The sequence below is a fragment of the Coenobita brevimanus genome, chromosome 55, assembly GCF_032717465.1.
Source record: "Coenobita brevimanus isolate Jiangsu-jjx chromosome 55, ASM3271746v2, whole genome shotgun sequence".
Lineage (NCBI taxonomy): Eukaryota > Metazoa > Arthropoda > Malacostraca > Decapoda > Coenobitidae > Coenobita > Coenobita brevimanus.
The window spans coordinates 54,115,956-54,188,044 of NC_137008.1; the positions used below are offsets into that span (position 1 = coordinate 54,115,956).

Here is a 72,089-nt window from a genome sequence, read left to right on the forward strand (position 1 = left end):
TTAATAGAAATAAGCAATGTTAAGGGATCTCACCTTAATCCTATGACGATATTGCTTAAGTGAATGGAGTGGGGTGGTGTTGGGAAGAACTTAGAACCTCTCAGCATGAGGTGGGGGTGCTCCCTTCTCAACATGACAAATGAGCTCCAAACGTTCACTGTATGACAACGGAAGCTGCTTCTTGATGCCATACTGTTTAAAGTGCTTCACTGGGGGTTCGGGAGGGGCCATGGAAGGTAGGAGGCGGGGGTGAAGGTGCACAAAAAAAGGCAGGTAGCTCTCGTACTCCACAGCGATGGTCTGTAGTGTGCAGACTGGCGGGAAGAACAGCAACAACATGGCGGCATTAGTATGCACACTTGCCACCAGGGGTGGGTGGTAATTGGTTGTTGGGTTGCGATTTTCAAACTGAATGCCGCGGTTTACGATTCTCCTCGGAAAAGGCCAACTTCGGTGCCTAGGTCGGCAATTTTCGTGACTTAACAGCGATTGAAGGGTGCCGGCAGTCTGACAGCCACTTAGCCATGATTTACGAATCCGTGATTTATAAACACGCGATTTACGAGGATTGAGTTATCAATTATGCAGCAGTGTATTCACAAGAAAAAAGACACACACAAAACATAACAGTGATATCTCTTATCAATCTCCCTCAGTTAATTAAAACTGGTCATTAACAAAACAGTGTCTCTTTCTGTAAGAAATGACTGCAAAATGTAAGGAGTATTTACTCTAATTCTAATGCACGTTCTTCTTAAGGAAGAGGAACATATTCATGTTTTTGTCCTACAGACAACTACAGTACGTCTTTGGGACACTAGTTCGCCAGCCTTAGAATAAAAGCCTTTCTGAGGGCACTCATGATGCTGGGAAGCAAACAAACATTTTTGTTCATTTTTAGAGTTAGAGGAAAAGTGTTGCATGTTTATTTCCACCATGCTAGTGGATCATCTTCTCTAGGAATTGGTGATTCTTCCATATAGCTTCTCATCTCTGCATTGTTAAGTACTGTAGCTAGGTAGCACTAAAGCCCACAGGACAGTGGTAGGATGGTCAGCAACTTGCTGTCTTGCTCTCACTGTACTTAGTGTCAGTAACCAGTGGAATCACATCATGGAAATCAGTTCCCAAATTGGAAATCGATTCTTGAGGAATCTTCTCAGAATCGCAGGAATCGTTTCCAGCCCGGTCTTATCACAGTGTGTCATTTATGGGTGAGCAACTTGTCACTTTTACCTCAATTATTTGGACTGATAGTAGGTGGGGCACTCACCATCTACTCACTCGATGTAGTACTGCTTTGGGTGTCTGCCCTTTCCTCTTTTTCTTCCTTCCTTTTCTGTCTTTTTTTTTTTCTTCATTCATTCCCCTTCCTTCTGCCTACAGATGACTTTACACTCCCTCTTCTTTCTTTCCTCTTCTTTCTGCCAATGGGTGACTCTACACTGAGTGACATGCCATATGGTTTTCTGTACACCAGGAAACCATTTACTAAGCAGGGTGGTAATCATATAAACAAATTATGGCACCCGGTGGATTAGTGGGTAAATAAGGCGCTCCAATTGGATAGAGTCTGTATAGGTTTATATCCAAGCGGTGATTGGGGTTTATTGCTCACGTAATACCACTCAGGGATGAGTGAGGCTGGTAACTCTCATCTTAAATGTCAGGACCAACTTGCCTAGCCCCGGGCTCCTACGCTCCTCATGGGGCAACATAAGACTGGATGATGGATGGATGGGTATTTTAGTCCAGGTCCCTCTGCTCCTACTGGGCAATATTGGTATGAATGATGGAAGGATGAATATTTTAGTCCACTAATGCCTATGGATTCTCCATGAAGCTTGTAAACTTTTGAGTCCTCTCACTGACACAGCCAGCAAGGTTTACTGACACATAACCACACTTTTGTGATAAGTTTTAATCAACTTTACAGACCAAGCTACATTGCTAATACTAAAACATTCATGACATTTGCAGTAACTGTATAGTACGAAAGATAAATCACACCAGTAATGTGTTCCATAAAATTTAAAAGATGTCTGTAACATTCATTGGCCAAACTGGCTCATCTCATGCTCAATCTTACAAGAAACTATGAAAGGAAAGCTCCTACAACTACAAAAATAATTAACCAATTGGTTCTGTTTCTCGAACCAACCAGTCGTAGGCATTCTTGTGTCCCTGAGTCAGTAGCAGCTCTCCTACTTTCTCACGGCACTCAGCATGGTAACTATTCAACCAGTTGATCTGAAAGACAATGGGAAAATCAATATTTCTGGAATGCTATGATAGGTATAAGGCAATTTATAATATTATCCCTTCAATTAGATGATGGATTTTTCTACTGCATTATGCTATTTCCACACAATTCTACTTGGCTTACCAAAGTAATGAAGGGGTTAATCAGCGCTGCATATCTCCACTGAAACTCAAATAGTTCCTCATAAGGGGAAAAAAATAGTTTGGCGTATTTATTTTTCATAAATGTCCTTGGAATTAAGTGGTTAATGGTGTTCTAATCCTTCTTATTGGACCTTATAATTATCTAGTACAACTTAAATCATCTGACTTTTTCACATAAAGTATAAGTAATACACAGTATTACAGAATGTACCTTGAACATCAAAGGTGGCCATAACAATACATATACTATGTAACCTAATAGCAACAGCACTACAGTAAACAAGAGGCATCCATCAAGTAGCATGCTGTTGTTGTTGCTGCTGCGGCTGCTGCTGCCCCAGGGTCATCTGCACATGAACCCAGTGGACCGCAGGCTTGGCTTGCCCTTCTCCTGCAGTGGACCATCTGTCTTTCAGAAGTTGGGAAAGGACGTGAGGGAAGTTTGTATAACTGGGATGCGGAGGTGCCTGGCCAAGTGACAGCACATGAAGATGTCCCTCTCCAGTACCCAACTACTACTGTATGTCCATACAAACATTTTTCCTCACCTTGCATCTGCCACATCCAACCCAGGCTGGGCTATTATAACAGATGCTCTGGTACCACTACTACCAAATCTTCCACTTCTTGCTATGGCCCTTGGCTCATCTGAATATGAACCTGGAGGACTTATGGCTGATTGCCTTCCCCCTGCAATCCATCCTCCTCCTTTTGAGATCTTGGATGCTTGAGGGACATTTGCATAACCAAGCAGTGGAGCCACCCAACTGCATCACTGCCACTACACGAAGGTGCCCTTTCCAGCACCAATCCCCCACTTAGAAGATGTATATGTCTGTAGGTAGACTGGTGTCAAAGTGCATAACCTTTTTATGTCAGGCATCATCCCAACCTCTTTTTCCCACATAACGATGGGGTGCAGGAGGATCCAGAAAGCAAGGAAAGAGAAAACAAAATAGAGAGAGAACTAATTAACAGTACAGTCAATGAAACAGGCCAGACACTTATTCACCAACCACTGAAGTCCCCTCACAAGCATAACCATCTGCACATATATCTGGGATATTTTCTTTTTAAGATGTGGATCATATTACCCAGTATCCATTTTTGATATATTCAAGTTTGCCAACATGTCATCACGTAATTACTAAATGTCTCCTAATAATACAAGTTAAAAGTCAGTAATATCTTTGCCATTTTCACTTATTACTGTACAGGATTTAAAGTCAAGAACACAAATATGATCAATTCCCTGTTGTAACTGTACTATGTTTTCATTAAGGAAATGGAAAGGAAAAAACAATCTTCCCATGTGTCCTGCTCCTTCTACACAAGCAAATCCTGTTTATGAGAGGATAATTACCATAAGGATATACTTTATTTGTTTTACAATGAAGGTCATGTACAGGAGTGTCCATAATCCTTCCATGTCCCTAGTTTTTCCTCCAAAACAAATAATTCCATGTCCCTAGTTTTTCCTCCAAAACAAATAAAAGTTATGACAGGGACTCACTCATAATATGTTCGAGGATTCTAGCGCAGCATATAAAACTAGCTTTACTTACCTCTTTCTCATTCAACAAAGAAGGGTCAATGAGTTTTGTTTGAATGGGGACCAAGGTGACTGTTTTGAAGGTCAAAAATCCCCTATCACGGAAGTTATGGGTAGTCTCTGCTTTTACTATCCTTACTATGTTTTCAATGCGTATGCCAAACTTGCCATCTTCATAGTAGCCAGGTTCTAGAAACAAACAATACCCATTAGAATTCCACACTCTACCACCGCTGCAGACACACATCAACATCTATGTAATACATATATACATACTTGTATATATACATGCAAACCCCAATTTACGATACCCCCAGATGCAATACCCCGGAATAGTGAGAAGTAGGAATATCACCCTACTCTGCCTATTGTAGGCCTACTCCCCAGTTTTGTGATGTTTTTGTGTTTATTTTAAACAATTTTGACTTAAATTTTTTAGTCTCAAATTTTTTGTTTTGGTTGATTTACAAACTGTTTCTAGACTCAGATTAATATATTTTAGTCACAAGTAGAATGAACACTGTCATTTGGGGCAAAGTCTAGTACGGATTCTCGCCCATCAGACGAGGTACAAAACAGTGTGAACAACTTGGCAACTCAACAAAGAATATTTTGTGTTTGACCACTCAACTGACATCTAACCTATCATGGAATAAAATAAATTTAAATAAATTCTAATCATTATGAAAGCCCTAAAGAGTAATATTTCATGCACTGATAAAACAGTGACATCAATAAATCATGTGTTTACATTTGGGCTGTTCAATGAAAAATGCTTAAAAAATACAAAGGAATTTCTAAATGAATGCTGGAAAATAAGAGTGAAGAAAATAAATGAGCTCAGCAACCAGAACAGTACCTAAAACGACATGTGGCCGCTGGGCTCGAGTCATGAGCAGGAAGTAGGCCATAACCCACAACCAAAGCTACAATATCTGTCTGCCCCTGTACTGAATGGTCAAAGTCGCACGCTTGTCCAATCACTCCCAACGAACCTCCAGCACCCAAGTAATACGACTGTAACCCACAAGCAGTGTCAAAACATCCGTATGCATCCCCACCCAATGTCCAAAGTTGTACGGCCACCAGGCTAGGTCTTTCCTAACTGCCACTGAGATTGTAACACAGACCTCATGCCATGAGTACATGTTCTGTGACAGTGGCTGTCCACCTCTCTACTGGATGTCCAAAGTCCGCCGGTCACCGTGAGTTGTGTTTCTACACGGCCACTCAACATCTAACAGACTGCAAGCCACGAGTAAATGTACGACAAAAGTGCCCGTCCACCTCATGACAGAAGGGTGAAACTCCTGTCCACAGCCTTCATTCTCCCCCCCCTCCCTCTCCCGTCCCTCCTCCATACCCTTCCAGTTCCCCCCTCACTCCCTCAGTCCCTACCCTCCTCTGTGGTGATAACACTGACTCGTGCATTTTAAAGTTTTTCGTGATTTATTCTACCAATATTGGTCGTATCGAAATTCTGCAAAATCCAAGAGAAAGCTCATGAAATTCTGCATCTTGACATATGCTTAACTCTTGGAAGGTGCTCGCAAAATTTTGCACTAGGATGGTGGGAAGTTAAATGAAGGTATGTTTTACTCATAAACATTTTATTCTCACTGCATTTCTGTACTTTTACTTATCAGTTTTTTGTGTTTGTATTAGCTTATAATATAAACACCACCACAGATGACTGTATACCATTTATACCAATACAGTATAACCAATTTCCAGTGACATACGTGGCCATGGAATTATTTTTGAGCTCCAGGCACAATCACTCGTCACAGATAACTGATTTTCAAACAGTCTTTAGTTTTTTTGGATTTTTGTTAATTATGCATTGTTTTCTTGATGTTCAGCATTAATATGGATAATCCTATATGTGTTTTAATGTCTCAATGTGGCAGAATGACCGGAAAATGGTGCCAAAATTAGGAGGAGTATTGTCCAGTTGCAAGCAGATGACTTGAGGCCACCTATTCCACCAACATGTTGGTATTTTATCTGGTAACAGAGGTAGCAACGAACTTGGCCACGATTCTGCCGGTTGTTCGGGCAAAACAAACCCAGTGATAATTTGTCAATGTGCAGTTCTAACTGGTCTCCAATCAATATCACGCATGTAAACGTGTTATATTGATAATGATTAACATGTCATACACATGGTGGATATATTTATCACCATAGTCTTACAACATAGGCATCCAAATAGTGGTGTGTTCATTCATGTGATACACATGGGTATCAGTAGTGATTTATTCTGTTCGACTATCATCGTGAACCAACCTTTACCAGTTTTCAAGAGATATGCCGTAGGGTTATCAGCTTCCCTAAAACCTAGCATTATTATCACAGAAATACCATCATGCCAGTCATCCCCTGAACCTCACTTTCGTCAACCTCTGAATCCGAAGCAGGTGAGAGAGTGAAAGGTTCTCACCACAGTAAGTGGAACAGGGGGAGCGGGGTGTGAGAGTTATAAAGAGGATGGTGGGTGAGGAAGGGCAGGACGAGGTGTGACGTCTGATGGGAGGGGGGGAAGGGGGCAGGTGGTTGGCTGCAGTATTTAATGTTAATGAGATCAGACGTTGTAACAGGTTTGTTTCGACATACGAAACCAATGTTTCTTAAAAATTCGAGCGATAAAGTCGAACGATTATCACTATTTGGATGCCTATGTTGTACTATGGTTATAAATATATCTACTATGTGTATGACATGTTAATCATTATCAATATACTGTAATACATTTACTTCCATGATACTGATTGGAGACCAGTTAGAACTGCAAACTGACAAATTATCACTGGGTTTGTTTCGCCTCAACAGCTGCCTGAATCTTGGCAAGTTCACAGCTACCACTGTTACCAGATAAAACATCAATATGTTGGTGGACTAGGTAGCCTCGAGTCATCTGCTTGCAACTGTACATACAATAGTGTATAGGTACGGTGTTTTTTGGTTTTCAATATTTTTTTTTTTTTTTTCATTACTTTGGATATTCCAATGTGTGATTATTGTGTGTTTGATGTCTAAATATGGCAGACTAACCTGAAAACAATGTCAAAATTAGGAGGGGTACTGTGGATACAGGATTGTATTAGAAGGGTGTTTTTCAGTTTTTAATTTCTTTTTTTTTCATGGTTTTCTTTGTGTTTAGAATTATTTTGGATATTCCAATGTGTGATTTGAAGTGAAAATATTGCAGAATGACCTGAAAAGTGCCAATATTAGGAGGAGTACTTACATATAGTATTGTATAGGTAGGGTGTTTTTTGGTTTTTAATAAATATATACCACTCACTTGATGGAGTGCTGCCTACTTCTTCCTTAGCCTTTATCATTCTTTTTCTGTGCCTGCCCTCCTCTCTTCCTGTGTCTCCCATCTTTCCTGTCACATCTTATTGCTCTTCTTTCCATTGCAGGTGGCTTTACACTGAGTGACAAGGCAAATGGTTTCCTGTAAGCCAAGAAACCATTTACAACGCTGGGTGGTAACCATATAACCAACCCATACGTGCTCCCTACGTGTCAACAAGTGGGTTGGAGGAGGGTTAGTGCCCCTCCCTGTAAAACCAATAACTCAAAATCAAATGGCCACCCCTTACAGGATTATGGCGTCTTGCAATAGATAGATAGATAAGATATTTTTTAATGGTTTTCTTGGTGTTTTGTGGTGTTTAGGACAATGTCATCTGCAGATCTTGAATAGTTTAGGTTTTCTCCACCTATGTTTACTCCTTTGTTCTCCTGTCTAGCTTTCTGACAATACTTTCTAGGCATGCCGTAAATAATTTTGGTGAAACTATATCTCCTTGATGCATGCCAATCTTAATTTTTTCCGAGTTTTTATGTACGAGGGAATGTCAAAAATTTTCCGCACTCTTACCATAAGTTCCTTTCGGCTGGCCGCACAGCCTTCAGCACTCGCGTGCTAAAAGGTGGTACTCTTGTGGTTACGTAACCGAGGTTTGATGTTAATCGCTCCATTTTTCTTTTTTGTGTTACAGAGTAAACATGGCCGCTCCGCTGGCAGAGATCAGTGATTCAATTCCTCTGGTCTGAAGGTGTGTCAGGGGCTGAAATTCATCCCAGGCTTTCAGTGCAATACGGGGACAGCGCTCTACCGCGAAGAAGTGTGTATGAATGGATCGAGAAGTTCAAAAATGGCCGGACAAGCATGAAGCAGGTGGAGGGAGTAGGACGCCCATCAACCTCCACCACTGACGTGAAGATTCAACAAGCACGAGAGATGATTCTGGCGAACCGACGAGTGATCATCAATGAGGTGGCATGTTCTCTGCACATTAGTCATGGTTCTGCATACGAAATCATCCACGACAAGCTTAGTTTCCATAAAGTCTACGCGAGATGGGTGCCAAGAGAGCTTACCGAAGCACATAAGTGCAATCATGTGGAGATCTGTCAACGCTTACTCAACCGCTACAACAATCAAGGCGAAGCTTTTTTGGAGAGAACAGTCACAGGAGATGAGACCTGGGTCCAACATTTTGAGCCAGAATCCAAAAGGCAGAGAATGGAGTGGAAACACCCAGGATCGCCAACAACGAAGAAATTCAAGACTCAACCTTCCGCAAGAAAAGTGATGCTAACTGTTTTTTGGGACTCAAAAGGGGCTATACTGGAACATTACCTGGAAAAGAGGTCTACAGTCACCAGTGTAGGCTACAGTGAATTGCTGGCCAACAAACTGAAACCAGCAATTCGCACCAAATGCCGAGGCCTATTGTCAAAGCAAGCGTTGTTGTTGCACGACAATGCATGCCCACATACGGCCACCCACACCGTTGAAACCGTTGAAAAATTGGGTTTCAAGGTGCTGGAACACCCTGCATACAGTCCAGATCTCGCCCCTTCCGACTATCACCTCTTTGGACCGCTTAAAGATGCTTTAAAAGGTCATCGATTTGCTACGAGCAAAGAAGTGCAGGAAGTGGTGCATAAATGGCTGCGCGACCAGCCGAAAACCTTCTTCTCCGATGTAATGAGCAAGCTTGCGGACCACAGGAAGAAATGCATCGAAAAGCAAGGAGACTATGTAGAAAAATTATTTAATTGTTCAACCCCTGCTTCTGTTTTAATAAATTACAGAAACAAGAGTGCGGATAATTTTTGACTTTCCCTCGTACTTTAATTGTGGCAGTTCCCTCTTTATATATGTTTTCAAGCAGTTTTACAATGTTCTCATTCACTCCTTGTTCCCACAATGAATTTATAACTGCTATGTGTTCCACTGAGTCGAAAGCCATTTTGTAATCAACAAAACCTAGGCATGGCAGTTTATTAAATTCTGTAGATTTCTCTTTCAGCTGATTCATTGTGTGAAGATCATCAGTAGTTGAATACCCACTTCGGAATCCTGCCTGCTCACAAGGTAGGTTTTCTTCCAAATCTGTTGTTATTCTGTTCATAAGGACTTTAGTGTAGAGTCTGTAAATAACTGACAATAAGATAATGAGTCGATTGTTATAAAGATCTTTCGGGTCGCCTATTTTGTAAAGCAAAATAACTATTGCATTACACCAGATTTGGGTATTTTTTCTTATTTATACAGAGTAAATAAGTGGGAGAGCCTGTTCTGTACTTCTACTCCTGCATCCAACAGTAAATCTACTACTATTCCATCTTCTTCTGGGACCTTCCTTCTTTTAATACTTTTAAGAGAGATGTTAACTTCGTCTGGTGTTACCCCAGGTATATGACTTGTGTCAAATGAAAAGTTAGCTACTGATATTATTATCTTTGATGCATACAATTCTTTGTAAAATTCTTCAACTCTCCTCACCATCCTATCTCTGCATTTAATGACTTCACTGCTTTTGTCTTTCAGTGATAAATTTGTATTTAATAACTTCACTGTTTCTGTCTTTCAGTGATAAATCTGTTCTTTCCTAGTGCCATTTTACTTCAGACCTGTTTCAGACTTTTTCCTTTTTTGATGGTTTCTTTGATCTAATTCACATTTCTCTTTCTTTTTTCTTCTCTGTCTTCTGTTGACAAGCTTATTTACTTCTCCTCTTTCAGTTTCATCTTTGTTTTTACTTTCACCTTTCCTCTTTTCATGAGCTCGAGGGTCATTTTTTAATACAGTAAAACTTCACTATAACGGACTAATTGGGGCCCAAGCCATTCCGAAAACAGCGAAATTCCAAAAAGAGCGACATCCGGACTTCCCCCTGCTAACCCAGACTTTTTCCGATATATCAGACATTAGTCCTGATTGCACAAACGGTTCTTAAACTCTTTTCACTACCATTGCAATACTGTACTGTATTATACATTCACTGCAATAATCAAATGGTATAATATATATAATAATACAGTGCCCTTTCCTCTCCTCCATCCTTCTTTCTTTCCATCATCTTCTGTCTTTCTTTCCTTCATTCTTTCCTCTTCCTTCTGCCTGTGGGTGACTCCACACTACGTGACAAGCCAAATGGTTTCCTGTACACCAGGAAACCATTTACTATGCTGGGTGGTAACCATATAACCAAATTATGGTCCTTGGTGGTTTGGTGGGTAATTAAGGCCCTCCAATCAGATTGAGCCTATGTAGGTTTATATCCAAGGGATGGTTGGGGTTTATTGCTCATATAATGCCATTCATGGATGAGTGAGGCTGGTCACTCTCATCTTAAATGTCAGGACCAACTTGCCTAGCCCCAGGCTCCTACGCTCCTCATGGTGCAACCTAGGATTGGATGATGATGATGATGGAATGCTGTACTGTACATGAATAAGTATGTCTGTTATTTACCTTATTGTGGTGGCCATAGCTAAAGTGGTCAGGCAGTCCAGACTGCTTCTGGCTTTACTGGACATTTTTCAATACCTCGTCTAAAAATTTAGTCCGACAGCTTCTCGATTCTAATAAAGGCAAATTCTGGTCTAATGAAGTCCATAACATCAAGGTTTTACTGTACTTGTTGGCTCTGGTTGTATTAGCTTTCCCTACTACCTCCGGCAATTCTCTAAGCACTTGTGTTAGTCTATCATTCAACTCATCAATGTCACACTCAGCATAACTTCGGGCATGAAATCCGTTTGTTATTTCAAACTGAAAGACTGCTTTGCTTTCACTTACTTTTACTGGGCATATCCTTTTATTTTTAACCCCTTAACCGCGGGGCGTCACTTTCGTGACGCTTGGGAGCAAGGGATCATACCGCGGGGAGTCACTTTTGCGATTCTGTGTTATTTTGAATTCGCCCGGGCTTTCAAGTGGTAGCTTGTATCATCTATCAGTACTGCCAATGTCCAACACTAGTCAGCACTCCTAATCTCATCTGTACTCCCATCCATTGTTGACAATTTAGCCATTTCTCCCCATTCTTGACTCCCCCCCCCCCTACCTTCCCTCCATTACCCTTCCTCTCGGCTGCCCGGCCGTGCTACGCTAAGTAAATCTTCCCTGGAATTTTCCACTGATTTCATCCATTAAAATAAGCCCTATGCCCTATTCTTATACCAAATAATATATACCAAAAAGAAATAAGGTAAGTGAGAGTGCCATACACCTGGAATTGGCTAATTATCACCTGACAACACCTCACGTGCACTCGTTCGCTAATTTTCGCTGTTTATTTCCCCTTGAAATATGTCATATAATCTATTCTCGTACTAAAAATATATATAAGGAGGGAAAGGAGAAGCCTAAATGATATTTACATTCACCTGGAACTACCTAATTTATAATGTATTGTCTAGATTTCCTGCCAATCATTTCACTGCTATATATTAGCAGCTGTCAAGAGGCTGACGTTGGCAGTAATGCATTTCCCTAGGTAGGCCACCCCGGCCCACCCCTATCAGTTCACTGTCATCTTCCAAGGTGAAGGTACATCTGTTCGCTCCTGCTAACTTCCGCTGCTTTTTAGCCCCATGCAAAGGGCCCTGTGACCTTTACCCCTACTAAACCTCGTGTGGAAAGAGGTAAAGGGCTGACAATTGAAAGACAGTGACTACGATCTTTCTGTTGAGTAAAAGAGTGCAAGTGGAATTGTAAATAATGTGTAAACAGCAAGTGAAAGCAATGAATGTAAATATAAGTAAACAGTGGAAAACAGTTTTATAAGTTACTTCAAGTGACAGTGCATAACACAGTGTAAATAAAATAGAAATGTAAATAATGTAAATAGAAAACGTAAATAGAAATGTAAATGAGTAGTATTATAAGAATACGAGTATATATACTAGGAGTAATGAAAGTGAAAGTTTCACTCTAGCATGTATGAATACTATGAGTTATGACAGTGAAGGTGAAAGTGACATTCACTCTCAATGCTAGTACAGTAATCACTCCAATATCCGGATCAATAGAGCCATCGGTAGGTTCGGATATTGGTTTTGTCCGGATATTGGGCCCCAGCTTATGGACTTGTACTTACGGACCCTAACACAGAGAAACACCTATACAACTCCCTCCGGACATGCATAGCACCTATTTAACACCCAAATCACACCAATAAGGCACATAAATGACTGAAATAAATGCAATAGACACATAAAATGTGGGTTTAGAAGTATGTTCATACATTAATAAACATTCTGGTACTTATGGACTCTAACCAAACCTAACCTAACCGAACCTAACCGAACTCTGAAAAACCCATTCCTACTGCACATGCATGAGGTAAGTTTAGTATGGAAAGAAGTACAGTATGACACTTTCTGGTAAGTATAGTATGGGAAAAATACAATATGAAACATTCTGGTAAATATAGTATGGAAAATAGTACAACATGAAACATTTTGGCTACTTACAGCAAGTCCCTGGCCACCTCGATGAATAACCGCCTCCTCTCGGACTCTGACAGTAAGAACGATTTCCTGAAGCACTTGCACTACACTCTTCCTGAAGTCTTGCACTGAACTTAGTCACTAACACACAGAAGTCCGTTCTTTTCACAGTGTTCACTTTAGTCCAAATAATGTTCCATTAAATTTAAGTGTTGCACATTAACTTTTCCCAAGTTTTTTTAAGTTTCCAAAGCCAAAACAAAGAAGGTTAGTTACGTTAAATTTCTTTTCTACTTAGTCTTTTCTCCCAACTTGAAAACCTTAACACAACACACCGTTTTTTTCACTGCACAACACTCAAAATTCCCGTGTGGTCTAGTGGAGAAGTTCTTGCTGTTTATTCACTGTCAGAGCCCGAGAGTATCACTGGCAGGCGTCCAAGGGGTGCATCGGTGGGTAGTGGTGATGGCGTACCGACTACAGAAGACTCTGAAGACAGCCGCAAACTCACGTCGAGCGGTGACTCCACTGTAGCTGATGTGCTGGGCTGTGGCTCGGAGCATGAGGGCCCTTCTTGGGGAGGCAACGGAGTGGAACCAGGGCTTGGCACAGCGGGGGTCACGGGCCTGAAAAAACTGTCAATCGTTGACTGACGCAAGGACCGACGATTCTGGCGATTGATGATGCGCTGCCGGAAAGCACGCACTTCCTCCACGAGTCCCAAGGGCCCCATCTCCCTGTCGCAGTCCGGGTGTTCCAGGTAGTCTAGGACGAACTCTAGATGTTCCCGGAGTGCGCTCAGCTTGGGGATGGCTGGAGTAGTGTCCTGCTGGGCGGAGTCTGCATCATCATCGCCTTCGTCTGCCGGAATCTTCAAGTTCGGGACTGACACCAGCAACCGAAGACGCGATCTCGATATCAGACAACGTCTGATACCCAGGATCGCCCGCTGCCGTCGTCCAACCACTCACGAACATCGTCCACATCAACATCGTCGCCGTGCGCATCGTAGCCGTGCATGGAAGTCATCCACGTCAAACCCTAGGAAATCATACTCCACATCTGTTCCGAGAAGCAGACGAGACCAACCATTTTCAAGAGTTTTCACAGGGACTTCCTTCCATGCACTAGCCCAGTTGTACAGCGCAGACTTGATGTTGTAGCGGCGAAGGTTTTCCAAAGTCCGCTTGCCTCGAGTGTCACGTCCTTCCCTGCGCTCGTCCTCGTCCTCGAGAACCACCATCACCTCGTCCAGGAACTTCCGACGGTACAGGCGCTTTGTTGCCACGATCACTCCTTGGTCCATTGGTTGAATGAGAGCAGTCGTATTAGGTGGCAGAAACATGCACCTAATACGGCCATTCTCAGCAACCAAGTCCTTGTCGCACGGGTGGGCAGGTGCATTGTCGAGGAGAAGGAGAGCCTTTACCTGGTCGCGAGGAATTCCCAGTGTCTTCGTCTGGTAATGTATGACCTCCTTGACGAAGTGATGGTGAAACCAGTCTTTGAAAATCACAGCTGTGAACCATGCTTTCAAAGAATGGTACCATACGACAGGAAGGACATCCATCACCCCACGAAGGCACCGAGGCTGCTTTGCACGGCCAACAATAACGGGCTTAAGCCGGTGCATGCCGTTAGCATTGGCACAACACAAAGCAGATATCCGTTCCTTAGAAAGCTTGCGGCCAGGTACACGCTTCTCCGTCTCATCGGCGAGAGTGTTCGTTGGCACCGAGCGATAGAATAGGCCAGTTTCGTCAGCGTTATAGACTTGACCGAGAGTGAGGCCCTCCCTGTCGATCAAGCCTTTCACCTTGTGCCGAAACTCGTCCACTCCATCCTCGTTGGCGTCCAATGCTTCGCCATGTGCTTTACGGTTAGTAAGGCCATGTCGCAACTTGCAACGCGAAGAGCCAACCCTCGGATGCCTTGAAGTCTAGGGCGTCGTGAAGCCTTGCAAACTTCTCAGCAGCAGCCTTCAGCTCCGCTCCACGTACCATCACACCAGCTGCACGTTGCTGTCGATACCAAATCAACGTGGAGCGGTCGATCTCTGCATACTTGGGAGTAAACATAACCTTCCTCTCCACGTTTGCGTTTGCTTCTCGACGAGAAGTCAGCCGTGTACTGCATGAGCTTGTCTCGGGGAACGCTTGATATCAAACAAAGTCGACCGGGCCAGGTTGAACTCGCGAGAATGCGAGAGGAAGACCAACCCGCATCAACCTTCTCCAATATCTCCCGTTTCTTCTCCAGAGTCAACACCACTCTCTTCCTTTTCTCAGGAGGCGGGGCCATCATCACACACACTAAGAGTAGGGCAGAGAGCAGCAGGAGGCCTTGCAGCAAGTACGGCACCACCACAAAAGCGAGCACGTGGGCAGCCATGACGAAGAGCGCAGGTCCAGTCGCGGTGAGAGACAGGCGGGAAGTGGGGAGGATGCAGCGGCGCTCTATCGGACGTCGGAGGAATGACGAACCAAAACAATGCTCTCACGCGGCGCGCGCGGCAAGTTCAAATTACGGACGGCAAAAAATCGTTTTTTTTTCCAATTTTTTTGGATTTTCGGACCATTTTGGGAATGTTTGATCCCAGGACGATAAGGTTCGGTTAGTGGGGATGTTCGGTTATTGGGCGTCCGGATATTAGAGTGATTACTGTATACAGGACGAGAAAGTGAATGCTACGAATTTTACTGAAAGAAATTGAATGCCTACAGTGACAATAAACTACTGTACTATTACTGAGGGAAACTTATGGATAAAGACTGTAGATATATATAAGTGTAATATATTAATAGAAATATAAACTGTGAGTGTTTTTATGAATAATAAATGACAACACCAGCGGCGAACTAGCACAAGTGGGAAGGTCATACGCTCTCGTAATTTTCACTGCTTTCACAGTGTTTTTTTTTTGGAATATGGATTCCAAACTATTTGAGAATCATAGAATAGTGTTTCTAGTGATAAGATCAGGCTGTGGTAATCATATTATGGGTTGTCGGGAAGTGTAAAGTGGAGACTTCGTTACCCAACTTCAGAGGTCTCCACAAGTCCTACGGTACTCGACGAAGGCTCAACAAACACCCCAGGAGAAAGCTGAAGGTATGTGCCATAAGCATATGTGATTTTAATATTCTAGGACTAATAACTGATTTTTGGCAAATATTTTTAGAGAGTCTGTCGGAGCGCGAATATGCCCGCGGGTGCCGCAAGAAAAAGCAAAACAAGCCCGTGGTTAAAGGGTTAATCAGCTTATTTCAAGGGCGCACCCAGGAACTTTCTAAGGGGGGGGGGGCCGTAGTGAGGTGAGGTCAGGTAATCTGATAATTACTTGAAGGTCATATGCAGGTCTAGAGTCAGATAGCTGCTGGCTCATATGTTACTCTTTGTTTGTACTAGCCAATTTTTCATGTTTTGCTGTTATCGAAATATATATAAATTTTTAAAGGACCCAGAGAGCTAAGGGGAGGGCCTGGGCCCAGAGCTGTGCAACTCATAAATCTACAGTCACTTCCTATACAGTCACTACTCGTTTTACGTTGATTCGGTATATAATAATTCACTACAACAATAACAGAAAAGTTCCACCCCAAAATCCGATTTCTGATGAATTTCCCACTATAACGATATTGCCCTCTGAAAATTTCATATGAAGCACCAGACACACGCAAGGTGACAGTCGCTTGTCTCAGGCAAGATGGCGGCCCCAGCGTGCAGAGCATTGTTTTGGTTCAGTTTCGGTCCCGCCACCCCTTCAAAGCCCTGTCTTTTCCACTCGTTAACCTGTGGCCCCCCTGCCCCCCCCCACTATCGTCACCTCTCAGCCAAGCATTGTACTACAGTAGGCCTATACATTGTGTAGCACCAGGCCAACGTTACGCAAGAGTGACTGTTGTGTTGTTGCACATGAGTAATGCCGCCTGTATTGGTGTGATAGTGTTTGTTTTGGTCTTGGAGAAGACTTGGACCGACACAGGAAGTGATTAAGGTGGGTTGTCATTTTTATTTCAGTCTTGGGTAGGTGACTTTGGGATGCTGAGTTGACATAACCCCCCTTTTATAATGTGTTTCAGTCTCCCGATTTATAAAATCGGTATACAATAAGGTATGACCTGATGTACCCCATCGTAAAACGAGCAGTGACTGTATTTACTTTGTCGATAACTGTGACATTTACAATCATGTTATTCTTATCTGCTATAAGGTCAATTTTATTCCTTGTTTCTCCATTTTGACTTCTCCAAGTCCATTTTATCCTTGTGTGTGTGTGTGTGTGTGTGTGTGTGTGTGTGTGTGTGTGTGTGTGTGTGTGTGTGTGTGTGTGTGTGTGTGTGTGTGTGTGTGTGTGTGTGTGTGTGTGTTTTTACCTAATTACCTAATTGTTCTTACCTAATCGTATCTTTACAGGAATGAGTCAAGCTCATACTGTCCCATGTCTTAAACCATTTTTATCGTACATATCCCTGAACTTATGAATTGTTTTGGCACACACTATTTCATTCGGTAGTGCATTCCACTGATCAATTGCCCTATTTGGGAAACTAAATTTCCTTACATCTTTATCGTCTCTTTTTATGCAGTCTTTTGCAGTGTCCTCTTGCAGATGCATCCCCATAGGTTATGTAATCATTTATATCTACTTTCTCCTTCCCTGATATGCATTTGTATAGCGTAATCATGTCTCTTTTTCCTTCTCTCCTGTAGTGTAGGTAGACTCAGTTTTTTCTAGTCTTTCTTGATAGCTTAGATCCCTTAAGAATGTTACCCATCTTGCAGTGGCCCTTTGAACTATTTCAATCTTATCTATATGTTTTTTGAGATGACTCCAGACTACTGATGCATACTCCAGGGTTGGTCTGATGAATGATGTTATTATCTTTCTTAGCATGTCTTCATTTATGTATGTGAATGCTATTCTCATATTTGCAAGCAGTGTACTGTATACATGTTCCGTACCTTTTCACTGATGTGGTCAGCCGGAGATAGTCTGTTGTTGATAATCAAACCTAGGTCCTTCTCTTTTTCTGATGTGTGTAGGGTTTTGCTTCTTAACTTAAAATCCCAATCAGGTCTTTTTCCGTTTTTACCAAACTTGATTACATGACTGACACTTATCCACACTGAGTTCCATTTGCCATGTATTGCTCAATTCATGAAGTTTAATTAATTCTTCTTGTAGCTCTTTACATGAGTCTGTGTTAGTAATTCTCCTTTGTATTTTTGCATCAGCAAACATATTTAGATAGCTTTCATTTCCAATGTTACTGTCTCTATCATTTATATACACTAAAATCATAATTGGTGCCAGCAGTGAGCCCTGTGGAACTCCGCTAACCACTTCTCTCCATGATGAGTAATTTCCCCTTAGTACTGTTCTCATTTCCCATTCTTTCAGAAAATCTTGCATCCAACAATACAGTTTCCCTTGGATTCCTCCTTGATGGTACAGTTTCCATAAAAGTCTTTGGTGTGGTACTCTATCAAATGCTTTCTTGAAATCTAAATAGATACTGTCCACCCATCCTTTTCTGTTCTGTAATGTTTCTGTTACTCTATTATAGTAGCTCAACAGATTGGTAACACATGATTTTCCCTTTCTGAACCCAAACTGTCTTTCTGTTATTATATTGAGTTCTTCTAGATGATTTACCCAAACTTTTCTTATCAGCTTTTCTAATACCTTGCTTACAACACTGGTTAGTGATACTGGTCGGTAGTTGAGTGGATTTTGTCAATTCCCTTTCCTGAATAAGAGAACAATGTCTGCTTTCTTCCAAATATCAGGTAGTTTACCTTGTCCCAAGGATTCCTTGAAAATTAAAAATAATGGTTTACTTAACTCCTTTGCACATTCTCGTAGCACCCAACATGAAATTTCATCCGGACCATTTGCTTTTCCTTTGTCTAATTTACTTAGCTCCTCCTGTATTTCTTTTTCTGAGATTTGTATATCTGGTACAGTAGTATGTGTGGGCATGAATGTTCCACATAATCCCACTCAAAAAATTTTTCCTCTGTAAAAACTGATTGGAAATTCTTATTTAGTGCTTCACAAATATCCTTCTCTTGTGTGTAGATGATCCCCTCATCAGTAATGGATTGTATTTTATCTTAAAATTTGGTTTTGCTTCAGATGTAACTGTAAAATAGCTTCGGTTAATCACTACTTTTATTTACGATGTCCTCCTCAAATTGTTTTTGGGCTTCCCTCGTTATTCTTGTTGTTTCTTGCCTGTTTATAATTGTTATATGCCCTTTCACTAGTGTGTGTGTGTGTGTGTGAAAGAATGTGTTCATTATTCGTATGTTATAAATGTTAGTAAAATTTACCACCAAATCTCCTCTCTCATTCCTTTCTCCAACTCCAAATTTTTCCATACATGCTTCTCCACTTTTTGATTTGCCAACTTTTTGCATTAAGTCTCCCATGAGTATAGTATACATGGTCTTTTCTTCTTCCATAATCTGGAGATGTCATCACAGAATGTTTCTATTTCTTCATCTGTGCTCTAAGATGTTGGTGCATTTACTTGTATTACTTTCAGGGTGTATCTTTTGCACAGTCTAATAACAATTCATGCTACTCTGTCAGATACTGTGCTGAATTTAACAATGTTCTCTGCAAGATTTCTGTTAAAATCCTATACTGCTAACTCTTCCATTTTGCCTTCCTCTTTAGTAAAACATGTGGTTGTTGTCTTGGAGCTCCATTAATTTTTCTTCTTTTCTGTGAATCTCACTCAGACCTACAATGTCCCAAGTAATGTTTTCTCATCCATCCATCCATCATCCAATCCTACACTGCCCCAAGAGGAGCATGGGAGCCTGGGGCTAGGCAGTTGGTCTCGACATTTAAGATGAGAGTGACCAGCCTCGCTCATCCCTGAGTGGCATTACATGAGCAATCAATCCCAACCACCCCTTGGACATAAACCTTCACCAGCTCAATCTGACTGGAATGCAATAATTACCCACTAAACCACCAGGTGCCAAAATTTGGTTATATGGTTACCACCCAGCATAGTAAATGGTTTCCTGGTGTACAGGAAACCATTTGGTTTGTCACTCAGTGTAGAGTCACCCACAGGCAGGAGGAGGAAAGAATGAGGGAAAGAAAGATAGAAGAGGGAGTGTAAAGTCACCTGTATGCAGAAGGACAAGGAAAGAATGAAGGATAGAAAGACAGAAGAGGATGGAAGGAAAGAAGGATGGAAGACAGGAAAGGGTAGACACCCAAGAGCAGCAATACACCGAGTGAGTGGATGGTGAGCGCCCCCACCTACCACTAATGTTTTCTAATTCAGGCATTAAAGTATGAAGTTTGTATTCTTCTGGAGTGGAGAGGTATGAGAGAGAGGAGTGTGAGCTGGGGGGAGGGCAGCGAGACGGTAAGGGACAGGGCGACATGGAGGTGTTTTGTTTGTGGACACCTTTTACAGGATTGAGGCGTCTGGCTATAGATAGATGAATTACCAAATTATATGTACTGTATCAATACTGTGGTGTATTTTATGCTTGATTTTAATCTTTTACTCAGGTGTAATGTTGAAGGAAAGTTTTAGGACAAAGGGTTGCAATGGACAGTAACACATTAACCAGTTCAACGCTGAATGGATAGCCAATTGGGGGTACCTATGTAATATCCGGCATGGGGGTTGGCTGAAATACGCCGGATAACTGAGAGTTTACTGTACATATTAAGTTGCTGCTAAGGAAATCACTCTGTAAAGAAACCACTAAGCTAAAGAAACCACTTACCATCAGAGAGAAACATGCCCTCTTGCAGTCCTGGGTCATCTGGGAGAGGCCGCCATGACACCCCCATGGGTCCCTCATGGACATTAAGGTACATGCCAATCCCATGACCAGTGCCATGCCCGTAGTCTAAACCCACATCCCATAAGCAAATGCGAGCCAATGTGTCCAGACAGTTGCCCTGAGAAGAAAAAAACATGCTAATCCTTCCAGTGCAACAGATGCAGTTTAGCAGCCAAAACTTCTATTCTGGTGCTGACAGAGATATGGAAATGTGACTCAACTCCCTACCTATCACTTGAGAGAGAAAAAAAAAAAAAAAAAAAAAAGGGTGGGGGGGTGGGGACTTCAACCTGCAGTCCACTGGGTCCATGTCCAACTCAGCAAGGGGTAACAATAACAAACCCAAGGGTCCCTTGGGGATGTTAAGATACAAGCTGATCCCATGAGTCATACTATGTCCATAGTTTAAACCTGCATCCCACACACATACCTGTGCCAGAGTGCCCAAACAGCTGCCCTGAGTGGAAAGAACATAGTGGTACAGTTGTCCTGAGTACAGACAGCATGGAAAACATGACATGAGATGGCTGACACATGCAACGCTGCAAAAACCATTTCAGTATAGTTTTTGCCATGAATGATCCACTGTTGATATACTCAATCTTTCTACTCATACCATCCACCAGTCAAATGACAAAATGGAGAAATCCATATTTCTAAAGCCTGTGACAGAGCATGGCACCATTCCATGTTATCCATGCTACCTTGCTATGGCCTATCATATTTTTTCCCACTCATTTTCTCACATCTCAGCAGCAGAATGATAAAAGTAAAGGTGGATGATGTATATTCCAATTTTCAATCAATCAATGCTGGCGTACCACAAGAGTCAATCCTGTCTCCAACCCTGTTCCTCATTCATATTAATGATCCCTCGTCTGTCATTCATAATCCCATTCACTCATATGCAGATGACTCAATGCTTCACAGTTCCTTCACACTTAACACCCATTCACAAACTCTAGTATCTCTAACTTCCAACTCTGCACAGCAATCTCCTTAAATCAAATGGGAGAAATGGAGTTCCCCCGAGCTAAGCCCTGTATTGGACTATATAGCCCCGCTAGGGTTACAGGAGGGAGCTACCCCTCCCGGCACGGCAGCCCGGGCGAGGCTCGAACTTACAATCCCCCGATTACAAGTCCAGCGCGCTACCACTGTGCTACCGTGCCCCCCCCCTCCTTAAATCAAGACATATCCAAGATCACTGAATGGGGACAAAATAACACTGTCTTATTTACTGCTAGAAAAACTAAATATATCCAATCTACCTATAAATAGGTACTGCATGATTCTTATGTACCTTCAATGCAACCAACATTCCTATCATATACTGCCTGATTCCTATATTAACTTCAATGCAACCAATATTCCTATCTCCAAGAGTGTTTTGCTCAACCCCTAGACACCAGGCTATTTATACCGTGGTCTTCCTCTCAGTACTGACATTTTTCCGAAAATAGCCTGTTTTCAAACCTTAATATCTTGGAAAGCATAGTAGTTAAGGAAACAAATTAAAGACCATATTACTCATCAACTCTTCATCTTGCGAATTAATGCATCCCCAGGTCTGCAGGTCGTCGCGTTGATGAGTAGGGACATGCAGATGATTGACTTTTGGATCGTGAGGCTGGATGTATTCGTATGTGTGCGCGGAACCTCGACTTTGGCTTCGCTCTCAATATAACAACTTCTCCATTACTAGATAAACTAGACACAGTGCCCTATGGCACTATCACTGAGCCCTTTCCTAGTATCCTTGGAAAGAGGCTTGGCAGGGGTGGATGAGACAAGGGGCCTACATGAGGCGGGAACAGAATGGGACGAGAGGTTTAAGAAAACATCATCCTACACCTGGCAAAGTCACACAGACGACTGAGGTATGCTTGTCTCAGGAGGCGGGAGTCTATCCCGATCCTTTGGTGACAAGATCAAGTGGTGGCACTGTGATGCAAAAACACTTGCAGTTATATCCAACACCTGGCATCCATGACCCAGCAATTTTGCATCATATATAACCATCTGCCAGTGGCTACAGGTTAACAATACCCTCAACTGGACCTCTCATGTTAAATCACTTGCTAAGCCACCTCAAAGAAACCTGGATTACTGAACAAAATCCGTAACTTCTTCACTGACGAGCAGTTAGCTGTAATTTGTATTATTTGAGTCATGTGCACTCTCAGCTCAAATATTGCTCACCCTTGTGGAATGGACGTGAAGCGGTTGCATTAAAACAACTGGATAAAATTCAGAACAATGCAGTATGAATAACTCAGTAAAGGTATGTATAGTTAAAGATATGTATGACATGGTGAGAACTCACATCAGAAGTAGTGTTAAGTGTGACAGAGAAGTTTCCAGTAAAAATTGGGTTGTATCAGGGATCCTCATTGAGTCCCTACATCTTCGATTTGCTAATGGATATTTTGGGGAGAGGCATCATTAAAGAGGCTCCATGGGTTATGCTGTTTGCAGATGATATTGTGCTGACTGACATACAGTATACCACCAGGGAGGTAGTAGAACGGAAGTTGGAGGAGTGGAGAAAGAAAATGGAGGAGAGGACTTAAAATTAGTAGGAAAAAGATGGAACTTCTATGTTTTATCAGAGAAGAACAGGGAGGTGTGAGTTTGCTTGGAGAAAAGTAATTTGGGCTTGAATATACGGTAATTCACATGAACTGAACTCACATAATCATCTTACCTAACTACTGTATTCATGTTAACACGTAGTGTATTCACATATCATATGACCCGAATTTTCTCAACCAAAGACCATCAGTTTATAGCAAAGATTGGGCACAAAGCCTTTTTTTTTCACACTCATTGCACTAAAGGCAAAAACATGAATTTTACTGTTCCTTCATCATTAACTTCTTTTCCAGCAAAGAGAACTATCCACATCGTATACACACCAGACTCATTTTATCTGTCTGATCGTTTGCATTTAAGCTCCCACACTACATGCCACTTCATCCAACAATTTTACATTTTCATTTAGAATAAAAGCTTTTCTTGTATTCACAGCACTTTCAGGGTGCTTAGGCCTAACTATAGTTTGGAACCACATGCTCAGAGTTCTGAGAGGAAATGAGGAGCAGGGAAATAAACAAATAAACTTCTCACCACAGCAGCCGTCCACACAGCACTGAGGCAGGCTGTGGCAGGTGGTATGGGACATGGATCACGTGGGTCAGGTCGGGTCGAGGAAGCCAATCAGTGACTGACAAAAGCATAACATACGAATTGTGTCTGGAAATACAAAACTGTACCTAAACTCACCAATTTCCCACAGTTTCTTTCATGCAACTGAGTGGTATTACCGTGCTATTAAGTAATTATGGGAGAAATTAAATGCCGTGTTATTGTAAGATCATTATCTCTTTTTGTCTTAAATTGCGACTCTACTGTACTTAATTTTTTCTCTAGCTATACTAGTTCGGCAGATATTAGGGTTTGAAGTAAGGGTATTTTTCCCAAAATTTTGGAAATTCCCCATAAGGAGGAGTGGGCGATGGCTGAAAACCCCCGGTGGATAAAAGTTAACCTGAATAAAAAGCAGCACCAAAGTACATCACAGTAGCAAAATCAGTTAAGTAAATATGTTGTTTGCAATACTCTAGGGCTACCATCAAGTGTATAAACCTGTAATAGTTATTGCTGTGGCCCCTGGCTCATCTGAATGTGAACCCAGTCGACTGTAGGCTGAAGCTGCCCTCCTGATGTTCATCGATCTCTTTTCAGGAAAATAAGGAGGGAAATGAGGGATGTTTGCATAACCTGATAGTGGATCTATCTGGTTATGTCAGTGCTACCACATGAGGTCATCCCTCTCCAGCACCAAAGGCAAACAAATATTCTCCTCAGGCAACCAAAAGTGCATACAGGTGTACAATATTATATACCACACTGTACATACTTAATGCATACTTAAAATAATAGTACTGTACTGTTATACCTTACTCTTGACTGTCCAGGGCTGGGATCCTCTAAGGGCCGTAGTCTTAAACCGTGGGCAGGCATTCACCTTGCCCTATCCATACCTTTTGGTAATCTTAACGCACAAAGGGGAGGGCGTTCCCTGGCGAATAGGAGAGGATTATCGCAGCATAGTACTGGAACCTGCAGGAAGTCCCATAACATCCTTCGCATGCCCCTTCGTCACATTATAGTAGCCTTGTGCAAAAAAAACTGCAGAATTTGAAGGACCGTATAGTGTGTGTGATGGGAATTTTATCCATCCATCCATCTTCTAATCCTACATTGCCCCATGAGGAGCATAGGAGCCCAGGGCTAGGTAGTTGATCCCAACATTTAAGATGAGAGCGGCCAGCCTCACTCATCCCTGAGTGGCATTACATAAGCAATCAACCCCAACCACTCCTTGGATATAAACCTTCACCAGCTCAATGCAATTGGAGCGCAATAATTACCCACTAAATCATCAGGCGTCAAAATGTGGTTATATGGTTACCACCCCACATAGTAAATGGTTTCCTGGTGTACAGGAAACCATTTGGCTTGTCACTCAGTGTAGAGTCAACCACAGGCAGAAGGATGGAGAAAGAAAGAAGGAAAGAAAGACAGAAGAGGGAGTCTAAAGTTACCTGTAGGTAGAAGGACAAGGAAAGAATGAAGGAAAGGAAGACAGAAGAGGATGGGAGGAAAGAAGGATGGAGGAGAGGAAAGAGCAGACACCTGACAGCAGCACTACACTGAGTGAGTGGATGGTGAGCACCCCCACCTACCACAAATAATTTAATAATAAAAACATCGTGTAAAGAAAAAAATAAGCTTTAACGTTTTTATAGTTTTAAAAGACTTCACTAATTCTCCTGAGAAGGTTAATTTACAACAAGATGAATTCTTTCCTCTTCCTTCTGCCAGTGGGTGACTCTACACTGAGTGACAAGCCAAATGGTTTCCTGTACACCAGGAAACCATTTACTATGCTGGGTGGTAACCATATAACCAAATTTTGGCTCCTGGTGGTTTAGTGAGTAATAAAGGTGCTCCAATCGGATTGAGCCGATGAAGGTTTATATCCTAGGGGTGGTTGGAGTTTATTGCTCACGTAATGCCACTCAGGGATGAGTGAGGCTGGTCACTCTCATCTTAAATGCCAGGACCAACTTTCCTAGCCCCAGGCTCTTATGCTCCTCATGGGGCAGCGTAGGATTAGATGATGGATGGATGGATGGATGAAAACAGAGATGAGATACTGTATCCACTTCCATTTTATCTTTCAATATTTCTACAAAGTTGTTTATCAGATCTGGTGCATGATACTTTTATAATTTGTTTAATTAGTTCATGAAATGATTCCTACAGTAAAGAATGGCTGAGTACTACCAGTACAGACGAATCGTGTACAGCCAATTAGTGTGAATTATGAAGTCTCATGTTTGCATTCAGTAAACTTTTAAAAGTCCACACTACTTTCCTTTGGCTTGGCAGTATCTTTTTCTGGTGTATTTTGGTGTGATCCAAATGAATTTGACCATTGTTTTCGATGCTCGTGATTGCTTTTCAAATTAAACCCCCCCCCTCCCAAGTGTCTTGGGGGAATGGGGTTCTGGGTAGGAAAAATGGCAAAAATAAGCATTTGGGGCAGAAATAGTTGAAATCGGTATGACCAGTCAAGCTGTATTTGCGGGGTTATTACTGACCACATAAACCCCTTTGATGCTATATCTGACACCGAATTTTTCCTACGGTAGGCCTACAGGTTCTCCAAAGCCTGGATGCATACTGTACTCTTATACCGAGTATTCAAGAACAACTGCCAGTCTTTCACAATAAAACCAGTAAGAATTGCTAACATTAAGAGATTATATTGTAGGTGAAACTTAGAAAGTTTTTTTTTTTTTTTTTTTTTTTTTTTAAATAATAAATCAGGGCTACCAATTGTTTGGTGCGCCTAACCATATGAAGGGGTGCATTCTCACGCTTACCACTTACATTGAAGGTGTGAGCTTCCACTTTCAGCGGGATGCAGGAAGGGTAACCCCTGCCCTCTGTTTCAAGACTATGGACGTAACATACTTTGACCAACTGCCTGTCATAACTTAAGAACAATAAATATGGAAATTTCTGATATCCTCCTCTCCCTGTCCTGTCTGCAAAAAATAAAATTTTAAAAAATAAAAATGGTTTGGAGGTCGGTGAGGGTGGGGAACTGACAAGAGATCGAGCTGGCTGGATAAGTGCATGACCAAGGATTTAGCACCCCTTTTTAACGTGGCAGGATCCGTATTGACTCTATTGCATACGTTTATGTGAAGCTACAAAACGTGGTGAATATTTTGGGCATATCCGATACAGCCAGGATTAAGAAGGCTTGAATGATGAGTGAATTGAAGTATGACCCATTGGACTGGGCAAATCTGGGCTGTCTGGACACTGCTACTCCTCGCCCTGCCCTAGGGTGGGAAAGGAGGTCTGGATGATGATGATGATGATGAAAAAAAAATAATAAAACAGTAATGACAATAACAATAATGATAATAATCTATGTATTATCTATTGCCAGATGCCTCAATCAAGTCTGGGGTGGCCACAAACAAATCACCTCCACGTCACCCTGTCCCCCGCCATTTGACTGCCCTGCTCCCAACTCACACCCCCCTCTCTCATATACCTCCACCCCATCCCTCCATCTCATCCTCAGCCTCCCCCTCCCTTTTCCCCCCTCCACCTCACTCACATACACTCTCTTTGTCAGTCTTTCACCCTCCATCCTCTCCACATGGCCAAATAATAATAATAATAATAATAATAATAATAATATATTAATAATAATTATAATAATAAATTAATGAATAAAGCTCATTATTATTATTCCCACCTTGCAGCCAAACTTTGTTTTCACAGGAGGAACAGGACATGGAAAGAATTCTACAATCTTCCTGTCGCCGTCATTTCGTTTAATTTATAAAGGCTCCAACATGCTTGCATGCATCGGCCTTGGCCACCTAATGGCGGCTCTCCATGCTGCTCAAACTCTGGCAGCCTCCCTATTTGGTCCATTATCCCTGAGGTTTTCAGTCTGACTCTTGCAACCCTACCTGCAATGTTCACATTTTTCACTTTCTGCAAAAACAAATCATAGTTATAACACACAATCATAAATGTATTTCAGAATCCCATCCCCAGTTCATTTACCTTTATCTTTGTGGGAAAGATACATGTTGCCACCTTTATCACTCCTTTCAAAACCCGTGTGAAGCATTCTTGCTCAAATTTTGAAGGAGTTCCAAAATGCAATGTGCGAGTGACATCTGTTGTTCCATCTCTGTAATAAATTATCATAATCATCATCTTAATAGCTTTTTTCACCTGGAGATTGGGTGAGCTAGGGCCTAGAAATCAAGAATAAAGACATAACAGAAACAAAACTAACCAAGACCAACTGAAATGGACTACACATTTATTCACTCTACATCAAGCCCACAGTATCTTCTGAAAGTGAGAGTCAATTTTCAGCTAAAACTAAAAAATTCAATTTCAAGTTAAACAAAATTGTATCTCTGACTAACAACCAGTCATTTTACCATATAAAGATTCATTTTCCCTCATCCACTCATTCATCAACAACATTAATAACACAAAATTACACTTGCTTTAGTCAGTTTGTTTTTATATGATGGAACTGGACCACTCTTGCAACTTCAATACTAGAAACCACAAAGCTCAATGAAACTTTAACCTAGATGAAATACCAAAGTGCATCCCATGACAACAACAGAGTCAAGTACTGTATTGTTGCTGTTGTGGCTCCAAGCTCATCTTAACCCGCGCCGTCCCGGCGACGTGAATTATCGCGGCAACATTGCAAGGTCCCTAATTTGAACAATTTTCAATTTTCGCGAGTGATTTCGCGAGTGATTTTTGGCATGTATACACGGGACACCTTCCTCTATTCCTCTACAAGATGCCAAGCAGGAACAATGCCTTACACCGCATAATCTCTCCCCCCCACCCCTGCACGCCATTGTCTTGGCAATTCACCTGTTACCAGTGACCTGGCCAATAAAGACATTCAGGGCCAGAGTGATTCCCCAATCGATGACAATGTGGAGGACAAAGTTTACATAGCATTAGAAGAAGAAACAGTCAGAAATGATCAGGTAATGTGGGGAAAAAAAAGGTCATGAATGGTGATGAGTTAGTGAGTGAAACAATGCTTATAATGCCTATATTACTGTTTGAAAACCAATATACTCTTGTACTACATATAAATTCATACCAAGTAAATAAATAAATACTGTTTATGAGTGGATAAAATAGTTACCCTCCCATAGAACTCGTTTTCTTTGGTGCCAGCCTGTTAGAAAACCCAGTCAGGTAAGGAAGTACTCGTACCTAAATCGCGTATTTTAAACCTCAGGTGAGTGATTTCTCTATGAATTTCCGATGTTTCTCACCAAAAGCGGGTGTTTGGGCCAAAAAAAAAAAAAAGGTCCAAAAACGTCGGGATGGGGCGGGTTAAATATGAACCTAGTGGACTGCAAGCTAAAGCTGCCCTTCTGCAATCCATCATCCTCTTTTCAGGGGATGAAGAAGGTGCTGAGGGACATCTGTACAGGTAAAACCACAAAGTAAGGCCACCTGGCTATACTGGTGCCACAGTTTGAAGACATTCCACTCCAGCACCCAGGGGTTAAAATGAAAAGAACTATATACTTACTTGTACTGTGCCCCTGAGTCACACAAGTAAATGTCCTCAGTGGTGATTCTACGGTCAGTAGCTGGCGAGGGTTTGTAGTGGATGACTGCTGCATTTGGTCCAACAGATGAAATAGTGCAGAAACTCAGACCAACAAAATCATCAAGTTCTCTGTAAGAGTGGTTAAATTAATACTCACCATCAATAACACTGATCAGTACAGTGCCAAGACATACAATGTAATATTGTACACCAGCACTATCCACAGGACTGCATCATCCTGGTTACTGTAGTTACCTTTCCTACTTGTTAACTTAGGTACTCAATTTACCTACCACCCCACAAAGGTAGATGGACACTTGTCTTGGGCAGTATCAGCTGCTTGCACCAAGATTTAAACCCTGGCATTATAGAGCAGGCAGATTCATCATCATGATTACCAATAGCATCATCATTATTTTTGGTTTTACATCTGTTTTCCAAATGGTATAGGTCTGATGAGTTCCCCTGAGAGCACAGCTTCATCTTGCTCTGTTTTGCATCAGCTCTCTAGTACAGTAATACATACAGATCTATGACTGACACATAGGATAATGTCCCACGTCTTCATTGGCGTAATTTTGTCAACAGTCCAGTACATTACCTCTGTACTGTACTTCTATATCTCCTCACCTACCTCCCATTGTCCATCCTACATCATGTCCAAATCATCACAATCTCATCCTTCTGTACTTTCTTCAACTCAGCCAGCATGACTTGGGAGTGTTAATAACAAATGGGAGGTGACAAGATTGAACACAGATTTGTCTGACCATATGACAGTGGTTTGCAAGATGAAACTAAGAGTCATATTTATACACTTTTTCATGATGAGATGTGTGTAAGATTATCTGTATACAGATTTGCCTTCATTCACATAGCTACCATGCACTTCACAACCAAATTAGCTTGAATACTTAAGTGAAAATCATGACTAAAACATTTCATAATAATAAACTCTCACTATAACAGACTAATTGGGGGAAGCTAGGTTTGTTGAAGCCATTACTTTGTGTCATCTGAGGGTTCCCCCCTCCTCCTCCTCCCCTCCCGAGGTGGGACTTCCAGAGCTTCTGAAAACAAATGACTACAACTGCAGAGTCTAATATCAAAATTGTAAACCATACCCATTTTACACTAACCTCGCCCACACTTTCCCCTTTTGGCAGCTTATTTCACATCCTTGTCAGTGCACTCCTTCATGACTAGTACAGTACTGCATTACTGTAGTTTATTGTTACAATTCAACCATCATGATAGAGAGTGTAATTTCAGACCAGGTTGGAGTAAAAAGGGTAGGAAATACATGTACTGTACACTGTACCTGTAGACTTCTTACATGCATTGTACACTATACCTGTACACTGCTTACACTGTCACTCCTCTTGTAAACTGTACACCAAATTAACTGTCATTTTTCACAACCAAAATGGAAAAACACTTGTCAAAGTAGAGAGACGAGAGACGCATTAGCAGTTAACTAAAAGCAACAAAAGACACAGCAAAGCTGAGGCCGATCACCTGCAATATGGTGTGTCAAGACTCCAGCCCCCCCAGGCCCAACGGAAGCAGGCTAAAATAGCACAACTCATCACATATTCCAAAGCGCATATCTCCAACCGAGCCCAAGTGGGTGGGAAAAATTGCCGCCAACCTTGGTAACGGCATTCCATGTCACCCTACATGCGGGGAGCAGTCCATAAGGGTTGAGTGATGCATCCCATTTAACGGACATTGTACATTACACCTAAAAAACTGTTCAGTGGACTCAGAGGCGTTTAGAAGGGACGTGTGGTGTGCTCCATTTAACAAACATTATTCAGTACAGCCGACAGATTGTTTGGTGGGCTTCATGGTGTTCATTAAAGCCAACATCCGCTATATGAAGCTCCTCATAGCAAGAGTTCACTGTACTTAATTAGAATGAAAACTTGTTTCTCACGAAAACTGGCTCAGCTCTTTTATGAATAATGCCCTGAGAGGAACATGGAGAAAAAGGGGAGGGAAGATTACTCAGAGCAAATGACTGACATGGTAAAAAAGTTCATTATAATACTTAATTGCATTGGAGACTTGTTTATCATAGGAAATGGCTTAGATCTTTTATGAATAGGGTCCCATGAGGTACATGAGGTGGGGGAAAGAGGAAGGAGGATTACCCAGAGCATAAGACTGATAAAGTCCTTTCACCTTTACTTATTTTCTTTTTTTCTATTTACTTCCAGAAGCAAAATAGAATAATGCAAAGGCTTTACATTCTTTCAATTGCACTCCTTCATGACCAGCATTATATGGTATTCTAGTGCTACCCTGTTTTTATCACTGAGCATTCCAGCCTGGGATGGTGATTTAGACCAAGTGAAAAAGCTGAAAAACTGAGACAAAAGAATGGAAAATGAATATGAACATGAGAATGTGGAACAGGGTCAATAACCTGGAGGCAAAATTATCTGAAAAATTCACTCTGAATGCACTGAAGGGTTATATGGTTACAAATGCTAAAGTTATGTGTGGTGCTACAAGGCAGGGATGGTCCGACCAGAAGGAGGGGGGGATCATTCCTATGTTTGTTTCTGAGTTGGCCAAAAAAATTAGTGAGTTGGTCAAAAATGGATAGAGAATAGACATTCACCACCAAGTTCAATCCTTTCACGTCTGACAATCTCCACCTGCTCACCCCGACACGCCGTACACATAAAATCAGCATTATCACGCGGTCTACCTCTGATACCACTACATCTCTTATGCACCCATTTATCACACACACCGCACAAGATGGAATTACTTCCCACGCCCTTGTGGCAAACTGCACATGGCCACTCTCCCTCGTCTTTGACAGTACAGTAATATAAGCAAACCATATTAGGGTGCTCACATGACAGTTTCCAGCACATTCACATCACTAGCACAACAATATACAACTGCCAATGATGAAACAAAGTACCAGAATTACTTACTCTCGAAACTTCTGCAGCTGATCAGCTCCAGAGATTTCTGTCTGGGAACCTCTGGCAGCCTCTTTCTCCAGCCACGCAAAATACCGGCAGAGTGCAGCTGCATCTCGCACATGACATGCCTCCATACCTGGGATACAACATAACATGTTGGCATAGAAACATAAGCTGCTTCATAATCTATCTATCATCCAATCCTTTCTTGCCCCATCAGGAGTACAGGGGCCCACAGCTAGGCTGTCCAGTCGATATATAAGGTGAGTGTCATGTCACTCATCATTGACCAGCATTCTGTGGACAATAAACCTCAAATACCATTAACATGTCAACTCTTATGGGCCACATCTGACTGAAGAACATTAACCCACTACACCACCAGTTATCCACTGGATATATGGTTACTGAACAATGGACTGTAAATAGTTTCCTAGCTTAAAGCCTCCTTCTCAGGTCCCCCCCCCCCTCCAAAAAATAAAATAAAGGTAAAGTGTTGCTATATCTCACATATGACACAACTCCATACTATAAGTGCACAACAATTTTACTTTTATCAGTAAAGAAACATAAACTGTTTCATTAACAAATGTGGGTAGAGCTTCATGTTACTTCTCTCAAGGGACAACAAAGGATTGGATGATGGATGGATGGATGGACTCTCAAGGTAACTTGTATTACCTTGTACCACAAATCCCATTTCTTGATAATTTTTTAATGGAATAGACAGTCAGATGATTAAAAATAATGTGCCAGTACAGTATCCCCACAATGGGACAAATAACATACCAATATTCCAAATTCAGAGTGGGATATAATCATCATCATCATCCCACTCTCTTTTCTACACACACACACACACACACACAGTAAGAGCTAATCAAAAGCATGTCCACTGAAATGGAATACACACTCATCCACTCATCATTCAAGCCCCAGAAATCATGACACCCTTACCTTTTATTTCAACAGGATTCTTGATAGCCTTCATCACAGCCACAGGGGACACCTTGCAGACTCTTCTTTCTTTTGGCACCATCTGGGTTACTGCATAAGATGCATGGTTGGACACCCATACTTTACCCCTCACCATGTCTAACTGAAAATCAAGAGAGAAAAATTATACAGAAGAGTCCCTCAAACTCAGACTACTGAGGGGAGAAGGCTGTCCAAGTTATATCATTCATCATTCAATCCTACGTCGCTCCATAAGGAGCATAGCAGCCCGGGACTAAGCAAGTTGGTCCTGACATTTAGGATGAGAGTGACCAGCCTCCCTCATCCCTGAGTAGCATCACGTGAGCAATAAACCCCAACCATCCCTTGGATATAAACCTTCAACGGCTCAATCAAATTGGGGCACAGTAATTACCCGTTAAACCACCAGGAGCCAAAATTTGGTTATATGGTTACCACCCAGCAAGGTAAATGGTCTCCTGGTGTACAGGAAACCATTTGGCTTGTCAATCAGTGTACAGTCACCCACAGGCAGAAGGAAGAGGAAAGAATGAAGGAAAGACAGAAGAGGGAGTGTAAAGTCACCTGTAGGCAGAAGGACGAGTAATGAATGAAGGAAAGAAAGACAGAAGAGGATGGAAGGAAAGAAGGATGGAGGAAAGGAAAGGGCAGACACCCGAGAGCAGCACTACATCAAGTGAGTGGATGGTGAGCACCCCCACCTACCACATATATGGCTAATAAATTTAAATAGCCTCAAAAAGTGTTGTGTTCACCTTAATTACGATTCATAATGTTACGGCTTTCTCTAAATCTAAATGCCTCTAACTCTAACACCCAGTGCATGCTGTTATAGGTACTATTTATAAACAGCCTGATTTAAAGTTTCATAATTTAGCATTCTTAATCACTTTGCTGTTGGTGTTCACTGCTATCAACAAACTTGGTTGCACTATAGTCTGACAAATCTAAACATAGGGTTTTGGTGGAGTCTGCCTGTGCCTACACTATTGCCATGTTTCCTAACCCTACGATGTATAACGCCTGTGGTTTGTGTAGTAGGAATGATACATAAACATAACTCATACTAATATAACTGTAATGAAAGTGCTGACATGTATCAAGGAAGAATAAAACTATTTTGCATACTATATTATACGATAATAGAGAAACGTGGCATAAAAATTTGGCAGTGTTGCTCTAAAAATATTCTAATTATTATTTACTTCCCCAACACTTCTAACATTGCTAATTAATTTAGCAAGTATAATTGCAAGAAAATTTGAAGGGATAAAAGTGGGAAGAGGCGATCCTTTCATAATTAAAATAAATATATCAAACAGCTCTGGGGTGGCAGCACTCACGCGACACGTGTTTGTGTGTACGCTATGGGAGGTCACCAACCCCCTACAGGATTTAGGCCTATTGGGGAAACCTCTATAAAAAAAACGCGCCGTGACTTTTACCTCAAGGGTGGTGCGGAAATAAAGTCAAAATAATAATCCATACATAAAAATGGAAGTAAAAAACCATGGATGACACATAACAAAATCTAGCGAGAGAGAGAGAGAGAGAGAGAGAGAAATAATAATAATAATATAATAAAACTTTATTTCCACTAAACAGTGGGTATTCTTATACATTATACAGTACTACAGCATACAGTATGAAAGTTCTATGCACAATATAATACAAGTTGATACATATGGTGGAGAATAGTGACAGAGAGGTAAATGGTTTAAAAGGTGTGGGGACACTTAGGTTAAAAATAGATCAATTAAAGGATTTAGGAACGAAGGCAGTGGGAAGGATTAAGAGAGATGGGATTGTAAGATTAGGGAGTTTGAGCAATAGGGTAGAATGTTTCCCAATGCATCTGGGAGGAAGAAAGAGAGAGAGAGAGAGAGAGAGAGAGAGAGAGAGTCAAGCAGTTACGGTACGGTAGGTTACATTTCCGTATGCTCTCAATAAAATAGCATAGCAATTATCAACGGCTAATTATTATACAGGTGTTGATGGTGGGGGTCTATATTTATAGGAGGTGTTGGTGGTGGAGGTATAGCGGGTGTTGTTGATGGGGGTGTTGTTGGGGGTAGGGGTATAGGGGGTGTTGGTGGCAGGGGTATAGGGGGTATTAGAAAAACGGAGATCACAAGAAGGAAACAGTGTCAAGGTCATCGCTGATGGAGAGGTCAGCTCGGAAATGTGGCAACAGTGCAGGGAGGGGCTGACTCCACCAAAACCCTACGTTTAGATTTGTCAGACTATAATTAAAATTTGCCTTTAGTTTTCCTTATATCAGAGACATACTGTTTCAAAATCATATTCAATCACAATTTTAGATGCCTCTAGTTCTAGCTTTTCAAGGAATTTCAGTTTCTCTTGGATAGACAGACACTTTTGTTTACATCTTGGGTCAGGTTTAGGCCTTGGGCCAGAAGTCTCTCTGGATGACATCTTTCCTGTATATCTCTACATTCATTCATTCATTCATCATCTAATCCAGTGTTGGCCCATGGGGAGCACAGGAGCCCAGGGCTAGGCAAGTTGGTCTTGACATTTAAGATGAGAATGACCAGCCTCACTTATCCCTGAGTGGCATTACGTGAGCATTAAACCCCAACCATCCCTTGGATATAAACCTGCACCCGCTCAATCCAACTATAGCGCCTTAATTATCCATTAAACCACCAGGCACCATAATTTGGCGCTGTAATGGTTACCATCCAGCACTGTAAATGGTTTCCTGGTGTACAAGAAACCATTTGTCACTCAGTGTAGTCACCCACAGACAGACGGAAGAGGAAAGAATGAAGGAAAGAAAGAGAGAAAAGAAAGAAGGGAAAGAAGGAAGGAATACAGGAGAGGACAGGCACCTGAGAGCAGCACTACATCAAATGAGTGGATGGTGAGTGCACCCACCTACCACTATATCATACCATGCCTGTAAAACAAAAAACTGGTAGACTTTTTATTGTCTGAGTAATGCAGGGTCTGAGTTAGAGGGGTCCAAGTTACAGGGGTTCTACTGTACTGTACATCACAAAACTGACTGTCAGGATACATAATCATCATCATCATCCTTGTTACTGATAATGAAACAGGTGAATAGGATCCAGAAATTACCATCATCAGCACCATTCAAAAATATTCCACAAAGTATTCATCCCATAAGGGGTGGCCACAAACAAATCACCTCCATGTTGCCCAGTCCCTCGCCATTTCTCTGCCCTGCTCTCACCTCACACACCCCTCTCTCATATACCTTTCCATTCCATCCCTCCATCTCATCCTTGGCCACCCCCTCCCTCTCCATCCCTTCACCTCATTCACATACACTCTCCTTGATAGACAGTGAGAGACTGATGAGTATGTGAATGAGGTGGAGGGGGGGGAGGGGGAGGCCAAGGATAAGATGGAGGGATGGAGTGGAGAAGTATATGAGAAAGAGGGGGGGTGAGCTAGGACCAGGGCTGAGAAATGGCGGGGGACAGGGTGACACAGAGGCAATTTGTTTCTGGCCACCCCTTACGGGATTAAGGCATCTGGCAACAGAAAGATAGATAGATTAACCCCTAAAGGGCGATCAATATTCCCGGATGTATGTTAAGGAAAGGGCGGTTGACATTTCTGGAACGCATTTCTATTCTGCGGGCCTATTATATAACCAAATGGGAGATATGGCAACAGTGCCTGTTAGGATGTGAATATATCTCATGACACCACCTTGAGTCACTTCCAGTTGATGCAAGTGGCCGTAGACAACAGAGGAGGTATGTTGCGTGCAAGAATTCAGTGAGATGCCCATGTAAATGCAGAGATGTGACTACATGATGCCCTGAGTATGGTGTGGGTCTCTGCATCAACTGCTTTACAGAATACCACACTCTAAAGACATATCAGTGTGAACAGTTGTAATATGTGGATGTACATTTACATACGTATGATTATAGACGTAGAGACGTAAGATAAGAAAAATTTTACATTATAATATAGCGTGTAGTGTTCAAAGTGCACTATGAAGACACAGAACAGAGTACATAATTTAAAAATAATATATTTTAGGCTGCTGTTACAAATAAGAGCAGAAACAAAGACTCTCTGCCTGCCTGCTCTCAGCTGCATGCCACTAAGAGTAACCTTGAAATACCACCACCCCTCTCACTTACCTCTCACCACCACCCAGCCCACGTGCAAATTGAAGAGAGTAACACCAAATTCTTTATTTTTTCAGCTATTCTGGTCCATTTATGCATGTTCTGCCTGATTTCATAACACTTAATTTTTTCCAAAATAATTCATTCCACATGTACGTAAAATTGGGAAGTAGCCTGCCATTTAAGGGTTAACTCCCAACTAATCATGGCATACAATTACCACCACACAGAGCTTGAGGATGATGTTTTCATATTATTCTTGCCATCTCCTGACCATTTCAGTCAGTTTAGGATAAACTTCTTGGACTGGAGAGGTTAAATATAGCATAAATATACAGTTCCCCTTTTGATGATACTGGAGAGGAGTGCCTTCACGTGGTGGCACCAATAAAAGCAAGAGACTCTTCTGCAGTACCTTATTATACAAATGTCCCTATCTCCCTCCCCACCTTGTGAAAGGTGGGTTGTCAACTGCTGGAGAAAGGTAACCTTAGCTAGCAGTCCACCAGGTTCCTGGAGCTACTAATTGCCATCACTGCTGCCACCATGACCATCACTACTACTACTACTTTCTATGAGAGAGATCTTTCCTAAGGTTGGTAAATTGTCTGGAGGTACAAGAATAAACTGTAAAAAGATGTTATCCAGAGTCAACACAGTCTACTTAATGACATAGCAGGTACCTTTTTGTCTTAATCTGGTCACCTCCAGACAATTTTACTTAACTAAGGCAGTAGGGTATATCTCATGGTAAAGTAGGTAATAAATGTTACATCTAACTTTTCCAGTTTCAAAAATCTTTTGTAAGCAGAATAAGATGTGAGGGCAATAAAAAAATACAGAGCACGTCCCTGTAGTGAAGTGGTGGTGGTGGTGGTGCTGGTGGCGGTGGCAGTAGCAGCCCTAGGTTCATTTGGTACATGAATTCAGTGGACTGCAGGCTCAAGTTCGCCTTCTCTGGCAGTTCATCTCCTCTTTTTGGGGGTAGGTAGGATGTTGAGAAACATATGCAAACCATAACCAGTCAGAGGAGCTATTCAGTTATAACAATGCCATAAAATGAAGGCATCCCCCTCCAGCGCCAGTAAAAGTGTTACAGGATTAAATACCAGCCTGCTCATTGATGAACTTCTCCAGTGTCATTATATGGTATGCAGTGAGACAGATAGCAGAGAAGGCTTGTGAGAAGAACCATAAGGTGTTTTTTGCATTCATGGATCTGGAAAATGCATACGACAAAGTGGATAGAGAAGGATTGTGGAAACTTTAAAGCATGTACGGTGTAGACGGTAAGCTGCTAGGTGCTGTCAAGAGTTTTTTTTCATGGTAGTGAAGCATGTGTAAGGGTTAATGGGCATCTAAGTGAATAGTTCACGATCAGTGTGGGCATGCGACAAGGTGTGTGATGTCCCCATGGTTGTTCAATATATACGGTATATGGATGGTGTAATGAGAGAAGTAAAAACATGAGTAATGGAGAGAGGGACAGCATTGGTAATGAATGGTGATGGATGGAATATCTCAAATTAGTTGTATGCCATGATGCAGCACTGCTTGCAAATACCGGACAAGAACTTGGTAGGCTAAGGTAGAGTTTGCTGATGTTTGTGAGCGTCATACCTTGAGAGAAAATGTAGAAAAGAGCAAAGTGATGGTTACTGAGAGAGAAGGTGACTCCCAGTGCGATGTTACAGTGAACGGAGAAACACTGGAATTGGTGAGAGTTCAAATACCTGGGTAGTGTGACAGAAAAGAGAGGAAAATGTGCAAAAGAAGTGGAAAGTAGAGTGACACAAGGAAAAAAAGTAGCTGGTGCAATGAAGGCCTTGATAAGAAACGGAGGCTTGAGCGTTGCAGCTGTTCGAGGCTTACATAAGGGAGTGTTAGTGCCAACTTTAACATATGGATGTGAGACTATGGTGTGGCACGAAAATGAAAAGTCAAGAGTAAGAGCAGTGGAGATGAGACTGCTCGGCAATGTATGTGGAGTACAGAGGGTGGATAGGATACAAAATACTGTAATGATATTCGTGAAATATGTGGAATGAGGAAGCTGGTGGACACCAGAATCAAAGAGAGTGTACTAAGATGGTATGGTCATGTGGCGAGAATGGATAACAAAAGAGTGGTGAAAAAGGTATATCTGGGCAAATCTGAAGGACGGCGAAGGCGAGACAGGCCAAGAAGGTGGAAAGATATGGTGGATGAGTGTGTGAGGAAGAGAGGTTTGGAAGTTGGCGAGGCTAGGGAACTGACAAGAGATCGAGCTGGTTGGATGAATGTTGTGAAGAGAAAAACATGATCAGGGATTTGGCACCCCTTTCTAACATGGCAGTGTCCAGACTGAGTCTATCGGATCCATTTATGTGAAGCTACACAACATGGTGAATGTTTTGGGCGTATCCGGTGGAGCCAGGATTCCAGGGGCTTGAATGATGAGTGAATGGAAACGTGGTCCATTGGACTGGGCAAATTTGGGCTGCCTGGACATTGTTACTCCTCACCCTGCCCTAGGGTGGGAAAGGAGGTCCGGATGATGATGATGAACAACAACTTTATCTTCTCCCACCTCAGGAAACTCCCTCATCCCTGCCATCAAGCCTGGGGCCACAACAACAACAATTATTATACTGTATACCAACCTGCTCACTGATAAACTTCTCCAGGTCATCATATGGTTTAACAATGACATTATTTTCTCCTGCCTGAAGAGACTCCCTTGCCCCTGCTGTCAACTGAGATTCATTGATGAAGAGGTAAGCTTCATTCTCGGTCACAGCGGCATAAGAGAAAAACACCGGGTTGTACTCTATGTCGGAACCACGTAGGTTGTACAGATCTGAAAGGGCATGAGTCAAGAATGAGAGTTGTGGAAATGAGTTACCTGAAAGGAGCACCCAAAAGTGAAAAAGAGAAATGTGGACCTTAAAGAGAACTGTAGTGCTGATATGATGTGCTGAAAAGTGTTTGGAAAAGTGCCATGAGATGGTTCACTCATGCAGAGAGAATGAAAAATGAGACACTGACCATGAGAGTGTATGTGAGTGAGGTAGAAGGGGAGAGGAGGACAGACCAAGGATGAGATGGAAGGATGGGGTAGAGGTATTTGAATGAGAAATGGAGTCAAGTGGATATAGCATTTTTCACACAAACTTAGCCTAAGAATACCTTCCTGAAGCTTCTCACTTTCCTGAGACAACCTGAATAATATTAAAGGCTAAAGCATTCACTAACCCCTTGAATCCAAAGACACATTTTCCTTGCCATCACACAATTACATTCACTGCCATTTTCTTGCCGGGATAGACTTTTGCAACTGGAGGGGCTAGATACAGCCTGCAATACTCCCTTCACAACCTGATCTACCCCTACGGTGAATATAGTGATCTGACAGTAAGTAGAATAAAAATTTTTAATTGTTACCCTACAAAAGGGACTATAGTTCTATCACCCTGACCCAACCCACATTTTTATCCTTTTGTATCACCTCTTCTGGAAAGAGGTGAAGAGAGTAAGACAGGGTGGAAGTGAGGTTAGCAGGGGAGTGAAAGATAAAAATGGTAGATTACTAGTGGAGAAGGGTGAAAAAGTGAGCAGATAGAGAGAACACTTTAAGGAATTGTTGAACATACAGGATGGAAGTAATGCGAGTATAAGTGGCTGGGGAATGGCTGGGAGAAGGAGGGAGGTGAGAAGACAGGAAGAAATCAGTAAGATAGAAGTTGTGGAAGCAATGAAGAAAGTCAAATTGGGGAGAGCCCCAGGAATTGATGGAGTGTGTGGTGAAATGCTGAAGCATGGGGGAGAGATAGTAGTAGGATGGATGTGGAAGATGAGCAGATTGGTCTGGGAGGAAGGTAGAGTCCCGGAGGATTGGAAGTCAGGTATAATTATTCCCTTGTACAAAGGAAAAGGGGAAAAAGAAGTGTGTGGTAATCATAGGGGCATCTGTCTTCATAGTATAATAGGAAAAGTGTATGGTAGGATACTTATTGACAGGGTTAGAGAAAGAACAGAGGAATTAGTTGGAGAAGAACAGGGAGGCTTTAGGAAGGGAAGAGGTTGTGTAGATCAGATATTCATTCTTAGATCTTTAGTGGAAGAGTTTCTAGAGAAGGGAAAGAAGTTGTATGCGGCTTTCATGGATTTGGGGAAAGCATATGACAGGGTGGATAGACAAGGATTGTGGAAAGTATTAAGAATATATGGAGTAGATGGGAAGTTACTGAATGCTGTGAAGAATATGTATGAAGGTGCTAAGGCTGCAGTGTGTGTGGATGGTGAACTAAGTGAATTTTTCTCTTTGAAGGTTGTGTTGAAACAGGGATGTGTCATGTCTCCATGGTTGTTCAATCTGTACATGGATGGGGTAATAAAAGAGGTACAAGGTAGGGTAGTGGATGGTGGAGTGGCCCTGGTGAGAGAGGGTAGTGTTTGGAAATTCCCTGTACTGTTGTTTGCAGATGATACTGTGTTGTTGAGTGAAGACGAAGGACAGCTGCAAGGCTTGGTGGATGAGTTTGGGAGAGTGTGTAAGAAACGGAATCTAAAGGTGATTGTAGGGAAGAGTAAAGTGATGGTCTTTGAGAGAGGTGAAGTCAGTGAATGTACAGTGAGGTTGGATGGTGAGGAATTGGAAAATGTGAATACGTTTAAGTACTTGGGTAGTGTGATGAGTAAGAATGGAAGTTTGGAGGGTGAAGTGCTTGAAAGGGTACAGCAGGGAAGAAAGGTTGCTGGTTCCTTGAAGGCAGTGATAAGAAACAGGGAAGTGAGCATGGAAGTGAAAAAGTTACTACATGACTGTATTGTGATACCAACTCTAACGTATGGAAGTGAAGCTTGGACGTTGTTGGAAGGACACAAGTCAAGAGTGAGAGCAGTGGAAATGAGTTATCTAAGAGGAGCCTGTGGAGTCACATGGAGAGACAGGCTGATGAATGAGGATATAAAGGAGCGTTGTGGTGTGGATGTGGATGTGATAGGAAGCGTTATGAGGAACACAAGGAGGTGGTTTGGCCACGTGGAGAGGATGGAGGGTGAAAGACTGACGAAGAGAGTGTATGTGAGTGAGGTGGAGGGGGGAAGAGGGAGGGGGAGGCCAAGGATGAGATGGAGGGAAGGGGTGGAGAGGTATATGAGAGAGAGGGGTGTGAGCTGGGAGCTGGGCAGTGAAATGGTGGGGGACAGGGCGACTTGGAGGCGATTTGTTTGTAGCCATCCCATACGGGATTAAGGCGTCTGGCAATAGATAGATAGATCTTATTTCACACATCGAAGTGGCAGAAAAATACAATGCTACAGCTCTACATCCTTTCCAAAGCACTTCTTTGTGACTAACACCATATGCTAGTGTTAATCTATGGTTAAAGTTCAGCATTGAAGATGGAGAGATGACAATTTAAGGTTGGTTTAAAGTGAAAAAAAATATATATATATATATATATACCTATACAGACAGATAGATAGACAGTACAGGCACTGCCAAAAGTAGTGCAGGAATTTCAATTTAGTGTATGTAACATAAACCTATCAATATGGATCAAATGAATTATAACATATTCAAGTTGTTAGTATCTCATTCTATCAAGCTTTTTCTTGCTCTATTGGCCCTACCTCAACCCACCCTACAATGGGAAAGGAGGTCTGGATGATGATGATGATGATGATGATGATGATGATGATGATGATGATGATGATGATGATGATGATGGTGATGATGATGATGATGATGATGGTGGTGGTGGTGGTGGTGATGAAAAGCAAAATCTGAATATTCCAGAATCATGTTAAAATCAAGATCTGGATGATGATGATGATCATCATCATCATCATCATCGTCATCGTCATCATCATCATCATCATCATCATCATGGTGGTGGTTGTGAAAACCAAAATCTGAATATTCCAGAATCATGTTAAAATCAATCTACTCCATACCGGTATGTTTTATGTTCCTCACAATATTTTGAAATTCCTACACTACTGCTGTTAGACCACTTTAGTGCGGGAAGGGATGATCATACTTACAAGCAATCTCATCCAATGCAGTGAGAATAATCATGACTGCATTCTCTTCTTGTAGACTCTGCCTCAGTTGTGCCAGCTTGTCATTTAAACTCATCCCTGTGTACTGTATCTGTAACATTGACCATTTGTTAGTCTGCTTATCTTATATAATAGTGAACAATCCCTCACTCCCTCCCTATTTTCTTTCTATCTTTCTTGCTATACATTCCTTGTCATTTAGTGTGTCATGAATGTATGACCAAAATATCACAAGTCAGTGGCATACCTGAGGAGGGGTGGGGGGGCTGTTTGAAACTGCCCCCTGGGCCCCCAATTGAGGGGGGGGGGGCCAAAAGCCTTAAAATTCTATAAGCTTGTTTATTAATATTTAAAAATATATATATTTAACACCCCGACAATCGCGAATGAAATATTATATAAGTTTTGAGAATGAGGGGGGGCTAGGTTTTTTGCGGGGCCCCCCCTCCAGGAGGGGGGCCCCGCAAAGAACCTAGCCCCCTGGGCCCCCAAATTTCTAGGTACGTCCCTGTCACAAGTTTCTCCTTACACAGGACTCTGTAAATTGAGGGGACTGGTTAATCAGCTCTCCTGGTGTCAATGGAAGTTTACACAGCAATATTTCTGCAATTTACTATAGACTAAATTGAAAAAAGGACATGAAAACATAAACATATGATGAGGATTTACACTACCACTGAGTGATAAGTATATATTTCTACTACAGAATCCTGGAACTTCACAATAAATATATACTTTACAATGGAGTAATACTATAGGGGTAAAAAAAAAAAAAAAATCTTCATTTTAAAAAATTCTTAATTTATTCGTTGCCATTACTACAAATTTAAAAACTCTGTGGTATGAAAGGCATTTACAGAAACTACATACAGTACTATATTTTAAAGTTGTGTGCTCCAAACTTTGCTCAAAAGATTCAATTTAATTTTAGGCAATATCTGAAAACCCATACAGTCATTACTCATTATACGATGGGGTTACGTCAGGTCATACCTTAACGTATAACGAGTTTATCGTTAACCGGGAGATTGAAATACATTATAAAAGGGGGGCTACATCAACTCAACTTCCCAAAGTCACCTACCCAAGACTGAAAAAATGATAACCCACCATAATCAATTCCTGTGTTGGTCCAAGTCGTCTCCAAGTCCAAAACAAACACTATCACACCAATACAGGCAGCATTACTCACGTACAGTAAATCGTTGCAACAACACAACAATCACTTGCGTAACATTGGCCTGGTGCTACACGGTGTATACTGTAGTATGATGCTTGGCTGAGAGGTGACAATAGCAGGAGGGCACACGTGAACGAGTAGAAAAGACAGGGCTTTGAAGGGGTGGCGGGACCGCAACTGAACCAAAACAATGCTCTACACACTGGGGCCACCATCTTGCCTGAGACAAGCGACGGTAGCCTTGCATGTGACCGGCGCTTCTTAAGAAATTTTCCGATGCATTATCGTTATAGCAGGAAATTCATCGTAAATTGGATTTGGGGGTGTGACTTTTGTGTTATTGTTGTAACGAATTATCATATACCAGTTCAACGCATGACAAGTAGTGACTGTACTAATATTACTCAATGAATTGAGTAACATCAGCATGCTGGCTTATCATCATCATCATCATCCGGACCTTCTTTCCCACCCCAGGGTTGTTTTTTAATCATTAAAATGGGGTACAGCAGTGTATCCAAGTGACTACAGTATAAGTCCCCCAACATAACCATCAATAATCCAAATACTGTATCACAATACTCCAAATTCTTCAAGGAAAATATTTCGAATTTTTCTGGGCTTTTTCTAAGGATTCATCTGGCTTGGACTTTCTGTTCAACTTGGATATATCTGCCTGCAACTATTCATCCACAGTTCTATGCATTTCCGATGAGTAAAACAATAACCCACATCATTTTAAGTGTTTATTTAAGGATCATGTACATATTCCTAATGTTTTCAGAGGTCTCTCCCAATACCGCACTCCAAAAAAAAACAAAAAAAACTAGTTCAAAAGACCCTCAGTCCCCTGCCATTCAGATTACAGGACTTTTAATATATCATGCAAAATTGTCACAGATATTCTAGCAAAACACAAATTTAATTACTACATGCCATCTTTGAAGTAAGTTAAGCCCTAAACTTAGAAAAAAAATAAATGGTCCCAGACCATTCCACAAACTTCAGAAAGCTTTTCATTATTCATGAATAGGAAAAAAACTATGGATGTATGTGATTTTTAAACACAGGAAACAGAATATAAGGATAAATCTTGTAGTACCATAAATTACACACTACCAATTTGTAAAGACACTACGAAATACAATGGTTAGAAACTCCACAGTTTCAGTATTTTAATTCAACGTTTTTCTAAAAAACTAAACACTTTCTCTAAGCATCACCAGCACATGAATTGGTAGTAATCATTTAGCACTTTTTTTTTTTTCCATCAAAATATCAGTGACCCAAAATCATGCTTGGATAACATTTTTCTACTCTTACCTAAAAGAATACACCCTATTTTCTCACAATACAGGTTTTGTCAGTGGAGTAGTGGTCTTCTGACTCTGGCTCCCTAACCCATGGTGTCCAGTGTTTATTTCCCCTGACCCTTCCCCCAGCCATGGGTATCAGGAAAATCACCATTTTTTTTTTTTTTTTCCCCCACCATAATACCTCAGCTAATATTTAGTCAAAAATATACAGTAATACTCACCAATCCTTCGAGTTCAAGCTGATGGCCTCAGATTATCCTGGTAATGAGTAGAGTCAGAGAAAAAGCCTTTGGAAGTGGGGTAACTCCATGCTGTTTGTGGCTGTGTCCATATGCGTGGCACAAGTAAGACTTATACTAGCCCTCAAAAAAAAAAAAAAAAAAAAAAAAAAAAAAAAAAATTTCAGAATACCACAATCAACCACAAACACCATTTCCATGTATGCTTTGAGAAGTGTGGTGTGAGTGTGCGGTGGTGTGACCAGGGGTGTGTGGTCACTATCACAACAACCTTGAGGCTGGCTGGCTGACATCTCACCAGAAACAGTGAAAATTTTTGGGTAGGTCTATCCATGATGGAGGTACCAGATAACTGGAGCACGACTGGGATGCATGCAGGAGGGTTGCCAGTGTTTGCCTGTGGTGGTAGTTACCCACTAAATATTCAAACAATGCCACAAAACACTAGATCATGTATATGCTACCCAGTCGTCTCTAGGTGGATATCTATACATGACACCTGGACACCATGGGTTAAATGTAACATCTTTCTCTTTGCTCTTTGTCTCTGTAACCCTATAATAATTCACCATGTACCTGGCATCTTCTTCACTGGTCTTCTTCAAAATCTGTCCTTTGCATTGCATATGCCTCTGGCACTTGCCAAAGTTGAATACTGTCAGCACATAGTCTAGTCCCCTTCCAACTCCAGATCTTTTGCTGCTGTAGTCTTCATTCTCTGTTGTCTGTGCTTTATCCTCTATGTTATGGTTTTATCTCTGTCATTTTAGTTTTGGACCTCGAAGACTGCTACAGATACAAGTGAGTCCTTACCTGACTCTTCTGTTAATTCAACGACTGCCTGATCATCTTCAATCTCACTTTGTTCTCTCCATAAGTAAAGAAGTTTACTAATTAGTAATAATCACTCCTGAGCACTTAATTTTGCTCCCACTTGCAAAACTCCATTCTTTTAAACTGATGCCATTATTACCCCACCGGGTACATCGATATTACCTCATTCTGGAAGAAGACTAATAAGTCTACAGTATTACCAAGTATCAGGTAACTGTTGATGGGCAAAAGGTACCTCACAGAATCCATAGTATGCAGGTGATATAAAGACTTGATTTAAGTGGGCTGTCTGGGTGTCACACACAAACATATTTTCATCCATCCATCCATCATCCAATCCTACATTGCCCCACGAGGATCGTAGGAGTCTGGGGCTAAGCAGTTGGTCCTGACATTTAAGATGAGAGTGACCAGCCTCACTCATCCCTGAGTGGCATTACGTGAGCAATCAACCCCAACCATCCCTTGGACATAAACCTTCACTGGCTCAATCTGATTGGAGCACAATAATTACCCACTAAACCAACAGGCGCCAAAATTTGGCGCATAGTAAATGGTTTCCTGGTGTACAGGAAACCACTTGGCTTGTCACTCAGTGTAGAGTCACCCACAGGCAGGAGGAGGAGGAAAGAATGAAGGAATGAAAGACAGAAGAGGGAGTGTAAAGTTACCCATTGGCAGAAGGACAAGGAAAGCATGAAGGAAAGGAAGACAGAACAGGATGGAAGGAAAGAAGGATGGAGGAGAGGAAAGGGCAGACACCTGACAGCAGCACTACATCAAGTGAGTAAATGGTCAGTGCCCCCACCTACCAGAAACAAAATTCAACCTTTGGAACATCTCTTATTTCTTTTCATATGTCAACAGTCCACAACGCAATGAACTCCAAACTGCTTTGAAACTAAGCCTTTCATCATATGAAACTGCCATTATTAGGAAGAAACATCTGTTAAGTATTCCTTTGGTTTTGCTGAATAAAAAAAATAAATACTGTATAAAAAATCATGTTGCTGATATTACCTCATCATTACGACAATATCCCATCATACGGTATCTATCTATCCTGCTGCTGCTGTTGTGGCCCCATGCACATATGAAGAAAACAGTTTCCCTTCCAGACTCACAGATGGTCCCTCCCTTTTTCAATCAGTGCAATGATGACTAATGTATAGCTAGTACTGTACCTGGAGAAGCATACTGATAAGCCTTACTATATGGATTTTTTTTTTTTTTTTTCCCAGATGGACACATCAAAAAAATAAAAATAATAAATAACCAAATCATGGCACCTGGTGATTTAGTGGGTAATTAAGGCACTCCAATTGGATTGAGCCTGGGAAGGTTTATAGCCAAGAGGTAGTTGGGGTTTATTGTTCATGTAATGCCACTCAGGGATGAGTGAGACTGGTCACTCTCATCTTAAATGTCAGGACCAACTAGCCTAGCCCCAGGCTCCTACAATCCTTGTGTGGCAACACAGGCTTAGATGATGATGATGATGATAATGAAATAATGATTTATCATTTATTCATTCATCATCAAATCCAGTGATGCCCCATGAGGATCATAGGAGCCTAGGGCTAGGCAAGTTGGTCCTGACATTTAAGATCAGTGACAAGCCTCATTCATTCCTGAGTGGCTTTACTTGAACAATAAACCCCAACCACTCCTTGATTATAAACCTGCATCAGCTCAATCCAACTGGAGCACCTTAATTGCCAACTAAACCACCAGGCGCCATAACTTGGTAATATGGTTACCACCCAGCGCAGTAAATGGTTTCCTGGTGTACAGGAAACCATTTGGCATGTTACTCAGTCTAGAGTCACCCATAGACAGAAGGAAGAGGAGTGTATCAAAGAAAGAAAGAGAGAAGAGGAAGGATGGAAAGAAGGAAGAGAGGAAAGGGCAGACACCCGAGAGCAACACTATTTCAAATGAGTGGATGGTGAGTACTCCTATCAACCACTAGAATGCCTAGCCCCAGGCTCCTGCACTCCTCATGGGGCAACATAGGATTGGATGATGGATGGATGGATGAATAATAATACTGTAATCATCATCATCATCATCCGGACCTCCTTTCCCACCCTAGGGCAGGGTGAGAAGTAGCAACGTCCAGGCAGCCAAAGTTTACCCAGTTCAATGGGCCACGCTTCCATTCACTCATCATTCAAGTCCCCAGAATCCTGGTTCCATCTGACAGGCCAAAAAAAATTTCACAACATTCTGTAGCTTCACATATACCTACTGGTATGTGACAGAGTCAATCCAAATGCTGTCACGTTAAAATGGGGTGCCAGATCCCTGGTTATGCGCTTCTCCACAAAAAAGTCATCCAGCCAGTTTGGTCTCTTGTTAGTCCCTTAGCCTCATCAACTACCATACCTCACTTCCTCACACACTCATCCACCATATCTCTCCACCTTCTTCCTGGCCTACCTCGCCTTCTCCCTCCTTCAAATTCGCTCAGATATACCTTTTTCATCACTCTTTTGTCATCCATTCTCTCCACATGATCAAACCATCTCATTACACTCTCTTCGATTCTGGTGTCCACAGACTTCCTCACTTTGCATCTTTCATGAATCACATTATAATGTCTCCTATCCATTCTCCATACTCCACATACATTCCTCCACTGTCCCATCTCCATTGCTCTTACTCCAGACTTTTCATTTTCATGCCACACCATATTCTCACATCTGTATGTTAATGTTGGCACTAACACTCCTTCATGTAGGCGTCGCGCAGCTGCAACACTCAAGCTTCTGTTTCTTATCAAGGCCTTCATAGCATCAGCTACCTTCCTTCCTTGTGTCATAAAAATCATCATCATCATCCAATCCTATATTGCCCCATGAGGAGCATAGGAGCCCAGGGCTAGGCAAGTTGGTCCTGACATTTAAGATGGGAGTGACCAGCCTCACTCGGGATAAGTGGCATTACGTGAGCTATATACCCCAACCACCCTTTGGATATAAACCTTTACCGGCTCAATCCGATTGGAGCTCCATAATTACTCACTAAACCACCAGGTACCAAAATTTGGTTATATGGTTAACACCAGGATAGTAAATGGTTTCCTTGTGTACAGGAAACCATTTGGCTTGTCACTCAGTATAGAGTCACCCACACGCGGAAGGAAAAGGAAAGAATGAAGGAAAGGAAGACAGAAGAGGGAGTGTAAAGTCACCCGTGGGCAGAAGCATGTGGAATGAATGAAGGAAAAAAGGACAGAAGAGTATGGAAGGAAAGAAGGATGGAGAAGAGAAAAGGGCAGACACCCGAGAGCAGCACTACATCAAGTGAATGGATGGTGAGTGCCCCCACCTACCACAATACAAATAATAATAATAAAAGTAATTAGTTCATTCATTCATCATCTAATCCTGTGCTGCCCAATGAGGAACGTAGGAGCCCGGAGCTAAGCAAGTTGGGTCTAACAATTAAGAATGGGCAAGCAGAATCAATAACATATTGTACTATCAGCTACAAAAATCCTGTCACCACTCCTGCTATTCTCTGCATGGTTATGAAAATCATTGAGGTCAATTTACAAAAACTTGCACTGATGACTTCTCTAGCCTTGGATTCTATTTCATCAGCAACACTTCTTTAAGATTCAAGAGACCGATTTTATAAACCCACAGAGGAAAAACGCATGTGAGGTGACAGGATTTTTGTAACTAGAAGGGCATTAGTGTACCTACGGTGCTGTAGAGGGCATCAATAACACAGGCTGACTCCATTGCCTGGTTATACAAACATCCCTCAAATGCCTTCCCATCCCTTACAAAGAGGATGGTGAATAGAAGAAGGGCAATATCATACTGCAGTCCACTAGGTACATGTCTAGGTGAGCCTGTGGCCATAACAACAACTGTACCTGCAAAGGCACTATGGGGCTGGTAGGATAAGGAAGGTGCTCAGACCCATGGGCATCAAGAAGGATCTTTGTAAAAAGTACAGTACCAGAGAATGGTCCTCCCCTTGCAGCTCTCAACAATAAGAAAAGAAAACCATAACAAGGAGTGACTTATGATGATGATCTACTGTACCTGGAGGGGCACAACAGGATTGGCTGGGCGAGGAGGGCGGTCAGACCACAGGGCATCAAGGAGGTTCTTTGTAACAGGAACCAGGGAGTGGCCCTCCCCCTGCAGCTCTCGTGCCAGGTCCCTCCAGGTCTCCCCTTCCAGCAGGTGAGGATCTACACCCACAACTGATCCTTCCTCCAGTGTCTTGTTCAGCCACTTGCCCTCACTTGGAGTTTCTGGGAGCCCTGAAAATGAATAATGGGAAGAACATATCATCCATTAAAATTAAAAATACACTCAGGCAAAATTTGCACCCTTCCACACTTACCCAGACTCCCTCACTTAAAGTTCATAACCTGCCACTTTAATTATAAATGTTGGAGCCTTTACAGATGATACGATGTAGAATATACATTAATCACTCCACTATCCGATGTAATAGAGCCAAAGACATGTCCGGAAAGTGGTCCCATCCGGGAAGTGGGCCCCTGGCTCCTGGACTGGTACTTAACTCCTCCGTGGCCGAAGGCCCAGAATTTTCTGTGCACGCCAGGCCGACACTGGGGCCATTTTTTGAAGTTTTGAAAATTGATTTTTTTTTTCTTGCCATATTGAAGAGAAAGTTCAGATGCACCTAACAATGCAAATCCCAGCTTCCTAGACACATTTTATTGCAAGCTTCTTCAGATTGTAGCCCTGCTCTGCTGTATTCTTGTGTGTGTGTGGTGATGGCCCCACCACCACCTGAGATGCAGAAGAGGAAGGTTCTGAGTCTGGAGAAGAAGCGTGAGATATTGGGCATTGCGACGCAGGATGGACCACAGGACGCATTCTTCGCAAATGTGATCTAGCCTGTTCAGCACTATTTGATATCAAGAAGTCACGCGACAAGCTTACACAGTGCGAACAGGACTTTGTTGAATGAACATGTCGCGGCGACGGGAAGGTACGGTAATGGCCCTGGCCCGGCACGCCATTATCGACCGGTTGACACTGATGTGGTTTCATCAGCAACGTGGTGCCAGGGTGCTAGTGTGTGGGACCGAGGAGAAGGCTGCTGCTGAGATGTCTGCACACCTGCACAACACGCACGACTTCAAGGTGACCGAGGGATGGCTCTTTCACTTCAAGCTTCGCCATGGACTTACTGGCCGTAAAGCACACGGCGTGGCCTTGGACACGGCGGCAGCGGAAGTAGACCCATTTCGCCAGAAAGTGCAGTGCCTGATCAAGGACAAGGGCATTGTCCTTGGTCAAACCTACAACACTGATGAAAATGGTCTGTTCTACCACTCCTTGCCCACCAACGCCCTGATTGAGGAAAGGGAGCAATCAGTGCCTGGTCTGAAGTTGTCCAAACAATATGTCTCTGTTTTGTGCTGTGCCAGTGCTAATGGGACGCACTGCCTCACACCCGTTGTTGTTGGGCATGCAAAACAACTGCGTTATCTCCATGGGTTGATGGCTAGCCTGCTTGTTGTGTGGTACAATTCTGTGAAGGCCTGGTTTATTGCTAAGATCTTCAGAGACTGGTTCCACAGACATTTTGTCAAGGAAGTTATCCGTTTTTAAATGGAGGTCCTTTGGAATTGCTTGCGACCAGGTGAAGGCACTCCTGTTCCTGGACAATGCTCCCGCGCATCCGTCTGAGAAGGTTTTGATTGCTTTTGACGGGCGGATTAGGTGCATGTTTCTGCCACCTAATACAACAGCTCTTGATTCAACCAATGGACCCTGGTGTTATCGTGGCTGCAAGGAGACTGTATTGACAGAGGTTCTTGAATGAGGTGATGTTGGTGCTGGAGGACAAGGATGCAGTTGAAAACACACATGGGCAGCAGACGTTGCAGAATCTTCGGCGTTACGACCTAAAGTCTGCAATGTTCAACTGGGTGAATGCGTGGAAGGAAGTCTCCATCAAAACCCTCAACAGCAGTTGGTCTCGTCTCCTGCAGGAAATCGATGCCAAGCATGACTTCAAGGGGTTTGACGTAGATGGTTTCCACAGTCGCCTTAAAACAGCGGGAGGGCAGGTGGACGCTGATGACGTGCAGGAGTGGCTGGACGATAATGGCGGCGATCCTGGTTACCAGACCATGTCTGATGAGGAGATCGCCACTGCTGCCTCTGCAGGCACAGAAGAGGACAGGGGGATCAACAAGGACTAGGATAAGGATCCTGACTCGCATCCACACTGTGGCAGGTAGTTGGTGCCGTTCTGTCTGGCGATGGAGCTGCAGGCAGTCTGGGAAGCTGTCATCCTCCGGCAGAATCGTCGGTCCTATCATCAGACCAGGATTGATTCATTCTTCAAGCCTGCGACACCCAAGAGTGCCAGCCCATTCCCACCACCACCACTGCCACCGCCAGCTTGTTTCCCACCTTCACCTTTGGACCTGCAACCGAGCACGTCAACAGCTGCTGAGTCTCCATTGGGCATAAGTTTGTGGCCGTCTTCAGAGTCTCCTGAGGTGGGTAGGCCACCATAACCGCACCACACATCACCAGTCATCGCCCAGCTCTAGCAGGTAGAGGATTACCAAGAGTTTCTAGACCTTTGGTTAGCATTACTGTTTGCCACTAGACCACACGAGACAACTCTACACCTGCTGGAGGTAGCGGGTTATGAAGCCTGGCATCAGTGCCCTGGGTGGTAAGTACCCAAACCGAATGTTTTTCGGCAGGTAATTTTAGGTTTCTTTCATAATTTCCTTGGTGCTAAAATTTATTTAGGATATTCCTATGTGTGTTTTGAGGTCACAATATGGCAAAATGACCCGAAAACAGTGCCAAAAATAGGGGCACTGTACGTACAGTAGTGTTAAGGTAGGGTGTTTTTTGGTTTTCAGGGTTTTTTATGCATGGTTTTCTTGGTGTTGAAAATTATTTTGGATAATCCTATGTATGTTTTGATGTCAAAATATGTCAAAAACAATGCCAAAATAAGGGGGGGTACTGTACATACAGTAGTGTTTAGGCAGGGTGTTTTTTTGGTTTTCAGTGTTTTTTTTTTTTTTTTCCCATGGTTTTCTTAGTGTTGAAAACTATTTTGGATACTCCTGTGTATGTTTTGATGTCAAAATATGCCAGAATGACCTGAAAACACTACCAAAACGAGGAGGGGTACTGTACATACAGTAGTGTTTTGGCTTTTTTTTTTTTTTTTTTTTCGATAATTATTTTGGATAATCCAATGTATGTTCTGATGTCAAAATATGCCAGAATGACCTGAAAACACTACCAAAATAAGGAGGGGTACCGTACATAAAGTAGCTTATAGGTAGCGTGTTTTTTGGTTTTCAGTGGTTTTCCTGCATGGTTTTCTTGGTGTTTACCATTACGTTTGATATGCCTATGTGTGTTTTGATGTCTAACTATGCCTGAACGACCGGAAAACACTCCCAAATTTAAGAATGGGTACTGTACAAAAAGGTTAGGTGGGTGTGGGTAGGGTCTGGGTATGGTGGGGGAATAGTGTTCATTATCCAGATGTTGCCACTACCCGGACATGCCTCTGGCTCTATTATGTCTGGACAAATGAGGGATTACTGTAGTTACATTTCATATTTTCTTAGTAAGGGAAATAGTTTTGAATGGCAGTTTATTTTAAATGTTGTAGCTATAAATTTCATGTTTTATGAAGTTTTGATAACAGTAAGCATACATATAACTGAGAAGCGACAGGAGATTATTTTCAAATCATTCATCAGCTGTTTCAGAATGTAAAGATGGGAAAGTGTAATGATACTTTTCTGATCCTGTGCACTTCAATGGTGTTTTGGTTTCTACCTGTGCCCATAAATTTCACCAATGATTTGTATATACTTAGCCACAAATATTACTGATTTTTTATTTACAAAAATATCAAGTTGCTAACCAACTTTCAAAACCAATTAAATTCAAACTTATGGGAGTACTGGTATGAGAATCACCTTGTTTCATCAGAGTCCAATTTTCATCCATTTCTTCACTTGCTTGAAGAAAGTAGCGGCCATCAGTCCAGAGCGCTGCTTCTTTTTCAGTAACAACAGCAGTTCCGGCTGACCCAGTGAACCCAGATATAAATGCTCGCCGCTGGTCACAGGCAGCAATATATTCACTCTGAAAAATAGGAGCTTGTGGCACTGCATGGAGAGACAGACAGACAAGTGAGGAAGCTAAGGAGCACTGTGGTGGTGATGTAGATTTGCTGGAAAGTGATGAAAGAACTAAGCCTTGAGATGATCTGGTCACAAACAGCTTTAAAACAAGCTAAACTAAGCCTAAAAGCAGTTTATAACTCACCTAAACCCAACAATAAAATCTGAAAATCATCCAGTAAGTCTGGAAAAAAATCAAACTTAGTCAACTGTACTCCAAATGACAATGTTCACCCCACCTACAATTAAAACACATTAATATAAGTCGAAGAACAGATTATAAATCAACCTAAACATAAAATTTAAGTCTAAATTATCATCAAAATTGGTAAAAAAAAAATAAATCTACACCCATCGTTAAACTGGGGTTTGGCCATCATTTAGCAAGGGATGGTAGTATTTCTACCTGTCGCTAAGCCAGGGTATCGCATCAAGGGATATTGTATATTGGGGTATATCTGTACAACAGCATGGACATGAACATGATCTTGCAACCCATCATTTTGTATTGACAACAACAAAAAAAAAAACTGTATAAGATATCTCATGAAACATGCGAGAAAGTTCATGATGTCATACCTGGTTTAATTTTCTACAGGTTAAAAAAAAAAAAAAAAAAAAAGCTGAATCAACATGGGACCAATTATAATCCATTATGGAGCTGCAGTCAACTGGGACTGAATTATGAGGCAGACTATTTTCTCTATTAGCTCACCAATAATTGCAACTCAATAATGCATGAGATATGCACCTATGTTGACAGCATTTTCTACTTAATTAATCAAAGAACAACCTCCTGAAGTTAATACAAGTCCTGGAACACCCTGTGTACATCTAAGAAGCCTTCAAATAAAAATGCTCATGTCAACAGCACATAACCTACCAAGTTCTCATGCAGGTGATTCAAATCTGCTTGGGAACGACCCCACAGACTGAAGGAGTTGAATACGATGACCATTCTCCCCTCCAATACATATGGTTTTCTGCTTTATGCATGTCACTACTTTTCACATTTAACTTGGCCTAAAACTGCCATTTCTACATCATGAATTCTGAGGTATAAACAAAGATTAATTCTTGAATGTGATGCTAGTCACACAGCAGTGCTATGGAATGGATGGAGATTCACTGAGTTACATGAAATAGGCTGCAATAGTATGAAGACCAAGGCCAAGTTAGGATAAGTGAACTATAATAATATACTGGGCTAGCACTAACCTGATGGGCATCCCCTGAAGGAATTATATAGGCATGAAGTGGCTGTGAGACATACTGGGTATTCTTCATTAACTGACGAAGCTCATTCAATAGCCGTGTAGTGTGTTTTCGAGTCATTATCACTTCATCCACCACCCTTGATTAGTAGCTGCAAAGTTTTAAAAATATATACACTACTGCAAATATATGTATATATGTGTATAATTATGTATGTTTATATAGATAGATAGATAGATAGATATAGGTAGATAAATTGATAGATATTTAGATAGACAGACAGACAGATATAGATATATAGATACATATAGATATACAGTAGACAGTATATGTGTGTGTATATATATACAGTGGAGTCTCTTTTATCCGAAAATCATGGGACTTTCAAAGTTTTGTTTAATCGATTTTTTCGAATAAAAGATACTGTAATAATGTGTAGGATACAAGGGAACAATATTGTACTCACCCATCACCCATTTCTGGCGACATCTAGCCCACCACCACCACCACCACATCAAAAGCCACTCAACTATCACCAAAACACTTAATACACTGTAATAACTAGATATGAAACTGCACTTTTGTAACTGTAATCGAAACTGTCAACTTAAATAAATCTTCACTCAACTAAATAAACCTTCACCAAAACAATTACGTAATTCACTGCAAGCAATTTGAACATATAGTCTTAAACTTAATTGGTTTTTCATACTTTCTGTTTCCGTATTCAATCATTTCCACATCATCCAAATCTTCCAAGGTGGTGGATGGAGGCTGGCACAGCCAACGCTCACTCTAGTGGCTAGTGGATCAACCTTAAACTAAAGCTAGTGGCGCGAAACAAGCCTGCTGTGTCTGAATTTTTGGACAGATTTCAGATTTTTGCGGTTAATCGAAATGAGAATGTTTTAGTAAAACTTACGGGTAATGGCATATTACGGTTAAAAGATTTTCGGATAAAAGAGATTCCACTGTGTATATATATATAAGAAGTCCAATTTTTCGGCATCTATGGGACCAGGCAAGTGCCGAAAAATCAAAATTGCCGAATTATCAAAAACCCTACCCACTCAGTACCTTATATGTTTCAGTGAACACTATCATCACTACTCATATCATTACAAATGTGTTTGGAGAGATTACTGTATACTGTTTGATACTGTACAATACTGTAATGAATACAGTACTATACATGACTATGAAAAATAAAGAAATTAGTGAACATCCATCTATCCATTGCCAGACGCCATGTATCCCAAACGGGGTGGTCAAGGGCTTAGAGTTAATTGTTTTACAGGGAGGGGCACTAATCCTCCACCAACCCCACTTGACACGTAGGGATGCCAACAGCATCTGGTGTTCCCCGGCGGTCACCCATCCAAGTACTAACCAGACCCAACGTTGCTTAACTTCGCTGATCGGACGGGAAGCGGTGTACTCAACGTGGCATGGCCGTTGGCATACTGTATATAAATGTAATGGTACAGTAGGCCTACAAGTTCACAGGCACTTACCTAAACTTATAGTAGGTTCCTTATTTACATATGTACAACAGAAGGGGTTGATTGGAGTCTGCTACTGCTGGAAGAAGTCCCCGGCAGTAGAGGGTCCTGCAACAGGCTCTAAGAACTCTTCTCCCTGTTGCTGCGGCAGTAGAGCTTGAGGTTCAGAGATTGCTGTTGGTGATGGAGAGAATGGAGCACCAGAGGATGTAGCTTTCTCTTTCCCATGCTAGACTCACTACATGATTGTCCTTGCTTTTATGCTATGGGAGAAAGAGCTAGCCTCTGAGCTTCATGGCAGTGGTAGACTCGTTCCATCACTTCCACTATCTCACTCACTAAGGCAGGTAAAGGCAGGTAGCTAGCTGGCGAGCCTCATGGAGAATTTCAAGACTGACGAAAAAAATCGGAAAATCTACCGAACGATCAGAGATTTTCGTAAATGGGACTATTTCTCAAAACTGCCAAAATGTCAGATTTGCCGGGGAATTGGATGCTGAAGAATTGGACTTTTACTTATATATATATATATATATATATATGGTGTATACACTGTATACATATATATATATATATATATATATATATATATATACATATATATATATATATATATATATATATATCATCCATCATCTAATCCTACGTTACCCATGAGGAGCGCAGAAGCCCAGGGCTAGGCAAGCTGGTCCTGACATTTAAGATGAGAATGACCAGCCTCGCTCATCCCTGCGTGGCATTACGTGGCCAATAAACCCAACCACCCCATGTATATAAACCTGCACCGGCTCACACCAACTGGAGCGCCTTAATTACCCACTTAACCACCAGGTGCCATAATTTTCTTTTATGGTTACCACCCAGCACAGTAAATAGTTCCCTGGTGTACAGGAAACTACCTGGTTTTGTCACTCAGTGTAGAGTCACCTGTAGACAGAAGGAAGATGAAAGAATGAAGGAAGGAAAGACAGAAGAGGAAGGATGGAAAGGAGGAAGAGAGGAAAGGGCAGGCACCTCAGAGCAGCATTACATCGAGTGAGTGCATTGTGAGCATCCCCATCAACCACTTTCTGTTTAGTTTATTAGGTAAAAATCACATCAGTACACATTTTGTTTATGTATGTGATACTTCCAATTACTGTAAGCATAATAAGAGTTGGCTGTGTAATCATACTTCAATATAAATCGCACAAGTAACGTTTCTCACTTTCTCGGTAACGTGTCTCACGGCCACATTTTCCTTAACTGCAAAACATTTATTAGCAATAATCAAATTTGCTGGATATGGTTATGATCCTTAGCCGCTGACATATTATTGTTATGAAGCACTCCTTGACTGAACCAGTCAAACCAAAAACTTACTGAAATTGAAATTACCTATGCCAACTACAAGAGGAGGTAGCATCGTGGTAACATTCCTCACGCAACTTTTGAAAACCTATATAACATCCAAATTACACCATACAGTATAAACAATCCAACTGTGGTATGATGTAGGGATAAGTGTTGGTTACGGTAACAGCTCGATTAACCGGCATTCGATGCGTCGGCACGTCTATATAACCAGAATGCAAATTCAATCCTGCATGGGGTCAAAAATACTCTGGATACCGGTCATATCCCCCTATAATTCTTCATTAGTTTTGTACAGTACCGGATAAAGTAGTGTATGCAGCTAAGTTTTCAAAATTATTTTGGTCTGTAATATATGCTACCATAAATTTTCCTTCAAATAATTTTTGGTAATGTTTGCTGGTTTGTGTTCAGTCCTGTTCAATTTCTCTTGCTGTCTTTTGTGTATGGTAGTGTACCTGTACTGTATCTTATTTGTACTGTATCTAATACTAAATAATGTACTTTATGAAATAAAGTCCCAAGTTTGGTCCTATTTCATTTGTTTGACCTCCCAGAATATTTCTAAGAATAACATACGGTTTTCCAGAAAACTCCATGTCCAGAATGGAAGAATGCCCAAGCATTCCGGTTAATCAAGCTTTTACTGTATATGGCTTGCAAAAGCAATTTGTTTATATTGCATACTTTTGCAGATATAACTAAGAATAGTTCAATAACTTGTCTCCGAATATAACTTTCCTCACAATGGAATGACCCTCATACAGAAATCACTAAAACATTAAGGGTCTAGAAAGAACAATAAATTTGATTACCAATTTTATGGGAAATTACCAGGGCCATGCGGTAAACCAGCAGCACTGTATTTTGAATTAACCTAACCTAACCTTGTAAGGCCATGCTATTTTTGAACTAACCTAAACATCCTAACCTAAACCTGTAAGACCATGCTATTTTTGAACTAGCCAAACCAATCTAACCTAATGTAACCTTGTAAGGCCATGCTATATCGGAACTAACCTAACCAACCTAACGTAACCTTGTAAGGTTGTGCTTTATTAAACTAACCTTAAGTCACTGGCCGCTGGCTTACCTGTGTGGCTTGTAGAGACAGGCTGCAGCAACAAAAGTTGTGCAGTGGATTAGTCGTGTGCTCCTTTAGGAACACTCCCGATACTCTACACTCTGTGGCATAAGGTCGTGATCTCTAAAAAATTTAGCAGAGGCCTTTTCAAAATAATTAATGAATTCGTAAACCCCAAAGTCACAAGTCTGACATGCACACTCAACAGTCACCATAGCAATACTAAATTCAAATTCATCAGGGGGACCTTCCTTCCCTATTTTGGGAACAAAAGGTTTGAAATTATTGGCCTAAAACAAAGCAAAATGCAGAGGTCACTCATTGGCCGGTGGCCCTGACCAATAAAGTGTGGTGGAAACGAACACATACACACACTTGTAACTCAAAAGATCTGGGGATGTGTAGACCAGTCTCCAACCAAAATTAAAAAAAAAAAAAAAAAATCTATTGACAGTATTATTGACTTGCAGTGTAAGTGCTGGTACTAAAAATTCTTGCCACTGAGAGAACTAACCACTAGCGAAGAAAAAACTAATGAATTCTGTATTTGGTTGAAACAATAACAGAACCCTTAAAACTGTGCAACATATTGATTCCCATTATTTCTTATGAATCTGGTTATGGTTTTGTAAACATTATACAAATGCTGGGGTAACCAAAATTATGAAACTTCCCAACCTACGCCTACTGGAATTGGCTATTGGTAAACAAGTCACTCCTTACGAAAGACCTCGAGGGCCTCTCACAATTTGGAATTTCCTTTTAAAACTAGGGGCAATGACCGCCAAGATCATCACCCCTGACCATAAAAAACCACAAGAGCAAAATGTATCATAATGAAAACACACACACACACACACACACACACAGACCAGTATTCACTAACCTCAAAAATGTTGGTAACGCTGGTGGTTAAAAGTGAGATTCTGGGCTTCCTTGACGTGCTGTTCGCATGTTATAGGCACGCACGGTAGTTATTTACACCAATGTATCCTAAACTATGATTTTCTATAAACCCTATGAGTATTATTTTTTAATTCCATTATTTGAGCGTTTTCTAGGTAGGGGGCAAGCCAAAGAAAATGTACTATAATAATTAATTACAGGTAAAAGTTGACATTAGCTGCAATCACGCCTTTCAGGAGAGAGAGAGAGAGAGAAAGAGAATACAATGGGAATGTGAGAAATACTGTATTGTTTACAAAACAGAGAGGGATAGTAAATACGTTGAGGTGGTAGGGTATCTTCAGTAAAGTGAATTATAACACCCCTACTTTCCAGGGAGGGCTGGGATCATGCGACTTTCGATTTCACTTTAACTTGAACCAAGTTTTCGTCATTTTGTAGCTTGTTTCACGTAACTCGGAGCCAGAAAAGGACAATACTATATACACTGCATACTTTCCTTAGCACTTCTTCGTGACTAGCATCATATTCTAGACTTGTTATAACTCATTCGAATTAAGGGATGGCAGATTAATTCAAATTAGAGTGAACTGATTCAGTCACACTTACAAACTAGACTTCAAGCAAATATGAAGTTAAGCATTGTGAGGAATAGGCATGAGACCGCGTGCATTCTCTGATAACACTTCCCTGGCAAGAAATAAGTCATAGGGAGGCGCCACCCATTTCAAATTCAAGTTAAACAGTCTCGGTTATAATCCATCTTTTAGAATTTTCTTGTTCAGTATAAATAGGTTTAACTTAAGACCGTCGAGTCATGAACTAATGCAATCATTAGGTTATATGTACAGTAGTACTGTACTGAATAAGTTACAGTGAAACTTCTGTAACAGTCTTCCATGAAAGCTCCTACAACTTGTCAGTGGTCAGATCGTTGTGACGAAAATATGGACTCTCCTGGCTTCGCCGCATGGTAAGAATGATTGCAATGTTTACTGTTGTAAAGGTATATAGAGCACATACTCGTATACAACAAAAGAAGGTGGTGGGTCTTGTCACACGTCTTCAGCAAAACAGTTATATAGTGTCAGTGGTTACAAATTTGTGCATACAATGTACAATAGAGTTGGTAGGTCTTGTCATATACCCCTTCAGCAAACAGAGATGTGATAACACGCATTTAGTAAAATATAGTACAGTATATGCCATAAATGCAAAGGAATCGATAAAATATATCAGACACGCGACAGAAAAGTAGCACTAAAGCAGTATAGAGGTATAAGCAAAGTGGCCCCTGTCATAGCCTGTAGAGGGAGAGAGAGGGAGGGGGGGGGAGTATTTTGCGCATATGATTTTGTTAATCAATGGGAGGCGTATGCAACAGATTGTCGAAGACAGTTCTATCTCAAAAATTAAAGGCACATTGAGTTTCGTGTAAAGGCTTCATATATATATATATATATATATATATATATATATATATATATATATATATATATATATATATATGGAGCCTCAGTGGTAGAGTGTGAGTTTCACACGCTGGTGAGCGCGGGTTCGCCTCCCGCCAGTTGTAAAAACTTTGGGAAGCGTTCACCAAGCCACTTGCTACTTTGGCGGACACAAAGGGTGCTGTGGTTGAATCAGTGTCGCATACCAGTATGCTTGCACCCAATCGGCTTAAGACGAGCCGATTACACTCGGGTCACAGACTACACACACATCCAAAGTCACTACAATTACACTTACAAGCACTTCTCACCCTACATAGTGTCTACCAGACAGCCTAAGCCACTTGGTAGAGATACATTGGTTGTATCGTCCCTGCTTCGTTAGGGATAGGCAGGTCCTGCAGTGGACCTCAACGACTGAGTATTATATATATATATATATATATATATATATATATATATATATATATAAAGTTGTGGGGGTGTCCCAGTTCCATCAGTGTTTATATATATATATATATATATATATATATATATATATATATATAAAGTTGTGGGGGTGTCCCAGTTCCATCAGTGTTTATATATATATATATATATATATATATATATATATATATATATATATATATATATATATATATATATATATATATATATATATATATATATATATATATATATATATATATATATATATAAAGTTGTGGGGTGTCCCAGTTCCATCAGTGTTTATATATATATATATATATATATATATATATATATATATATATATATATATATATATATAAAGGAATATATTAAGTCGTGGGGGTGTCCCAGTTCCGTCAGGTAAACACTGACTGTAGTAATTAGCATATTTTCCCTTTTCTATAGAATATCAGGTAATATTTGCAGGGTACTGGATACCGTGGAGAAAGAACAAAAGAAAGATGCTGAGGAGTGGCAGAAGAAACTTTCCACCCCAAAGGAACGCTTGGAGTCCTTGCTCAGGACGGCAAAATTCTCTGATCTAACCCTCATCATACCCAACCATAAGGACACTTTTAAGGTTAGAGTCCCGCTGTCTATAGGGTCTTTGGTCCCCTCTCGTACTTCGACAGCACAAGGAAGAGTTAATTCTGGCTAACACTCCTTGTAAGAAAGTCTAGTTCTGTAAGGAACTAATACAGATAGATATAAGATACAGCTTGATAGCATGATAAAAAAAAAGTTGTAACACAGTTGAGTGTATGAGAGAAAATTATGATACAGCTGAGAGTATGATAGTGATAGAAATTTTTTTTTATATAGCTGATAACATGAGAGGAAAAGGGTTTTATGCAGTTCATAATATGATAGACAGACTTATGATAGTTGATAAGATGACAGGAATGAACTGGGATACAACTGATACGAAAGAGTTATGATAGGCTACAGCTGATAGTATGATGGAAAATTTATAGCACAGATGATGTGACAGGAAGTGATTAGCCTCTGCAATCCGATGTTGTGTTCAACTGATTTATTCTTGCTACCTCCAGACAACTTTATTCAATTTAAGACAAACTTCTACTAGTGAATGAGTTAGTGAAGGCTATAACTCCCCAGTTAGAAGTCTCTCCAGTTTCTCCGAAGCTGAATAAAACAGTCTGGAGAAAGTAGGAACGATATACAAATCCGTCATCGGATTAATGCAGTTAAAAATATAGACAATCATGGGTCGTATCGTTGGAGAGGATGGGGAATGAGAGACTGACTAGAAAAGTGTATGTGTGAGGTGGAGGAGGAGAGGGGAAAGGGGAAATCGAGGATGAGATGGAGGGACTCCTTTTCTTTCCACTCCATAAGCAACAAATCTGCTCTTGCTTTACTAAAGCTACATTTACCTACCTGCAGGTACACCGTCTGGTACTGGCCATGTCATCACCGGTGTGGGAGCAACAATTGTATGGAGACTACCCGGCAAGAGAGGTGGTGGTGAAGGGCAGCAGTCCCGAGGCGGTGCGTTGGCTACTGTACCACCTGTACACCGGCAACACCACCCTCGCCTGCACCACCACCGCACTAAGTGTAGCCAACCTTGCAAGAACATACAGCATCAATGCGCTCTATCCAGTGTGCTCAAAGGTTAGCATGACTCCAACTATAATATAACCTAGCCTAATATGACGACCTGATCTAACCTAAACTCACCTAGACCTAATCTAACCTAAACTAAAATCCCTTATACAGTATCTGTGCTTTTTGAATCCCGTCTAGTGCAAGGTTAGTCTAACTGGCTTTTGCTTTGGAGATTTCGTATCACCTCTAGCTTACCGATTTATTCCGCACATTATGCCTTATTATACTCTTGCTGCTGTACCATTTATTCACCGGCAACACCACCCTCGCCTGCACCACCACCGCCCTAAGCGTCGCTCACCTCACACGACCAAACAGCATCTATGTGCTCTATCTTGTTTGTTCAAAGGTTAGTCTCCTTGAAATGGACTATAGTTCATTCACCTTAACTTGGAGGAGATTTTCGTTCTTCCGTAGTTTACTCGTAGCTTAGTTTACCCGTAGCTGCATCTATTCCATATCACTCGTGATTACGAGTAGTACTATACCATGTTGTAGTGTACTGTACCGTGCAGTAGAGTGCAGCAGCCTACAAATTAAATAAAATCGGTGATTTACACACTCCTTATTAATTTACGTTTTACCATGAGATGGTTTGGTCATGTACGGAGAACAGAGAATTAGCCTAACTTGGAAAGCTTATGTGAATGAGGAGAGAGGGGGGGAAACCGAGGATGAGGTGGCGAGGTAGTGTACATAAAAGAGAGTGGAGAGTTGGATGAAGGGCATCCCGAAGACGGAGGTCTGGATGGAGGACGGCCTGAGGGCGGAGGTCTGGATGAAAAACAACCTGAAGGCGGAGCTCAGGATGACGGTAATTTGATTGTGGCAGCTGCCTTCTAGACCAAGGCGTCTGGCTACACATATTAAGTGACAGATGGATGGAGAGATAGAAATTGACTGATTATTTTTAAAAAGTAACAATGAATCATATACTAATCATTACAAAATATCACTACATTTTTACAGTTCCTGGCGAATGTAGTGACCAAGGACACTGTGCTGGAGGTGTATAGCGCTGCAGTGATACTGGATGATCGAAGTCTCCAGCGGTGCTGCCTCCAGTTAAGTGATCTCTGTAGTTCATCCATTTTCATTAGGTCCTTTTCGTCCTTTTCCATCTTATTTTTGGTGCTGACTGCAGAAAATGAAAGGAAGACGGAGGAAAGATTTAGGAAATGGAGATGGTATGAGGCACAAGGGTTTAAGAGTAAATGCAGATAAAACAAAAGTGATAGTATCTGGGACTGGGGACGGTACAGTCAAAGAAGAGGGGGGCGGCCATGTGCGATTTGCCATAAGGGCGTGGAAAGTATTTCCATCTTATCCAGTGTTTGTGATGAATGGGTGCATAAAAGATGTAGCGGTATTAGAGGTAGACTACAAGATAACGCTGATTTCATATGTGCGATGTGTCGGGGAGAGCATGTGGAGATTGCCAGGCGTGAAAGGATTGACTTTGCCGGTGAGTCTCTTGAGTGTGTGGAAGAGTTTTGTTATTTGGGAGCTATGGTATGTGCTAGAGGTGGGGCTGGAGCTAGCACTGTGGCTAAAGTGAGGAGTGGTTGGAGGAAGTTCAGGGAGCTGTTGCCTCTCCTGACACTGAGTGGGCTCTCCCTCCGTGCTAAGGGATCTTTATGTGGCATGTATCAGGAGTGTAATGATGTATGGTAGTGAGACCTGGACATTAAAGGAAGAGGATATTCGCAGGCTCAGACGTACAGAAATGGCAATGATTAGGTGGATGTGCAATTGTGCAGTGCGTCCCTGAGTGCGAGGCCTGGGGAGGGCTAGGTTTACGATGGAAGAGCTGAGAGGTAGGATGGGAGTGGAGTGTATTGATGTTGTGATGAGGAGGGGTAGATTGAGGTGGTTTGGGCATGTGGAGAGAAGTGTAAATGCTGGGGGTAGGGTGGTGAGAGGCATACCGAAAAAGACCTGGGACGAGGTCATTGAGTGTGACCTCAGGGATAAGGGACTAAAAAGGGAAGCTGTCAGAGATCGAGCAGCACGGAGAGCCGCCATTAGGTGACCATGGCCAACGCATGCAAGCATGTTGGTGCCTTCAAAAACGAAACGAAACGAACGAACGAGTCAAGTAGCAGAATAAGACAATACTATGGATTTACATTCTATCCATAGTACTTCTCGTCACTAGCACCATATTTTAGTGTTAATTTATTGTATCTCAGCAACCAGGATGGAGGGATGGCATTTTACGCCTAGTTAAAGTAAACTATAGTAACTTAAATTTTGTTTCTGCAGGGAATACAAGAGACCGAGTTTCTCCACTCTTCCTTTCTTGCCCCCCCCCTCCACAAAAAAAAAAAAGAATCGATAATTTTCTCTTGTAACTGGAAGAACAAGAGACATGGTAAAATTCTACTTGTCCTGGCTGCGAGAACAAGTCATAAATACTACAGAGCACTTACAATAAATTCACTGAACTGCTGCAGATCCTGAAGTTTGAGGCGAATAACGTGTTGGTATCGGAGCAAGTAAAGAAGATGGGTCGTGATGCACTGAAGAGCCTCCTCCAGGAAAGGCTGTTTGTCAAGTCTGAGGTGGTCATCCTTCGCGGCGTGCTAGCCTGGTAAAACTCATACATAGGTTAAATTTATATCCAGTAGCTTTCATCATCTCCATCATCATCATCATCATCATCATCATCATCATCTTGACCTGTTTTTCCTATCTACGAATTAGGTCAGGCAATATCCAGAAAGAATGGAAAGAAAAACACGATTGAATGAGGACTATTCAAATGCATACCAAATGAAATGGACCACATTCTCATTCACTCAGCATTCAAGTCTCCGGAATCCTGTCTTTGCCTCACAGGCATAACTTTCTATACATATGCGGTTCTTAGTAGACTACCAGGCAGAAACGAAAGAACTGAGTTTTGTTTAATACCAGAATATATATATATATATATATATATATATATATATATATATATATATATATATATATATATATATATATATATATATATCCAGTTTACTAACATACAGCATTCCCTTATTTCTATAGTATCTTCAACTATAGTATCTTCAATGCGATCAATATTCCCATATCCAAAAGTACTGAAATTCTCCGTGTTTCGGTTAACAGTACCCTCAGCTGGCCCTTTCACGTTGGATCATACTGGGATAATTGTACAGAATGCCTAACTTCTTCACTGACGAGCAGTTAGCTGTAATTTACAAGTTATATGCGTTCTCAGCTCAAATATTGCTCACCTTTGTGGAGTGGATGTGAGAGGTTACACTATAGCACCTGGACAAAATTCGGAACAAAGCTATAAGAATAATTAATAACCCAACAATTATAAATGAACCACCCCCTCCCCCGCGAGTAAGGCGGAATGTTGCCTCCCTTGCATTAGTTTACTGATACTTTATGGCAAATGCCCAGACGAAGTTGCATCCATTGTGTCACTTCACGTCTTCCCCGTTCTGCACTGGCATTTGGTTGCGCTCATGACGACTTTCGTCACACTACTATATTGCCTTTCAGAATTCATTTATTTCCAGAACTGCTTCTCTTTGGAACTCGCTTCCCCAGATTAGTTTCCGCCCAAACTTCGACTTACAGCGGATCAAATTTAACGGTTACAGATATTTTATGAACAAAAAGCACCTGTACTCTGCTGGTGTATGGGTTTTAAAAAATTTAATTTGTTTTTCCTTCCTGTTATACTAGGATTTTCCTAGTCCAGTGGGGTTCTTCTAAACAGGGAGGAACACCAAAGCAGGACTCGATACACCTTAAGAAGCACAGAAACTCCAGATGACAAGGTGAAAGGTTTTATTATGGCACTAGCTTTTACACACAGCTTTATATCTAGGGTCGTGAGATCTATCGGTAGGAAATGGTTAATTGGGGCGAAAGGGAATTAGGAAAAGGGGAAATCTGGAGGAGATGTCCCGGATATAACACTTGCACTCGCCGCCGGGGTATTCTCTAGAAATGGAAGGAGGCCGATAAAACATCCAACTATCTTTCTGACACATGTATTTCATACAATGTTGTTGATAAATGGCACAAAATTTGAGATAACGTGCGGATGCTTTCAAAATAGAAGCTAAACAGCCACTCGGGGCATGCGCACTGAGCGGAACGGTAACTTTCAGCATAAGTCACTCCGTGCATACGACACCGGAGAAGTGGAGGTCCTACGTCTGGCTCGGCGATAGGGTTGTGTGGTTTGTGCCCAGAGTCGGTCTAGCAGTGATGTTAGAAGGAACCCGAGAGACGCAACAACAAACTTATGTCACCAGGCCCAGGATTCCTTTTCCAAGGGTAGGAAGACACTCTCTACCTGTGGGGGGAGATGTGTGTTGAGGGGGGGGGGGATTGGCTCCAGCTTCAGCGTTACCGTGGAGAAGCCTGTCGGACTGCGGGGAGTGCATGGTCTGGAACTCCTTCTCCCTGCCAAGCCGCCTCTAGCAGGCTCAGGGGTGCAGCATCTAGCAAGCACACTGGAACACTGGAATTCCTTCTGCGTTACCACGCCGCCTCTAGCAAGCCTGGTTGTGCTGCATCTAGCAAGCACTAAGTTGACGAGCCCTCGCCACTGCTGCTACTGGTGGCTCGATCAGCAATATGGGCGGTGTGGCGGTTCAGGGCCAGATGGACTTCCGGCCGTGGGGTTCGCCGACTTCCTCTGTCCTACCTGGATGGACACTCTTACCCCCGCGACTCGGTTGTGGCTGCACGCATTTTCTCCTGCCCCCTTTTTAGCCGAAACTACGGTACATCCTTCACTCTGTCGTGTTGAGGCCCCGGGTATTTTACTTCCTATGTTCATTTGTAAAATAATAATAATAATAATATAATTACGCTAATTTGATATAGTACATTGCTACAGGTTACAGACATAATCGTAAGGGAAGGCAGTTCACTGGGAGTGCAGATGAAGTTTGCCATGAAAATGCTCGAAGTTACCCTGATCATATTCGGTTATTCATCATCATCATCATCAGCCGTTTGAGTATCCATTGCAGGACCGGCCTATCCTGACCGAAGTCGGGACGATATAGCCAATGTATCTCTACCAAGTGGCTTAACTGTCTAGTAGAGATTTTGTGTAGGGTGAGAGTGCTTGTAAGTGTAATTGTAGTGGCTTTGGATGTGTGTGTTGTCTGTGAACCAAGTGTAATCGGCCGCGCAAGCCGACTGGGTGCAAGCATACTTTATAGTAAGCGACACCGGTTCAACCACAGCACCCTTTGTGTCCGCCAATGCAGTGCGTGGCCGGTTGAACACTCCCAAAGTTTATTACCCTGGCGGGGCGCAAACCCTGGTTCACCAGTGTACGAAACGTACACTACCACTGTACCACAGAGGCTCCATTCATTACTTTCTGTTAAATATATATAGTGTGTGTATATTAGTATATATAAGAATAACTTATGTATAAGTAATTTATATGCCTAATATCTCATTATCATGAAAAGTGAGTAATGACTATGTGTCAGAGCAAACCAAAAGGAGTTACATCAGTTTACCCTCACACATTAAGAACTTTTGGGTAGTGCGACGAATCGTATAATGCTGTAGCTTTAACCTCAAAGGTACCAGCACACCATCAGAAACATTTGCTCTGAAAAACCAATTTTTTCCCTGAGGACACGTTTTCTAGTTCCGAAAGGGGGCAACAGCCCACCCACATTCCCCACCCCATACAATGGTGGTGGAATTCTACTGAGGGGGGGGGGGATATGGTTTGGTGTGGAGGGTACAAGTCATGGCAAAGTGTAATTCTAATTTACAGTGGACTTAAGGTTAAGGCTGTTAAAAAGAGTACAAGTATTACATTGTGTTACATGGTGCAGGGGCCGCGGACAGTTAGCAGAGAGGGGCGAGAATATGAGTGGTCCAGCATTGCGGCGGGAGATCGAGGACGTGCTGCCCTTCGTGCGACTGTTGACCATCCCCACAGCAGATATCGTACAGGTATGGTCACTGTTTTCATGTGACTGAACTGAACCATTTTCACAACCTCAGTATTAAGGTGTAGGAAATTCAATGAACGTTACTTACGTCGAGGTAGGAATGAATCCCCTTGGTTAATGTTTTCACCTGATAGAACTGGGTCACTCACAACTTGAATACTGAGTCATGATTGCATGAATTTAATAATCCTGTCCCTGCTGTAGAGATCAGTATAAATCTTCTTAGAAAGAGACATTGACTGGTGATTTGAGTAAAGGATACCGCCAGCTTCAAAACAGTACTAGATGGAGTTGCTAGAATCATAGCATAAGCGAGAGAATGGTGGTTTTCAAAATGGCCTCCACCGGGGTCTTTCAGGACTACATAGGCTTACAATTTCGAATAGAAATGTAGTACCTGGAAGACTATTATGGGGTTTTCAGGTACGGCCGACACGATGGTGCCTATAGGAAATCAATATGACCTTGCGTAGTACCCGAAATCTAAGATGGCCGCCATCCGGACCCTCCCCAAACAAAAAAGTCGTGTATCTTTTGAAACACACATCGTGAGTGGATGATTTTTTATAATAAATATGAGGTTTTCAGGCACTGCCGACACGATAGTACCTTTCGTGATTCGATATCACCACATTTGATACCCAAAATTCAAGATGGTCATAAATAAGTAATGAAAACATAAGAATAGAAAAGTATTTATTCCAAGACATTTCCCAGTCATACAGATATCAATACCTTTTGAACCTCATTTCACGAACATATGACTTATTCATGACTGAAAGATGGCATATTCATTTATTTTGACAAACTGACTCCTGCTTATGACAAAAATTACACATTTGACACCCTCCTTTTTGCACAAACGTCGCATCGAGCCACACTTTCAAACGACTAGCATTCTTTGGAGTTAATGGATTCAGGTATTTTTCAGATAGCAGTGTGTTATTGTCTTTCACTCATCCGTATTTGGTAGGGTCTGTGGCAGGGTGGATAACATCAAGAAGGCATAGAACTTTACGGACAGAGTAAAATGGTCTCCTGATGTGGCCACGAATTGCACTTGAAGTTGGTGGCAGGACTTCAACGATATTGGTGTCGGAACTCGCGGTTGGACTTCCACCCGGAGCTGGTAGAATGTTTGCGATTCGGGTTTGCCCTTCGCGCCAGCCCACACCCGAACGAGATACTCCTCAGCTTTCATCAAGATCTCGTCAGTGAGTGTCAGACTGCAAAATCAGCAAAGTAATGCCCTGGAGCACATGACAGAGAGGCGTGTTTGGTACCTGTCTTACTGACTACATCATCTCCAGTCAATAAATGTGCCTTCACGATTACTTTAGGTAGTCCTGCTATCAGCTTACCTGCAAGAGTGTGTAGTGGTATATGACGCCGT

The 72,089-nt window shown here is 41.8% G+C and overlaps 1 protein-coding gene and 1 non-coding gene across 2 annotated transcripts; both read right to left on the bottom strand.

Moving 5' to 3' along the window:
- Nucleotides 1–1,923: 1,923 nt before the first annotated feature.
- LOC145401228 (xaa-Pro aminopeptidase 1-like) lies at nucleotides 1,924–57,975 on the bottom strand. Its single transcript, XM_080273547.1, has 13 exons — nucleotides 57,846–57,975; nucleotides 56,335–56,482; nucleotides 54,910–55,078; nucleotides 50,999–51,222; nucleotides 43,351–43,459; nucleotides 39,963–40,159; nucleotides 33,164–33,305; nucleotides 32,216–32,342; nucleotides 29,241–29,390; nucleotides 27,716–27,845; nucleotides 20,489–20,666; nucleotides 3,972–4,147; nucleotides 1,924–2,250 (listed from the first exon to the last, which is right to left on the bottom strand). Exons 2-13 carry the CDS (start codon nucleotides 56,449–56,451, stop codon nucleotides 2,131–2,133), a joined length of 1,839 nt encoding a protein of 612 aa, XP_080129673.1. The 5' UTR covers nucleotides 56,452–56,482; nucleotides 57,846–57,975; the 3' UTR covers nucleotides 1,924–2,130.
- LOC145401528 (5S ribosomal RNA) lies at nucleotides 57,673–57,791 on the bottom strand. Its single transcript, XR_013897618.1, has one exon. It is a non-coding gene; the product is annotated as a 5S ribosomal RNA (ribosomal RNA).
- Nucleotides 57,976–72,089: the final 14,114 nt, after the last annotated feature.

Bases quoted from the DNA above. Each gene is read 5' to 3' on its own strand.
- LOC145401228 (XM_080273547.1), bottom strand. From the start codon at position 56,451: ATGACTCGAAAACACACTACACGGCTATTGAATGAGCTTCGTCAGTTA. The intron at 51,223-54,909 runs GTGATTCTCATA...ATTCATTTTCAG, and splicing joins TTGGACTCTGATGAAACAAG to GGCTCCCAGAAACTCCAAGT. The intron at 33,306-39,962 runs GTTGGTATACAG...CTTGATTTTCAG, and splicing joins AGAAGTTTATCAGTGAGCAG to TTAGACATGGTGAGGGGTAA.